The sequence below is a fragment of the Poecile atricapillus genome, chromosome W (assembly GCF_030490865.1).
Source record: "Poecile atricapillus isolate bPoeAtr1 chromosome W, bPoeAtr1.hap1, whole genome shotgun sequence".
In the NCBI taxonomy this organism is placed as follows: domain Eukaryota; kingdom Metazoa; phylum Chordata; class Aves; order Passeriformes; family Paridae; genus Poecile; species Poecile atricapillus.
The window spans coordinates 33357821-33429909 of record NC_081288.1 but is presented as its reverse complement, the minus strand read 5'-3'; positions in this window follow the sequence as shown (position 1 = coordinate 33429909).

Below are 72089 nucleotides of genomic sequence, written 5' to 3'. Positions count from 1 at the left end.
TCGGTGCTACTCTAACCCTGCCCAGGCTGGAAGGACTGCTGCATTACTTCAGTTCTGTCAGTGCACTGTCATTTGTGTCCTCTCTGGCTGTTTTTGTAAGGAAATTATGAAAAGAATGAGAAAATGTCAGCAACTTAAACTACTGTCTAGGCCAAACTGAGAGCCGTGTGTTCATGATTAATAAATGGTGACTGATAGAAGTCAGCATTCTCCACATGTGAGATATGACCATTCCCCAGAACTCCAACCATCAACACCAAACCATCACAGCCATATTTCCACAAGAGAGGGCAAACATGTACGCAAGGAATGACCATTTTGTGGATGTGGTTCGTGGCTCATGGAGGGCTGGCTGCTGCCCAAGTGCAGGCAGAGGGCTGTGCAGAGCCAGCTGTGCTGGCAGAGCACGGGTGCTGCCCTCCGTGTGCAGCACTGTGGGGAGGACAGTGCACAGCCTCATTTCCCACCAGCGGTGCTCTGCTGAGGCGGGTGCATGGGAAGTCCGCAACAAATTCACCAATAACTAAATTTGTCTTCCATTCTGCTGCTCAGAAGATGTGTCCTGTTGAAGAGATAAAGAGGGAAGGGAAAGCTTTCCTGGTCTATTAAATTAGGGATTTGTAATTTAAGCAACAAGAATAACATACTTTCATTTTCCCTGGCATAGAAGGTGTCAACATGTAATTACCAAAGAGTGAAGTAGGTATGGGCACAGGAGAAGTACAGCTAGAAGGTAATGAGGTTTTTCAGAGTAATTTCTCTTAAATATACTTTTCTCGTTATACTCATATTTGTTTAGCAACATGAATTATGCTAAATTCTTATGTCAAATGACTTCATCTGAAAGCACTTGTGCATACAACTCTTAAGCTGTGATTGTGCAAAGATTTACGTATGTATTTAGCTTAATGTATCCTGAGCCCTTCCTATCTAAACGGAGGCCTTTTTATATCATTGTAATGAATTTAAGTGCATTTGATGGCTACTTTCAAACCAATCTCGTTACAAGACCGTTTTAGAGAAACCACAGAGTAAAAAAAGGATTGACTCTGTGAGTAGGCCAGTTGATTTCAGTTATGCCATTCACAATGGATTGTGTGTGTCTGTGTGCATGTATGCACCTCTTTGCAGAATCAGGTTACCCTTACATGTCTGACCTCTATTATTGACTGAACCTAAGTGAGAACTTTCATCAATTATGTCTTCTAATGCTTCATATTAAGCATTGTATAATGTGTGTTGTTGCTCCCCTTCCTTAGTTATTAGGGATTATGGTCTCTGGGTTGCATGATGAGACAATTACTTTTTACTCTGAAATCTGCTATGTCTGGCCATTACATATAGTATGATAAGTGGTGGTAGTCTGCCATTGAGTATGGATTATCTCCTTCTGTGCCTGGATAACTACAAAGATTGAAGGCAATGTTCCCCATCTGTGACTCTGCAAAACACTGAATACACATTTTCATCTGCATTTCCAGAACAGTTAATCACATTGTAAAAGAGATTACACTAAATATATTATCAAGACCAAACCACTAACCAAATGTCACTCAGATGTGTCAGTTAACAAAGGGTGGAATCCAGAATGATGTGTTTAACAGACCTTGAGCTTTCAAGTCAATAGTTATTCTGATTCTTTCATCCATCAATATGGGCAAATGCAGTATTTCCAAGCAAAGTTTAGATCTGACAACTCAATATTTGTATGTGATGAGAATTGTAATTATTTTAATTTGAATGTTAATTAATTTATTTGATAACTGCCTATTGGGCTTGTGCTCCATCTGGCCCATTTCCATGTGGCTTGATGATATTTATTTTTGGTCTGATGACAAACACCAGGTGTGTTTATATGCTTTGAACTAATGATGGGAAATGTCATTCTTCAGAATTCCTGAGGCAAACTGCTAGGTATATAATTGTGAATCCATTAATTTCATTGTCTGAATCTGTGTTTCTGTTACTCTTTGCATATACTGTAAAAATCTGAGTCAAGAAGTTTTTCCATGTATGCTAGCACACATGTTGTTTAAAAGCATAATGGTGAGACTCAGATTATTACACTATACCATTTCCACAGTCATTTGGAGAAAGCAAGGCATATGTGCACTACTTTAGTTAGATAAATCTCAGTGCAAATGCAATGGGCTTCTGGGAGGAGCAATATAGACTACTCACACATGACTGACTTTTAAATTAATGGCAAACACTTGGGAGAAGTTCTGGAGTCATTGTGGACAGCTCAATAGAAACATCTGCTCAGCACAGCACTGGCAAAACAATGAACAAATGATCATTCAAGCCAGCTCCCCACTCAGCTCACTAACCTCAGCAATTTAAAAGTTAGACATGCTGTGTAAAGTAGTTACTGAATCTCTTTCTGTGGTCGGTGGAGGGAGACTAACCTCTGGAGGACAATCCAGCTTGCTAAAGTATGACTGAAGTAAGCAGAATTAAATGTCCTTTTGAGGTGGCGTTTTTCCACCAGCTGTAGAAAGGTACAGCAATTGTTTTAAAGTCCAGGAGCAGCTTTTAAACAGATAAAGTTATGGAGGATGTTGACATCTTAATGCCTTGCTCTCAGACCTTATTATTGCTTTTTTTTTTTTCTGAGAAATTGTGAAGCTTGGCTGATAAAGTTCTTGTCAGGTCCAAACAGGACCACACATCTTACTGATACTGCACTTACCAGACTTTCCATGGTGGGAATTGTAGCTGTCTTCAGATAAGTCAAGGCACTGTTGTGGTCAACCCCATAAGCTTAGACTCTCTTCTTAGACTGAGATGTGTGTGGCTGCAGTACACTTTCCTCTGGCATTCCTGTTTTGTCTACATTTTCTTAGTTTAATCAGTGGAGAACCTGAGGACTGACTTGTTTTTATGTTGTGGTGTTTTTTTATTTGGCATAGTTGTGTTCCTGCTGCCTCATCTGATCTGATGGCCTAACCCAGCATCCAATTTCACAATCAGGGGAAGAGTGCTATTGTGTAGGACTACTTTAAGAGAGAAACTTCCTGCTGCAAAATATAATAATAATAATATGGATCATGGATCGAGTCTTCTATATTCCATTTCTCTATAAAAGTTTCCTTCGGGATCAGTGTGAGCTCCTTTCCCCAGTGGTGAAATTTTCTCAGCAGTTCCCTAACAGAGAATGCAGAGTTTCGGATTCATCTGTTTTCATTTTGAATATATGCTGTTTAGGAGAAGCTTTGTAAAACTTTGCAGCAGGTATCTGGAGAAACTTTTCCAGGAAGTGAACTTTTTTGTTGCTGGCTTGCCCATTCCCAAGATGGAGAAAAAGATTTACAAGGTTCACAGGAAATTAATAATTTCTTTTTTTTTTTTAACTCTTAGATATCTTTAGCTGTTAACAAATTGGATTTTAAGCTCCTTACTTTTAACATGATGTGTGAATATACTGTAAGTATGTAGTAAGTGACACACCTTGTGAATTTTTAAACCTAATACAAATAAACCCAGTGCACTGGGAATATTGACAAAGCTAGAATTTCCATACCTAAGGATAAGACTATTTGTTCTAGTTCAGGTGTCAAAACTATTACACATTATAGCCATTAAAATCATTCTTCCAGCTGCTAATGGGTGTGTTTGTCTACAAAGTGTTCTGACTGCAGCCTGTTAGAATTGATAAATGCACAACTCAGCAAATTCCATCCTGGTATCTTCAGTAAATTGGTGGGCAAATGCAAACAGGAATGTGAATTTCAAGTTATTGTGCCTCCCAATGTCCTCTACAAAGGAACACCAGATTGTCCATTTTCATACATTTTCATTTACAGAAGGCCTTATATGTACCCATTTACTTCCTTTGAAGTTACAGCGTAATGCAAAAAAACCCCAAAAACTAAACAGCAACAACAAAACACAACCTGCCCCCAACAAACCAACAGAAGAACCCCAAAACCTCAAGGATAAGAGATAAATTCTGTGTAGTTATGGGACTACAGTCAATTTAAGATAATTGTCATATAAGTGGGTATGAATCTGATACAAGGAGTGGAAACTTTTGTGAATTATGTAGGATTCTACACCCATGACAGTGGAATGCATACTGCACAATGATACTGCTCAGCTAGATGGGACAAACACATAGAAATGTCTTGCCAGATGTATTCTAACATTATCTGAATAAATATATAGGACAGCAGCACTACATTTTCATAGATAAAAATTGGCTTATTTTTTCCCCACAATGAAATTTCTTTGCTATCTTCAGAGAGCAACTTAATCAGCTCTGAAGCAACTCCAAAATACCCTCATAGCAAAATTAAAAAAAGTAAACTAGAACTAAGTCTCACAATGGAATCTGTAGTTTAATAATTAGAAATAAAGTAAATAAGAAGGACATCTAAAAGCTTTGCTGTCAGACTGCTTTTCAGTACCTTTTTGTAGTATGGAATAATAAATTTACATACTTTCATCCCATACACAAGACCATGGAAATTCAGATTCACAACATAGTATGTCATTGTGAACTATTCTTTTTAAGACCAGGGTCAGTAAATATGAATACAAAAACTGTCTGCTCATGTGAATCCTAGTTTACTTTTATCCACATCCAAAATCCGACTCCTCAAGAAACCTCCTGCCTTTGTTATGAATATTAGGCAAAATTGTCTTTCCTTTTTAAGAAAGACTAAGAGCTGTAGAGGAAAAACAATTCTTCTTTAAACACAAAGGCAGATTGATTTTGGAAAACCCAAGTGAGGTTTATGGTTAGCACATTCCTCTTATCACTAATGACTGTAATTTTTAATGAGGTTTGAAGGAAGAATACTCTGCCATATCAGCACAGTGGGTAGTACAAGAGCATCCTCAGCAGCACAGCACATATTTTCCTGCCCAACAAATATTCAGTATTTGGCTCAAGGAAGCCAAATCAAGGAAGATAGTGATGGTCCTGACTCCAGAACTGGAAATGTCTCTTGCGTTGCACTGTTTTCATAAGAGATGATTAAACCTCTGGTCTTCTGCAAATGTTAATTTTCTGGAACACTAGAAAATAATATGGAATTTTTTTAACAGTGTATGTGGTAGCCTTGGAATGTTATTTTACTCAACAGATAATGCAGTTTCATGCAAAGACTTATATCCAATGGACAATAGTCATTGTTCAACACCTGTATGGGTGCTCTCACACTTGGCAAAATCAGTTTGTCGTGAGACAAAGGTGACATCACATAGCAGGAGATGACACGTTGTACAAGGTGACTAACCATGGCAAAGGGACCGTAATTTAGCCCAAAATTGCAGTTCACAGGTGTGTCACTAGTTCAGATTTGGCCACAAGTGAACTGCTTGCCAAATAGCTGTCTGGTTTCTTTTTTCACTGGCACAGATGTGAATTGAGCTGCTGAAGATCTGTAGACTAACAGGACAGTATTTGTGATGAATAATTCAGCTATCTTACTAACCAGTTCCCTGGCTAATGTACTGGTTGAAATAAAGAGAATTTTTTTGCATCTGTTGGCAGATGTCATGTGCAGGTTTAAAAAACTGAGGGGACATCACGGCTGTGACTTATCTAGGCTCCAAGAGTATAATTACTGTATACTGCAAAGCATTTAAGACCATATACATTGAATTTATTAATTCTCATCTGAGCACCATTCCTCTCATAAAGTCCACGTGGGCAAGAAAAGATCCAAGTGGCATTGTGCTGCTAGTATGTCTCCACTCTGCTGCAAGCTCTTAAACAATTAGCTTTATTTTCATAATTAGTTTTGATGTGGGGTCTGGCGTCTGTAGAATATTAGGAACTGTTTCAACAGGCATTCATAAAAGGGGTAAGAAGTGTTATAGCTGGAACATATGACTTATTAATTTTCTCTCAGAACACCTGAAATCAATATTATCAGCCAGAAACATGTTGTGTCCTGTATTTTTTTCCATTATCTCTAAATGGCTCTTTATGAACTCTGGGTGGTATAATGATGAATTTTGTGACAGGAAAAAGGATTTTCTGCATTGATGCGACACTATACAGTAATACAGACAACTCTTGTGTGGAGCTGGGAGCTATTATTTATTCATTCATTTATGTCTTTTACTGAATCTATATGCACTGTAGTGATATTGCATTAAACTTTATCCCCTAGTGAACACTATTTTGACAACCATTTCTAATCAGTGGAAATAAATTGGACCAGAAGCCTGTGTACTAGAAACAGAAAGTGTATCACAGCAAGGCTGGGCTCTTTGGTCACAGAGAAAAAGAACAGAACAATTTATGAATTGCTGCATTAATGTGCCAGCACATTGATAGTTCTGTCAAGATGGTGCAGAGCTGGGCACTAATCACAACTGCCTTGATGTGAACTGTAGTTGGGTCAGCAGGTACCAGCTCCCAGTTTATGACACTGGCCCAAAATCAAGAGGTGGTTGGTGCTGTATGTAGGACAGGTCGGTATCCAAAACCACCTGGTGGTCCCAAGCCCAGAAGAGGTATTCAAATGCTTGAACTATTACACTAGTTGAATGAATGAAATATTAAATATTAAAATATTTCAAAAAGGACCAAATGTTTTATTAAATTTCCCATATCTTGCTACCACACAAATCAGTTTCCTAAAAAAGTAGGGGAAACTGGAAAATGAGGATTTTTTTCCCAGTTCCTTTAAAATGCTGTAATTTCAAATCTTTAAATGTGAGAAATTTCGAGGCTTTTAAAATGCAAAGGCTTTCTGGACATCACCACAGAACAATAGTTTGTAGAAGAAAATCAAAACAAGTAACCTTATTTGAAATTAATTAATAGCAAGATCTGAATATATTCAACATCATTTCAAAATTAATTACCAAATCTACAGTAGAATAATTAGTACTACAGAAGCACTGCAATCAATTTAGTGCACTTGTCTGGCTCGCCCAGCAGCCATTCTCCATTAAGCTCTTTGGATTCATCAGTTGTAGCAATGATAACGAATGCTGTAGAGAAACAAAGGATTTGGAATGCTTTGGAAGGTATTTGATGAGTAAACACATTTTAGAAAAAATGTGGATGTTTGCATTGAGCCCACATACCTTTTAGAGAGCTGTAACTGCATGACTTTTTTGAAATGAACCTATTTGTTTTTGAAAGCTACAGGTTGCTTTTTTTAGTCCATAATTATGGTGCTATCAAGCCTGCTTTCAATTAAGTTTTGAATGTGAAAACATATTTACAGGCAAAAATCACACCAAATCTTCAATCATATGTGTTTTTCCAGTGCTTTAATATGTCAAATTTGCTTACCTGCATACTGACCATGAACCATACAAGAGGTAATACATGCCTGTTCTGGAGTAAGCAAACATTTTAAACATATATGGCTTTACTTCTAAATAGAGTGAAATTACACTACCATGCTTTAATTACTTCTAAAGCTGCTCTGGTTTTCAGAGAGAGAGGCCCACCCTGAGAGTGACCCCATCCATATTTATGTTGTACAGCCTCAGTGCTGCAGGGCACCGCAGGGGAGGGAGGACCACGAGTGCTCTCCATGGTGCAAGCCCACTGTCGTCTCTCAGGGCTGCAATCTCACATGGGTACTAGCTCCAGGCACATGCCTGTCAGTTCTCAGAGCCCTGATAAGAAGACTGAAGGCTCCTGGCGTTCATACCAGCCTGGCTGTGTCTTGCTGGTGGCCTAAGTTTGCCTGTTGGGCTCCATGTCAACAGTAGGCTGTTATTTTCCAGGTACAGGAAGTCTGTTCATTCAGCTTTTCTTCAGGGGTTGGTATGAGGTATAGAGCAGTAGTTCCTCTTTCTCTAGGCCCAGTCTATGTCAGAAATCATCCTGCAGGTATTTGGTGTGCCAGACCTCTATGGGAATAGATGAACACTTCAGTACTCAAGCACTCAAGTAAAGCACCTTCTGTTACTGAAATCTTGAAAACACCCCCCAACTTGTCACTGCCCTTGACATTTCAGTTACCATCACTGGGTTCTGGGAAAGTGAGGTGTCCAGCTGTACTGAAATTATTAATGGAGTTTTGCACAGTTCCTGTGCAAAAAATTGCACAGTAAAAAATTGCAGCTGTAAAGGTGCTGTTCCACTTCAGGCACGTGAGCCTCAGCCTCCGTGAATATATGCATTATACACACCTTGCAGGGATCTACCCAGTTCTCTTGTGGAAAGTGGAGCAACCATTTCATCACTCTCTTCTCCCACTGGTGATATATGCTAACATCTTGTGGCCTGACAAGCGCAGAGCCACAGTACTCATGTCCTCCAAGCTGTCTGTGAAGGGCACTGCCCATCAGAGCAGTGGAGGACTGAATCTGATGGTCTTCACAGCCTGAAGGACCCCACACCCTCCCTGCCACACTTCAGGCAGCATCTTTGTAGTCATTTGTGTCCAAGACATCTACCACTTACCAGAGACATGTGCTCAGTGGTGGTTTCCCAGCCCTAGCTCAGGTTCAGTGCAATGGAAGCATTTTCACACAGTGCCCCATCAGCCAGCTGTGGCTCAGATATGCAGATTGAGCTACCTGTGACTTTTCAGGTCTCCCTCCTCACCTCTGTGTCTGAACCCAGCTCTGACCATTCCACCAACCATAACCACATATTGTTGTCAAGATAATTTAAATTAAGTTTGTTTCCTACAAATATTTACAAGTCTTAAATGTCTTCTGAGGCCCAAGTAGCTCCCCTGTGGAGAAATGACACAACAGAGAAATCACCCATAAGTGAAGTATAATTACCTTCTCTTGCAGTTCCCAGAACAAGGATTTTCTGGGGAACCAGCCAAAAGACAAAAAAAGGGGAGCAGGCAACATGCTGTAATCTCTCAAGCCCAGAGCACAGGACAGTCCCTAGACAGGTTCAGAGAGCACTGTAAAACCTTTGAGTGCATCTTCTCCCCCTCCCTTAGGAGGTGAAACACTGAACCTGACTCCAGATATTGTTCCAATTCCTTCAAAGCAGTGCAACTGTATTCTGCAGCCCACATTCCCTGTCAAGTATGCAAAATGAAGTTTAGAAGAGACTTTTGTCAGAAACAGGCTCATCCTGACCTTCCCATTTGGTTTCTAAATAGCCTAATGAAGAAAAATTCATCAAAATGCCATAAGGTAATAGTGGATGATAAAACTGTGACAAAATAACATGAGTGACTCACAGACTGCAGTAGGAGTTCTGTATTTTTTTTTTTTTCCTGGGCTGTTACATCCAGGCTCTGAATACTGAAGAACAGTCTAAAGGAGCAATGAAATAAACAGGGTATTGAAGGTTTTGTAGTTCACTATTAAGCAGCTCCTTGAAAAGTCTTCTTGCTGTTAAAAGCAGTGTTGGGGAATTGCTACATGAATGATATACTGCAGAAATAAGTCAGGCCCTAAGAAACCAGGTCAAAACTCTAGATTCCAGAAACAAAAGAATAGATCACGATGAGTATCTAACATGCTCAAAGAAAGAAAAAAAGCCCTTTATGTATTCTTGACCTACATTCAAGTAAAATGGTACTTTTCAACTGCTCTTAAATCTTTTTTCAGCTTTATTTTAGAAAGGGTATTGCAGTTTGTAAGAAGCTTGACTGCTGGAGCACATCTGCTGCTTTAGTTTTAAAAGGGTTTGATTGCAGAATCCTAGATACTTGAAAGAAATTTCTGTCTTAGATGGTAAAAATATTCTTAATCTAGAGGACATAAATATTTGCTTCAGTCCTAGAAAACCTGATAAATACAGAGAAATTATTTGCATTTAATATCAAGTATCTGTCTTGACACCTTAATTACAGAACATTTTTTGCTTTTCCTTTCCTGATCAGTTGAGTACTGTTCCTTTTTTCTCTCCTGTTGTCTATACTGGGACTTTGTTCCAGCTTTAATATCTTTAGTCCAGGCTTCTGGACTAAATAAAATGGCACATATTTACCTATAAATTAAAAAAATCCAGCTATCAGAAATTACTTTTCTGTTTTTTAGGCTGAATCTGAATGAGTTATTTTTGTCTGATGTTGAGATTTCTGACTCATTCATTCCTTTTTTTTAATTTGCTTGTTATGACTTTCCAGAGTCACTATGAATTTATCACCACTCCTGGATATCCCTTATTTAATATTAATTCTTCCATTGTTTGCTGGACATAAAATTACTTATTCAGAATCTCAGAACAAAATAATAATTCAGCTGTGAGCGAAACATGAGGATCCAAGGCTGCTAACTCTCATAACTGTAGTGTGAATCTTGTGATAACAAGTAGCTCTTTAAAAGCCTCTGTTCTTCAAGTCTTATAAATGATTAGAAGCACAGATCAATGAGAGTGAGCCCAACCTGGGAAACACAAGTGAAAGAGCCAGATGCCCAAATGTGCTTTTGATTGCATTTATCAGTGCTGTTTGAAATCAAGTTAATTATTTTGGAGGGACCTGACATACAGCATTCAGGCACCAGGAGTGTGACAATTCTGGTGGAGATGATTTCAGTTTCTTCTGCTGTTGAGACCCTCAGTGTCTGGGAACCAATGTCTTTACCAGTTCTCCATCTCCTCATTAAGATGTGCATCTGTTACAGAACTGTGGGGAAAATCAAGACAAATTCTCACTCTTTAATGTTTCCTGTTTGCACTTGGAGCATTTTATTGTTTATCCTTCGTATGGGTGAGGCTTTTTAAACGTTTGATGATGATTTATGAAGCCACAAAACCATTCAGCACAGCAAGCAATAACTGATGTAATTAGCACATTTGAGGACAGTGAAAACTGCAAAATAAGAAGGCATCAGTCACTAAAGCAATAGATTGATTTTTCAGTATGTGTTCCAGTGCTTTTATCAATACCATGTGTTAGTGCTTTTGGACCATGTCATTCTCCATTCTGCTATTTCCTGGCTAAATGTCAATAGAAAGTACAATATCTGAACTTATTAGTGCTTTTAAACAACTATAATAACCTGCTACTATTGCCAGATACTATTTGATGGCCAAAAGATAAAGCAAGAATGGAGAAATGGAAAAGGTCATGGACACAGCTTATATATGAAAAAAAATATTTACCCTTTTCTAGGCCCTTTTTCCTTCTTCTAGAGGTGTCTTCCTTTCACATACTGCCTTTTTGCCTTCCCTGAAGGAACAGGGAGACTAACCACATACAGAAAATTTCCTCAGCTTGCACTGAACCTGTAAAATGTTTTCTTTGAGTTTTCCAATCCAGTCCACCAAGACACAATGAATATCTTCTGCTCTGGATATTTGAGTTATGTCCCCTATTGTCAGTATATGTCTAAGTTTAACCAAACCTAAACAGGAATTGAGAAACCTAAATTAAAATTCTGCAACACATGAAACAACTAATATGAACATCCCTCTGTGTTACAGTTCAGGATGGTGTGGTTTTTTCTATGTTAAGACTAGAAATGTTATCAAGGAGAAAAGCTGTATTCAAGCTCTTCTGTAGGCTATAAACATTTTCATACTTTGTTTTGCATAAATGCATCATCAGTGAAAACAGATATGAGTGTCCTTCATCCACATTTCTCTGATTCCTGTGGACTGCTGAAAAATTATCCCAGGTGAGGAATATGTAGCTCGTTAGCCATAATTCTTCTCCATCTAACTGTGAAGAAAGCTGATCCAAAACTGTGATAGTACATGCTGGGACTTTTCATCAAGTGAAACCCACAACTTAGGACAAATACAAGATGTAGGGAACACACTGTAAAAAGTCCTTAAATCAAACTGAAGTAAGTAGATGCCTGTCTTCCCAACACAGAGCTTTAAAATTGGTCTTAACTGCAGATGAATCTTCCTGTGAGACTTTGATTTTCTTTTTCTAGCTCTAAAAGCATGAAGAGGCTTTTTTATATACCATGAAGTAGGCTTCAAAATAAGTAATAGTGTTATATAAATTATTTTTAAGTCTGTGAATTATAGGAGCCATTTATTCCCTTTCCACAAAAAAAAAATATAAACAAATAAAGCAAAACCTACAGATTTAATAAATTAAGATCTAGATAATAAATCTCACTTAAAATAGACCAGCAATACTCAAAACACTTTACTTACTGACTGACTGAGCCAAAGCATTATCCTCAAGAGAATGGTTTACCCTTTTAGTAGAATTAAATAAGAAGTGGAAATAATATTTAGAAAAAACTTTTGCACAGTAGAGCCAGAAGATGACTTTTGCTTGGTAACTGTTTAACTGAGCCCAGCTGCTGCCATCACTGGGGAGCTGGGTTGTGGGAGGGTAGCAGCAGCTTCTCTTTCAACTAAGGCCAGCCAACCTCGATGGGGACATCTGTGGTTCTCAACAAACCCTGAGAATGCTTTGGGGTGGCTTAAACTTTATCCTTATTATACAGGACCTCAAATAGGAGCTGTTCCTAAAATAGTTTCCATACGGATATTTAATCCACAAAGGTCAGGCAAGTTGCTGGCAATGACGAGGTTTTCTCCATTTTTATCTTTCATGTTTCAATGTATAGTTAAACTAAAATGCTGTGGTTCTTGAGCCACCTCACTGGTTTTTATACACAGGATTGCTCCAGCAGGGAAATTCTGGCCCCGGGTGAGGCCCTCCATGGATGAGTTTTGTTGGGACAAAATTGTAAATCTGTCAAAGACAGATGACGTAACAGGCTCTGTGGTTCAATACTAGGCAGGAAAGGATGAAAATACAGGGCAAGAGAAAAGCTGAGGGCAATGGCCAGTTGAATTTGGCAGGAAGAAATATAATCTAGCCTGTGAGTGGAGGTGAGGGAGTTGATGAAGGACAGTAATAATTTACTAATTTACTTCAGGCTGACAAGGCATTATTGTTACTGTCTTTGTCATTATTGAGGAAAAATATGGATGAGTTTTGACTACAAGAAAGGGGTTTGGCTCCTGAAGTGCACCTCTCCAGTGTTTGTGTGGGGTGCATGTCCTGTGACTGAGGTGTCATCACGAGGATTTGTTGTAGCCCACACCCCAGCTGTGAGTGGAAGTGAGCTACCGCCAGAGGAGAGCCTCAGTGAAGCACTCAGCTCCTGAAGGAAGACTTTAGGTGTCCACCTGGGGAAGGTGTGCTGCTGGCCCTGAACAGAGCTGTTTTGTGAAGGCTGAACAGACTGAAGGAAAAGGAACAGCTTCAGACACATCCCAGGTGTGTGCCTGAAGAGTTATTCTTACTTCCTAGCCCTAGGCAGCACAGTATGTGGGTTTGATTGGATTGCCGTTCTGAGTCACCTAATTCTCCTTTTTAATGATTGCAGGCATCTAATTGTGTATTCTCAGCTAGCAGCTGGTTGTTAAATGTGAGATAACTCAGAGACACCTCTGTCCCATACTGCATGTGGCCAATGAAAAGAGCAGTCCTTGACTTCTAGTCCCTGTGGGGAAGGCAAATAGTTCAGCCATGCAATTCATTTCACAACCATGTAAAGCTCAGCCCTGCTGGGCTTATTGTAGACTAAAATCTGGTATTAACCAGATCTTGGCCAAATTTGACCATTTAAACAGCAATAGGGCTTTTTGTTGGTTTTGTATTTTGCATCAATCAATATTTTTCTATGGTTATAAAGGCTTTTCTAAAAATCTTGACTACGATCTGTATTTTTACTTTGAATTCTGCAAACCTGAAGGATAAAGATATTAAAAATATTGTGGTTATTCTGTTTTTCTGAGGAATTCGCTGCAGTTATGGCATTTCTCCAGGGATTCTACCAAAAATTTTTCAAAATTGGCCCTAGTGAATTTTGGACCAGCACCACTACATTCTCTGTGGTGGTGAGATTGAATCTTTGCTTTATTTATATTGACTGATAGCAGAATGATGTTTTCTATTGTTAGTTTCTCAATGCAGGGAGAAATTAATCTCCCAGCCTATTTGCATCCACTAGCAATAAAGCCCCATTTTAATGAGAAAATGAATATTTGGACTTTACACTTTGTATCTTTTCTGGCAGCTGTGCTTTTTATTCACTCTGACTGAAACAGCTTCAATGACAGCAGCCAGGATCCTCCCCTTCTGTTCAGCTTTTCCATAGAAGGCAAAATGAAATACGTCTCTAAAGATAGGACAGTACTATTTCGAGTGCTTGCTTTTTCATAGGATTACGCCAATAAACAAAAGAAAAATACTCATTCCCACCTTTATCCTTTAAAAGCCAGAACACACTTTCAGGAATATCAACTATTTCTTCCTACCTGTTTCCTCAAATTCACATTTTCCCTCTTTCCTTTTTCTTTATCTTTCTTGGCTTCTTTTATCATGCAATAAAACAAATGTTAGCTCTATGTTAGATTAGGCTGTTTTTGGAAACAAAAGTGGCATTTATTTGTTCTACAAGGTTTTAAAGCTAATGGTCCAACTCACAGGTAGAAAAACAGCAGTGATTCATATCTTTCTTTGCAAGCAACATCACCCGAAGGGCATTATGCAACTCTGGCTTTGATAGGGTTTTTCTTTTTTTCCTCAGGCATAATGATTCCAGAGAGACCAAACATAACAGTGATCAATTGGGCTGCTTTCTTTTCCATTCCACTTTTACACAACAAAGGGATCCGTTGATTTTATTTGTCATTTACTTATGCTTTAAGCAAGCATGGTTTGGAAAATATTGGCCTGTCCAGCAGGCCCTTCTGCTATTGGTGCCTCAGCATAAACGTGTTTTTCCCCTATATGAGATTACAAGGCAAGGTCAGCCATGGCATTACAGCTCTGAAATAAGCAACAATACTGAGAGCTGCAACCTTTTCTAGTTAAAGCTAGTGAGAATTTTGTTGCTGGGAGCTGGCTATAATGGGATACAAATCAGGAATTGACATGTTACTTCTTGACTTTGAGCCAAATCTAAAATGTGCACCAGTCCAGAACTGCAGTCTTGAAAAGGGTTTCCTTTTGTGTTAGCCTGAAGTTCTGGGATTTTTTTTCCCATGGGATGCAGCTGGATCAGCTGTAACCATAAGCAACCATGATGTGTCTAGATCAGCCTAATCAAACCAGCGTGTGGGACCTGGCAAGTCCACGTCCAACTCCTCCACCCTGTACATGATACTGGGGTGAACTGAAGATTTGTGGGCTAGATTCCATGCCAAAAATGAAGCTGATTCCCCTTGCCTTTTAGACAGAAACAAAGAAGAGTGTGGTAATGATCACTCTCTGTCTAGTAGGCATATTGTTAATTTAATTACCTTTTCAGCAAGTAGATGTCCTAAGGCCTACACTCTTTTGTGTGCCCAGGAGATTTAAGCCCCTTTTCCAAATACTTCATGTGAGTGCCCCAGTCAGTGATCTGGCAAACCAGCAAAGAGGACAGTTAGAGAATTATGCTTGAAAGGGGTGCACCTGCCTCTGATACCCTCTCCCAGGACTATAATATTAATAATGTGGTTGAACAGTGTTACAGGATGAGTGAACCTGGCTTGGTTGGCCAGAGGAGAGCTGGGAGGTCTCATTCATCTCATGTTCATTGGAAACCCCTCCAGACTGGGTCTCTGGCCACCCTTGCCATGGTGGGGGGGCACGTTTGAGAATGCCCTTGTAACGCAGGGTACAGCCTCAGCAGTGGCTCTTGTGGAGTGGCTCAAGGCATCCTCCTGCTCTGAGACTCAGGGTGTCTCCTCTGGGTCCTGCTTCACAGGGTCAGTGGGCACACCGGGAGCCTTGGTGTGATTCTGTTCTCCACAGATACCAGAACAGTAAAACGTATGTGTCACAGTGACGAAAAATGTGATAGCATGCAGAAGGGTGCCTGTGGCTCCCTCACCCACCAGTGCCATCTACTCACATGCAGCTGCAGAGAGCCCCCTGACTATGACAGCACTCCCATCCTGCCCTGAAAAATCCTAAAAGCCAAACCATCCTGAGCCATTCTGGCTTTTTGTCCTCTCACCCAAAACATACATGGATTTTTTAATCCTTTTGCTTTGTTGAAATCCTCCACATTAGTAGCACAGGTCTCATTACCACGTATTGGTCACAATATCCTCTTTATAGCTACAAGTATCTCTGGCGTAAGAAGCTTTTAATTGCCTTTATTCTCTGTGGTGAATATGTGAAGGCAGTGACACATACATAATTAGTATGCAACTGGAAGATGTTTGGGAAAAAATTGCTGCTGATTTTCCCCTTACTCCTTACAAGGGGTCTTCTAGTTCACAGCAATCACAAGGTGCATACTATATATCTAAAAAGGGGATAATTGTGAGTGTTTTGCCAATTATTAAAAAAACTTTCTAACATACAACCTACTGTTAATTAGCTGAAAAATGAAGGTTTCTGTTTCAAGAATGGTACAGTTCATTTAAGATACTTCTGACCTAGATTTGTACGGTACTGAATAGCTTTAAGTGAGTAATGCACAATCTATTTATAGGATCATTATTAAATTAGCACTTGCATGATTTAAATCCCCTTCCAGCAGATTCACAAGGGAGACTCAGGCACTCTTGTCACCCAGTGGGTAGCAAGCTTGGGTTAATGTTCACAGGAGTGGTAGTCTGGACTAGTTTTCTGAAAGGAGTAACTGATTTTGAGATGCAGACAGAGTTTGTTGTAAAGTGGAAATTCATCTCACCAATTTTGGACTTCTACATTTGGGCGATATAAAGTGCTCTTTCAAGTGTATCTTCTCCATAATTCATTTTTCATGCTGGTCTCTTGAGCAGTGGAGGTTATCAATATCTGTATTTATTTTATGTCAACCCCACCACAGGGGTGGGTCCGAATATAACCTAGGAAGATCATCGCTAAGTTTTGTGGTAGCGTTGCAGCATTGTGGCTCCAGTTTGATGAAGCTGGCAGTAGGTACTTGTGCCAGGGCATGTTCCAGTGATCATTTCAGCATATGAAGTTTCCTACCTTCTTTTAAATCAGGTAATTGCTACAGCAGCACCGCAAACACACCAAGGTGATCATCATTCTGGAAGGTCTGTGAAAATCACCTCGCTTGGAAATGTGGGGAGCTGGGTGCTTCACATCTCCAAAAAATTAAGATATTTTAAAAAAATATAGCTGAATGTTAGGATGTAAGCTAGGTGTCTTGGAATTTGCCAGTTTTGGCTTCCAAGGCTAAACCAAACAAAATCAAAGAAACAGCTGACATACATGGATTTGTCAAATCCTAAAATAACAGCTGTAAGAAATGGAATTAGCATGGAATGTACTAATCCTGCCTTGGTTTTGCTTCCTTTCTTCCTTTCACTCTACTTTTACTTCTTAGCTGTATGGGATGTTGTTTGATGTGGGAACTGTGTTTCATGTCCATGCTTTGTGGCACTTGGTGTTGTGGGGTTCCAGTCTTGATTAAAGTCCTCCCACTGAATCATCACTTGTGAAACTAATGGCCATACATAAAATACCAGGTTCCGAACAAGATATTTGCTATTCTAGCTTTGCCTGTCACTTCAAATCCCCGTTTCTTTTTGCTTTGCTTCTCAATATCACCTTCGGGTTTGAGTGCATTTTTCCTGCAGCTATGCAGCAATTATAGTGCATTAACACATTTTTCATATGAAGCAACACAAAAAGCAGATTCAGACTAAAACCCTTAGGGGTCAATATTGTTTTGGAATCTTTTTCAAGGGTGTGCCTAAATCCTTAAGGGAATGAATTTGAAAGTCTTTTAACTCTAGGAGGACCCAAACTCTTTCAGGAAGAATAAGGTCAGCCTCAAGTATCTTGTGCTCCTATTGTAATTTGAGTGCACTGACTTATACAGTAGAGTTAAAAATGTTTTAAATTTTATTCTTACTGATACTATTTTTGATGACAGTGTTAGAATTGCCCTTCAAAGTAAAAATGCTGCTAAACTGGGTAAGAGTAGACAGAAAGGTTGTTAGCATAACATATGTACACACTGAGAGGCATCCACTTCTTTTCCAAAATTAAATACCTAGACACTTTTATAAGGATGTACAACAAAACAGCAATAATATTGCAATTTTAATAATTTTAATAATAACTATTGTACAATAGCTACATTTTTAATCATAAAATCAAAATAATCAACATAGAATAATTTGGAGAAATATATATATTTTCAAGTACTTTTTTCCTTAAGAGCAAAGAAATTTTGAATTAAAACAGATAGGGTAACAAATGTCCAGATGGATACCAAATAAAACTCCCAAATCTTCTACTTGTCACTGGAGAATATGTATTCAAAGGTGTCAGATATTTCTTCCAGCACATGTCAGATATTTCCTCCAGATTCCATGCTTTATTTAACATGCCCAGGAAAATTGACTTGGGTGAGAACCTTCTTCCTTGACCTATGAAGTCTTCCAAGGCCTAAGACAGAATATCTGTGACCTCATTTAAAGACAATTGTGCATCTAATGCAGTTCACATCCAGCAAAATCCAAGAGATAAAAACTGTGAAAATGAGATGCAATTTTCACGGTAAAAATGCAGTAACTAATATAAAATCACATCTCAGTGCATTCTGAAACTTTAGTTACTGGAATTGTGATGTGAAAAGTCTTTGTATTGATGGGAATTCTACCTTCCTGTCCAACAGTAGTCTCAGAATAGGGTTGAGACAGTTGCAGAGACAAGCCCAGAGTCTTGTCATTGCCATTGAGTCCAGTAATGTCATTGCATGACAAGTATTTAAAAAAACAGAGAAAGGGACCAAGTCAATAAACCAAAATAGTGTCCATGAGCAACAAAGGGCAGGCAGGCATTGGAATAGCTTTCCCAGAGAAGTTATGGATGCCACATCTCTGGAGGTGCTCAAGGCCAGGTTGGATGAGGCTCTGAGCAACCTGGTCTAGAGAAATTTGTCCCTGCCCACAGCAGAAGGGTTGAAAGTAGTTGATTTTTAAGCTCCCTTCTGACCCAGGCCATTTTATGATTCTGTGATTCTATGATTCAATGATAATGGGTTCTCTGAAATCAAAACGCTGTTTCTGTGAGAAGATTGGTAGGATGATTGTTTGATCTATGTATATACAAAGGAAAGAACAAAGTAAACATTCCTAGTTACCAAAATATTATGCAGGGTTATCTTCTGCAAAAGGCCTTCCTTATTTTTTCTTGTTTTGTGTAATGAGTTCATACCAAAATATAAATAATATATAGAAAAAACACCCACAGGTAGATGTATGGTTCAGCAGTATGTTAAATGCAATGTATTGTATTTATGAGAAGGAATGTTTTTGTAGAGTGTATGTTAAAAAAGACTTTTTTTAAAACACTGTGTCACAAGTGGAAAAATGAGAACATACATGATAACTGTAGGTGAATAATTACATCTCTAGAATAAGCTTACAAAAGCCAGAAAAGCCACAGATAGGATACACTTCTCACTTCTGAATTTACTGACTTGTTGATTTCTGTCTCGTACTTAATGCTATCTAAATGCTGTTTCAGCCTGTGGATTGAATTTTCTTTTAATTTGCGCAGATCATATATTCATTTGTCGACACTCTATCTTCATCAATCAATGCATTATGCCTGGCAGCTTCATCTCATCCTTAAAGATAACCTTGGATTATGTCATGACTGTTCTGTATTGCCCCTACAGAGATAATGAATTCACACACGTAAGAGGACCATTACCAATTGAGTGTGGGATGCTGTTTTGAACGTACCATTTCCATCTGCCACGGGATGATTCCATTTGCAAAAATTGATCTCCTGGAGGAGGGTTTCTCACCTAGGGTAAGCACATTGTAGGCACAGTATAGCAGAGTGTGTTGTCTGACAGGAGAGGAAAAGAAATATTGCTTCTGCTGTCCCCAGAAAGGCAATGCTCCAGGTATGGGCATGCGACTCTTCACACTGAGGCTGGAGAAAGGAGCAAGGACAGGATAAACAAGTCCTTCCTTCTTGGAGCAAGAGGTTGCAGCTCAGCAGGTCTGAGAGGAGCAACACACCCACATGTAGGGATGGTGCAGTGCAAGCACGAAGTTAATCCACTTCTGAAAAGTTCAGCCTCCAGTGCAATAAATTCTGTTTGATGCCAAAGCAGGCACTGCTATGAGATGACCGCTTTTAAACAGCTTTTGAACAGCTTAACGGCTGCCAGAAAAGGATTGAGCTCATATTTAATTACTGTGAATGAAACTATCCATTTCATCAGCTGTAAACAACAGTGATCACATGTATCACAATGAAAAATTATGCACATCAAGCAGTTTTCCTTGTGTGGAATGGAATTTAACAAGAGGGAGTGCAGATGGATGCCTGAGTACTCTACAGGGCACCTGGGGTGGACCAGGAACAGACACAGACCAGTTAGATCACTGCACACCTTAGCAACAAAGTAAAGTAGATCTTGCATATTACATCAGTTTTCATGTAAAGTAGATCTTGCATATTACATCAGTTTTCATATACTAGCTAGATGAGATTATGTACAAGACAAAGGGAATTGCATAATAATTGAGCAGCTAAGGGTTAGGAGTATTTGTAACCCTTGCCAAAATTTGTGAGAATTACATCTCTTCCTGTTCCCTGCTCAGTCATGAGAGGCAAGATACAGTTTGAGTTTGCAAGGGCAGGACAGTAACCCTTTGGGTAGCCTTGCACCTAATGATGATGTGTTTCTGTTTAATAAAAGTTACTGATCACAGTGTTTTTCCATGTACATTTTCCAATAAATGTTTGCTTTAATTTTTCCCAAATTCCATCTTTGCTCTCATGTTTGGTATATTGTGTGTCACTGTTCCATGTGCATTGTGTCACAGTGTGATCCTGTCAATCATCATAAAGGATAATCTTACATCCTAATGCAGTTTGACAACATGAAATGTGCAAAAAATTAAACACAATTCCTGCCAATGCCCATAGGTCCTAACAACTTCAGGTGTACCTCCCATAATTAATCACTAGCTAATTATAGTTTCCTGATAACTGCCAGAAACAGGGCACAGGGTGGGTGCTGTGTGTCTGTGTGACATATTTCAGGCTGACATACAGACTTACACAGATATTGCCTGTATACCATGTCTTATACCAGCTCTTATTAGACTATTCTGATTCCTCTTCTGATTATTTCAGGTAGGCAAAAGTACAAATTCACTGGAACAGCTTTTTTCTTTTTGAAACACATAAATCAATCTCAATTTTTTGAAACTGCATTTTCTTAAAGGGTGTTCATAAATCTTGGAAATATTAACTTATTTTTCTAAAGATCTATATTTTATGAAACACAGTTCAACTTTTCACCTGAGACCACTATGGTTTCTATGAAAAGAGAATGGATAACAAATTGAATGAATGGACTCCCATTAAATATAAAATTACTCAACAAGAACCATCCTGAACCAATTAATTGTAATTAAGTCCATAACAGGACTCTAATTTTCTGGCATTCTTAGAATCAAAAGTATTTGCATCGTATTTCATCATTAGATGATTAATTTTGTTTGCTGCTGATGAAATACATAATTTTAGTCACAGGCTAAAAAAAGCTCCACCTTTTCTTATTTTGGGAGCTTCTAGATTGAATACTAAGGTTGTCTAAATAAGATTGTCTCACGACAGTGCCCTTCCACTTGTTACTCTCCTCCTTACACACCTTCCATGTCCATGTGCAAAAAAGATCATAAATCCAATTTATATGACATAGCAGGATACTAGGAGACATGTCTGTAGTTTAAAATAAGATTAGGTTCCAGGTGCTTTGCAGGGAAATAGCATCATCCCTTTTATTTGTCAGGCCTCATGTGTGACAGTTATAAATCGATTTTTAATTTAAATATATAATTTTGTTAATCAGTGTGTTTTGGATTTGTCCCCAAGTTGTCTGATTTAATATTATCTAAGCAATCCAGATTCTTGACATCTGAATCTGTCAGCTAACATGGCAGACTATGATTCAAGGACAGACAGGTAAATTTCTCATGGAACATTACTTATTGCTTAGGAGAGGCCTGCCTTGACACCAACAAAAGCATTTTACTCACATCAATACACCCAGCAAGGAATGTTAATTATTAGGAAGGTACAAAAGTGGTTCCTATTTACTGTTGCATGGAAACAAATATTTCCAAAGACCATTTTGATGAGAATTTTCTTCATATTGTTTCAGATTCAAATTAAATTAAAATTTTCAAATGTCAAATTGGGAGTAGAAAGGGTTAAAAAAAAAAGCATGAAAGTTAAAAAAATAATTTCAAATTATATTAAAAAATAAACACATGCACACATACACAAAATAAAAAATAATAATAATAAAAAACAACAACAATAAATTTTAAAAAAATCAAAAAAACACAAACAAAAAAAAAACCACCCAAAAGCAAGAAAACAAAAACAACAGTTCTGGTTTTGACCAGCCTAACTTCTGGCATTCACTGCATTAAATAGAACATAGTGAACAACATAACCCACGCTCTCATGCCTGGCACACACACTGCTGAGGCAGCTTAAGGAAGCACCAAAGGCAGCTCGGAATCCTCTGACCAAAACACGGTTCTAATTCACTCAGCATTTAAACCCGTGTCACTTTGGAAAATCTGGGTTATGAGGCAGGTTTAATGAAAAGCATGCCTAGCTTGCCAAGTAAGTGATCTCTCTGTGCTAGTGCAGTGATCTCTTCCATTAAAGAGGTCAGGCTGTCCCTCTTTGGAAGTGCAGCATTGTTCTAAAAAAATTTATAGGAGCAACATAGCAGCTACATTATTCACTATTTGTTTACTTCTGAATGTGACAGAAAGGTTATTTACTTATCTAAAACAAGTTTCTCTTCTAGCATGGTTCATACAATAATCCAATTTCCATATTTAAATCAAAATAATTTTCTGTCTCTTGCTAACTTTTTTTGACCTCCTCTGTTTTGGTGTAAGTTTTTTTATTCCCAAATTCTAGTATTCCATTTTCCTTCCACTGCTACTACATATGCCCAAGGTCAATATTCAGCACATTTCAACAAGGGATCTCTTACATCAGAGGCAGTTTCACTGATTATATGTAATTAATAAAACATGAAGGTCATTCAGGCTGTATCAGGGTGGACCATCACCATATATGAGCACCACTATTTCTCTGCCTCAAGAAGATAAAAACTAATGTCTATTAAGCTTGACAAAGTATGACAGAAATGCAGATGTGTACAGTAGGTTAAAATTAACTCAGGCACTTACAATACTCTTCCATCAGCACAAAGTTCTTGATTTAGAAGACCTTGAGGTAGCTGGTTAATTACTCACTGAATCAACATCAGAATGCTCATGCAGAAATGTTTACTAATTTGGTGGAGCAACAGTTCAGGGGAAATATGTCACTAACTTTGACAGATATATATGAAACTTTTGACAAAATTAATAGGGAAATTCCCGTAACAGTGGGAGGCACCATGTTTTCATGGATGTGGCCCACAGGTTATCAGCAGGCTTTTTAAAAACATTCACACACTGCTCCTCCACCTTCAGTATTTCCAAAGCAGGTCTGTTTGTGGGAGTATAACACAGGGAGTTTACCTGGGGGCAGGCAAGTGGATTTAAAAGGTATAGAGCAATATGCTGCAGTTCATCATCTGCTTGCTACAGCTCTCAAGCTGTCTCCAGACTATCAGGTTTAGTGGAGGAGGGAGCTAGGGGAATAAAAAGCCTCCTCATCTTCATTGCAGTAGAATCCCAAGACCTGTTGTGTCAGGGCCCTTCTCGGCAGTCTGAGACTTCTGGGTGGTTGGCCCCAGTTGATGTCCTCCACAGCCAGGTGTTTGCCAGAAGAGCCTTGCCTAAGGTATCCAGATTCCATTCTGAAGGGAGAATCTTGGCCTCTCCTGGGGCAGCAGCCAGTGCTTTGCCCAGGATGATGGGTTTTGGTGCCCATGGAATCTCTCCCAGAGCCAGCAGCAAGGGCAGGGGAGAGGGAAAGGTTCTCGCCCCATGCAGCCTGGGCTTTCCTGCTTGACTAAGAGCTCTCTTCCAAGAGCATGGGGAAGCCCATGGGGCTGATGGACCATGGCAGGTTACCCCAGAGCTGTCTTTCAAGGAAAGGTAAATTCAAAGGTAAGTTTCTAAATTAACACATGTATACAATTTCATTGCTCAGCACACAGCACTCCTCTGCAGATAAGTGACTTAGTTAATCAGAAAGAAGAGCTAGGAAGATGTCAGAAAGGAAACCTTGGTACACACATATCTCATAGCTCCCATCATCAGTGATGAGTGCTGCTCAACATCACCTCAATCCGAGGAAGGAGCAAAGGAAGGCAGAGGAGACTACTGCATCTGCAACTCTGACCCTGGTTTGGTCGATAGGAGCTTGGTTGCAGGATTCAGGGAATACTTCTTCCCTAGGAAAGCTTGTCAGGTCATGTCCACTGCTCAGCTGATAGCTCAGGATCCAATGGGGTCTTATACTGATTAGCAGATTTAATTTCACCCTGATTAAAAGAGAGATGAAGAAGGATGCTGAATAATCCTACAGGCACTTATCAACTCTTAGGCAGACATTCCTTTTAATCTACTGTGGTGAACAACCCATGCACTCAGTTTTGGCTCTGTTGACATTTTTTTCCAAAGGGCTGTTCTCCATAAATCTCCCAGACTCTTGTTTTTAATAGCAGCATTGTCCCAAGTGCAGACATAAAGCAACCTTTTTGCTGTTATTCATTAGAATCTATATTTATTTATTTTTACCATCCAACCAGCTATGTTTTCTTTCATAAATTTTTGTATAAAAATATCCTGTAAACACATTCTTAGTAATGACTAACTTGATTTTTAGGAATGCAAGTCAAAAATGTTAAACATTAAAAAAAATAGTTTTGCTAGTATAAAATAACTCTGCATATTTTAATCCAATGAATAATATTCAAGTGTAATTAAAATATGTAGTATCTTCCTCTTGCTGGGATTACAACTCAGAAATGAAAAGACCTGGGGGTCCTGGTGGGCAACAAGCTGAGACAATGATATCCACGGGTACATTAGGAAGAACATCCCAGCAGGTTGAGGGGGGAGATCCTGCCCCTCTGCTCAGCCCTGGTGGTGAACATCTGGAGTGCTGTGTCCAGTTCTGGACTCCTCAGGACAAGGGAGACATGGAGAGGGTCCAGCAGAGGGTGACAAAGGAACTGGGAGCTTCTTACAGGTCAAGACTGAAGGAGCTGGTCCTGTTCAAGAAGAGACGACTGAGAGGGGACCTCATCAATGTCTGTGAGTGTTTGAAGTGGGGTTGCCCAGAGGAGGTTTCCAGGCTCTGCTCAGTGGTTCCAAGCAATAGGACGAGAAGCAAGGGGCAGAAACTGATGCACACAAAGTTCCACCTGAACGCGAGGAAGAACTTCTTTACTGTGCAGGTGACTGGGCTCTGGAAGAGATCACTCAGAGAGGTTGTAGAGTCTTCCTCACTGGAGCTGTTTAAGAACCATCTGGACACAATCTTGTGCCATGTGCTCTAGGAAGACCCTGCTTGAGGGAGGTTGGACCAGATGATCCCCTGTGGTCCCTTCCAACCTGACCCTTTCTGAAATTTTTTGATTTCCCATTTGTGAATAACTGTTCAAAAGATTAATTCATATCAAATGTCAGTTGATTCCATGGCATCCACATGTTTTTATACATTTCTCACTCATTAGTAGAGCCACTTGCCTTGACAAAATTGCTGAAATACATCTGAGCTAATGCACTGCTTACACGGGTTATAAGGGTATGTGCTGGCTCAAAGCAGCACTTTATTAAACATAGAGCTATTGCTTTAAAAAGTGAAAGAACCCACAAATTACAAGAATGTTGTGGACAGATGAAATTGATAGAAGATACAACCTAAAAGTGGTCTTTCTCTTACAGAAGCATTAGAATTTGCATAAATCTGTAGATTTTAAAGATGTCTGTCAAAGTTTTTTCTCAAAGTGGGCTGAGGTAAATACAAGATTTCCTATTTTGTATATGAGTATAATCAGAACAGCAGTAGAGAGAATTTTTTTATAAGTAAAATATACAAAATATAAAGAGAAAAAACACCACAAGACTGGATATTAAATTTTGACAGAATTTCACTGAAGTGCCTTTGACTTTTAATGCTTATCATCATGCTGATTTGTAAATAGCAGTAGTTAGAGTTGGCACCCTTGTACCTGTACTAGAGGCAGGTACATTTACTGCATGTCTTAAAAATACAGTAGGAGTACTTCCAACCTAGTCCTTTGGAGGTAATGAAAAGTTCCAGAGCATTTGGAAAAACATTCTTAATTTTTTCCATATACAGTAATTTCTATAATTTTCCTTTTTTGTTATCAGAAGAAACATAGTGCTAAGGAACACATCCAAGTAATAAATACACACCCAATTTATAACACCAGAAAGAGCAATATTCACTGGCTCCATGCAGGATATCTCACTCGAACAAACATTTGAATTGTTTGGTGGAGTGGTTTGTTTTTGTTGGGATTTTTTTTTTCCTCTTCAACTCTTCCCCTTAATAATGGAGCGTTTTTCTTCATTGCCTTCTTACTGAACTCCCTCCTAGTTTTGTCACATAAGAATAGCTTGGTCAAACTGAAGATGCCAGGTCATCTGGAGAGTTACTCCTGGAAGGGCAGTAAAACTCATCTCTTTTCTTGAAGTCTGACAGAAAAACACTAATCAGAGTGTCTCTCAGACCCATTTGTTTTTAAGCTAGTGTGGCTTCATAGTGAATTCTATGATTGCAATTCTCTCTGTGTTTTTCAGGAAGGGAAAGAATGTGAATAAGATTCTTCTGGGAAGCTTCTCCACTGAGGGGAATAGGTTTGATAGCAGCATAGAACATTTCTGCATCTCCCACATGCATCCCATGGCGAGGACCAGCCCAAGTACATGTGGGGGCTTGAGGGAGACTTGTCAGCTGAAAAGATTCAGAGCCTCCTCTAGCACAATTTCCCAAGTGTTTCCAAGTTCAGTAGAGCTGTATATTAGGATCCTCCTTCCTGTTTGCTCCTCCCAAGCTGGCAAAGCACACTTGCCAAGACAAGCTGCTGCTGGTTGGAGCACTGATGCCAGGAAGGGCTGGAGCAGCTGTCACGGTTGTGCAAGGCTCTGGGCCATGCCAGCAGCACAGGGTGACCCACTGTCCAGCAGGGTCAAGCCTACAGGCCAGCAGAGCATCCCCAGCTGGTGGCTGCAGCCCACAGCAGGTTCTGCCTCCTGTGCTGTGGGCCTGCTTGGTCATCGTTTTCTTCCCCCTTCTTTCTGTTAATTTAATACTGAGGATAAAATTTTGGCTGAAAATTGATAGTTTTTTCCATTGGTTTCAGTGTGGCAAGAATTTCATCCAAACCCTTCATGCCTCACTGAGGACAATAACACAAAAAGCACTGTTTTGGAAAGAGAAAGGCATCAAGTTTGCCAGCAGCTTTGTTTATTGTGTTTGGGGGCTTCTTGATGTAGCCTCCCTCCCACTCCTTTTTTAAATGTTACTTTGGTTTTTGAAAGTCTTGTAGCATAAAATATAATGATAAAAAGTTTGTATGCAATTTCCAAAGTTGATTTTCATTCCCTAGGGAGTAATAATTCTGGTTTCATTTGTTTTTCATCTTCATTGTGCAACAAAACACAGTTTTGTTTTTAAAAGGAGGATCAAACTGATATGGGAATATGCATACAAGTGTTGGCAGGCATTTCATGAGGAGACCTGCAGGCCATGAACTTGGACTTCAAACAAAAAATGCACAGCACTCACATGAACTTGAATTTTCCCTTTATTTGTGATACCCATAAACATTTATGATGCTTTGTTTTTAATCCCAGTAAGCCTATGTTGTTACTTTGGGTCTTTTAATAGTGTCTATTTATATTGTGAAATCATGACAACTGTGTTGTCTTCCCGTAAAGCCAAAGGTCAAGGGTCTGCTACAGCAAATACTAACACATGTGAAAAGCTTCACTCCTATGAATAATCAAATTGATTTTAACAGGGACGTGTTTTTAGGGTCAGGCTCCCAATATTTTGACATACTTCTTGAAATGTTCTATGGATAGGAGTCATTGACTTTTACATGGTGATAAAATGCTCTAAACACACAAATAACTCCCCTCCAAAAGATAGGAATATGTTTGGTTTTTCAAGTTTTAACAGTTACAATTTTATTTGGTAGCTTTATTTTCCTGAATGCAAGTAATGTTGGAGGAGAGCTTAGAAGAGAGAAAATAGAATTAGTGTCAATGATTTCTATAAGTTAATGCATTTAACGTTCCTCTCCCTTCCCAAATGAGCCTGTGTGTAACCACGAGTTTGGAGATCTCAGTGTATTTTTTTTCCTTAATTTTCTGGTAGAGAATGATGGAACTAATTACCATTACAACAGTGATATATTGCATTTAGTAATTTATATCGTGTACAGATCATTGCTATGATGAAATAGACAAATGTGCATAGAAGAGCACTTTTTAATCATAATAACTATAAAAATTCATTCTTTATACAATAAATATTATTCTATTTTTAAGACTATACATAGCTGTAGTGCCTCTGTAGGGCATGTGCTGTAAAAGTAAATAAAAGAGAAATACAAAATTCTAAATATAACCTGTAGTTATTCAGGATAAGCAGCTTGCCTAATAAAGAGAATTTCCTAGTTGTCTGTTGGGATACTAGAGTGGAAAGTTTATTATGAATAAGCAAATAATTCTTCCTGTTGTTTGCACAGATTCCAACTGTGTTAGAATGCAATTCCTGCAAAAACGTGTCTCAGAAAATCATGTCAGGAACAAATTGTTTTGTTTTGTTTTTTTTATTGGAATATATTCAGTGGTTTTCCATGTTGCATGCTGAACCTTGTTCTCAAAGTATACATGCTATACTAGTGACTTCTACTGTTAAATTAGGGAGAAGCTTTCCATATGTTTATTCTTCCTATAAAGGTGGAAAAATTTTGGAAAACCTCGAATTTAGATGAAAATCTATGAACACCAATATCGTTTAAATTTTTAAACATAAATGAGCTATTTTCTTCACATAACCTTAAATAATAATGCCACAAAACTAGCAAAGGACCTGCAGTCTAGGTGTCTTAACTCCCTGAGAGAAAAAGGAACAATTCTTCCATTTACATGGTCTGTCCAGTGATATGCAATGTCATTTAAGACATTCCATCATTCCCTGCTTGAGCACTCTGCTCTAATCTCATGAGGTACTCAGGGAAGAAACAATGATAGCCAAGGCATTAAAATGTAATCAAGATATGCAAATTCGTATCTGAATGTGATTTGCTTGGAAAGATAAATTAATCTAGGCATGGTCAAATAAACAGTGTGTAATATGGATAATTAATCACCAAATTAGCAGCTGTAGTCCCATGAGAAGATTATGCAAATTGAAAAGGCCCCCATTTACAGTCACCATTAGAGTACTTAATACCAAACTCTAAACAGAACAAAGCCCCTGGGAGCATCACAAAACAAGCAAATCAAACTTAGTGGGTCATCTTCCAGATTTCACAGAGAGATTTTCTAAGTGCTTTATTTTTCCTGGTTTACAGAAACTGATTCATTTTCCCACTGACATACCAGGCTCACTGAATAATGCAGCCTTGAAGCACCACCAGTGTTGCTTCACACAAGACTAAGCTTCCATTCATACAGCCCAAATCAGCAGCTAAAAGAGGTGGGGACTAGAGGGTAAATCCTCATCCTTGGGGCCCAGTCCATGTAAAACAGGGATGGGCTCTGCAGAGGCATGTTGGGCGTCTTCTGAACATGTAGAAGTTTTCTCCAGCAACTTCAGTTACTGCCTTGCACTTGTGTTTCAATAACATACCAGTCAAATCTCTTTTTGTTTTTTCTCTCCCAAGACAGCATTTTTCCCATATTTGGATTATGTTCTGAAAATAATTGTTCTTCCTCCTCTGAAAATCTAATCCACGCATTTGCTTTTCACTGTTTAATCCAAGACAGTGACACCAAGGATGCTTCATATGGGCCAGGCTGGGGTATGGGACTACCTGACCCATGGCAGCACATGGTCTCCCCTGAGGCTGTGCATTACACTAAAACCATGGCCCAACCTAAAATACATAAAACATTGTCCAGCTAGGAAGCCTGAGTGAACAGAGATATTCAGCACTTGAAGCACAGCTTCCTAAAGACACCTGAGTAGCTCAGATAAATTCATATTAACACTGACTCAACCCAAAGTGAAATATGTTGACTTTTCTGAATACGAGCTTTAGAAATTTTTAATGAAAAATTGTAATATACTCACTCTTGTCTTCATTTATGGTGAAAGCAACTGTTCAAATAGGAAAATTGGCAAGGGTCTTGACTTCCATCTCCTGATGAACTCCATGTCACTAGTTCCAAAGGAACACTCTGTTTTGGGAAGCAATTTTGTACAATGCAGGCAAGAAATTATTCAGTGTGTCCTGAGCCAAAAAAAGCAGAGCTTCTCACTTTGAGTTGCTGAGTTCCTCTCAACATAAGCATTTATGGGTAGAAGATACCTTTGAAAACACAGCATTGGGATTATCTACCTTAAGGCAGCTTTGTCTAAACCTGTCACTGAGAGTGAGCAGAAGTTGGCTTTGTAAGAAATAGGACTTTGCTTCTCTTCTGAGGTGCCTTTCTCAGTCTTCTGGTGCTCTGGAGCATGGCTGGCTTCTAGTTGTTCTCTGTCTGTTCAGAATAAATTTCACTCCTTTTATTTAATTTAAAGCGTTAATTCCTTCTGGTAAAGAATGCTTTTGATAAGATTTTCAATAACTTATTTGAAGAACTAAATAATGGTCATGTTTTAAGGCTCTTAAAGCTACAGAGTAACAATTGCTTTTCATGTAAAATAGTCTATCCTTCTCCCAGGCAATTTGCTGACATACTGCATTGTCCTGGTTTAGGGCAAATTTGGGAGAGAACCTCTTTTGGGAGAGGACATGCATACAACAGTTTCATGTTGTCTTATCAATGCAATGAAATGCATGCTTCTTGTAAACTGCAGCATCAACTTTCTCACTAATGTGGATTTCGTCTTTGGACCTGAGCAAATGTGAATCAGGAATGTCAAAGAGGAAGCCCCAGCCCCACCAGAAGAACAGGATTGCAGAAATTAACTGTAAATTTTAGTCTTCATTGATGTTTAGCCCCAACCAAGAGGTCATTTCTCTTGTCAGTCCATGTGACATGAATTGAGCCCACACCAAAGTTTCCAACATTGCCTTGTGTGTTTTGAAAGTGCAGCACTGAAGATTTTCCCATGCTGTGTCAAACAAAGTATTCTGGAAAATGATGGGTGTGCTGCTGGTGCCTTGTATACTGTGGAGAAATTGAAGAAAATGAGAATGCAGGGAAAATGAAGTGTGGGACTGCAGCTGGCAAATTTCTTGTGCTTTCATGAGCTTAAAGCTGTGATGTGTTTTTAGATGCTGAACAAGATGTAAGACAAACAGAGAAGAAATTAAGCAGTCAGCTTCATCCCTGGAAGTTCACTGGGCTGAACTGTGCCTGGGGATTAAAGTACAGATGGCTGATGGCTGTGGGCTTGCTGAGTATTAAAAAAGGTCTTAAAAGGTCACAATCAACGGTGAATCAGACCGTCGGGGTATGGCAAGGTTTAGCAGCCCCATTTGTGAGCAGCTACACTGAAGTGGCAAAAGCCATTTCCCTCTGTAGGGTCATCACCCTTTGTAATGCAAATGCATTTCCCCTGAGATGCTGAAGCTGCAGGTTTATGAGGCAATGGAAAGCAGTCTCAACTAAATTGTAATACAATTCCTGGCCTGTACCAGTCCCACCGAGTTTCCTTACACCTGGATCATCTATTGTGCACACAGTTGCATGCTGTCCAAGGCTGGCTTTTGAAACCAGTAATTTCAGAGAGGGTGTGCCAAGGAGTCCTGACAGAAGTGCTCCCTCCACCATCCATCTAATATGACAGTCCTGGGATAGTCAATCAGGCAAGGCCCTTTCCTCACTGTTGCTGCAACAATGTCACATGCTAACAATTACACTCTTAACTATAAAGGTACAACTTAACTACATGATGGGCCAAATCCTGTCCTATGTTTTGCCTGGTTTAAATTTGGAGGACCCTTGTTGTAAGTGAGCCTACCCTGCCACTGAGAAAGGGAACCACTGATGTGTTGGTTATGCAAACACCAGGAACAGATAAAACTGAATTACTACGTTTTATATAACTCTTTTTTATAGTTCAGTGAAATGTAACTCCAAGTGAAATAAGAATCCTCCAATGAGGACACAAGGGAACAAGTAAAGTAGATTAACTGGTAAGGCAATGATATTGACAGCATTTTATTAAATTATTACTAGGAAGATAGTGCCATCCAGCATATCTGAGCAGTCTTTTGAGGGAAAATTACTCTCTCTAAGGAGACATTTTAATTAAGATAGAATTGTTAGATTGCAATGAAATTCTTAGATTGACAGTCTTTGTTATAGTATTGTTTTTCTACTAACAGTATATACATGTTTAAAAAAGTCAACCAATATTTACTTATGCAAAGAATCCACTACCTTATCAAAAGTGCAGAGGTAGGAGTTACCTGTTTAGTTTATACTTTGTGTATCATAAATGCCAGCAGGAATGGCAACACACCAAGAGGAATACCTTTTCAAGCAGTGTGATTATTAATACACATCAACCATTTTCACTCTTCCAGTGTTCACACTTTACAATAATAAAGCATCAATACTTACAGGAAAAGATTGAACCTGATGTCGTATCTAGAAACTAATTTAATGGGAAATTGGATAGTGACAAAGTGATGCTGATTTATTTTTAATAGCAGATGCCTCATTATTTATGATTGATTTAGATGACCTTCCCAGTCCATACCAAATACCAAATATGGTGTTTGCCTCTCTGGTATTTACCTTCTCTCTGCACCCCACCCCCTCCAAAGTCTTGTACACTCCAAAAAAGAAGTAAATACTGCTGACCAGATGCTTGCCTTTTGTTGGTTAGATCCATTAATTTCCATGGCCCTTCTCATGTATGGAACAAGCATAAAAGAGACCCAGAATCATTATTGCAAATCACTATGTATCCATCATAGGATGTTATTATCAAGTAATCTGAGGACAAAAAAAAAAAAAAAATGGTTTTTTTGATACTTTCTTTTCGATACTTTCTTTTCACTTGACTTCCTTGGATTTTCAAATCAGTTGTGAAAGTGACTTTTTTTTACCTTAAATGCATTGAATAATCTCCCTGGCCCTCACAGCAATTAAGAATGCCATGTTTGAGTCATTATTTAAAATGCATAGCTTTTAATATTATTGGATTTCTTCTTCTGAAGAAATCAGTTAATGATTAGGTGTTTCAATTGAGCATGTAAACAAGCAGCCCAGAGTAATACCTGGCTTCCGTGATGCCAGAAGAAGAAAAACAAGAACAACAAAAATCTAGAATCTTTTCTTCAGGGGCAGGGCTTGCAGGCTCACAGGTATGCAGAGGCAGAAAGGCTCAGCTTCACCTGTGTGCCAGCTCTCTCCAGAGATATGAATATCAGCCCCTGAAAATAAGAGAAGTATCAGCTTCCACTGTCAAACCTCATGGGGTTCTTCACAAACCATTTTTCAAAATAAGTCTAGTTTTCTTTGTGTTTTTCACTATTTTTCCCCATCTACTGCTCTGCCCTACTAAGGGAATTAAAGTGAGTTGAAGTCAGCAGTGCCCTGGCAGCCAGGAGGCACCAGACAACCTGGAGTGTCCTGGGGCCATCAGGCACAGCATGGCCACCCAGGCAAGGGAGGGGATTGTCCCCTCTGCTCTGCTCTGGGGCAGCCTCACCTTGAGTGCTGGGGGCAGTTTTGGGTGCCACAATATAAAACAGACATTCAACTATTGGAGAGTGTTCAGAGGAGAGCTACAAAGATGGTGAAGCCCTTGAGGGGAAGCTGTGTGAAGAGCAGCTGAGGTCACTTGGTCTGTTCAGCCTGGAGGAGACTGAGGGGAGACCTCATTGCTGTCTACAGGGTCCTCACAAGCAGTGGAGGGGCAGACACTGATCTCTTCTATGAGATGATCAGTGAGAGGACCTGAGGTAATGGACTGAAGATGTGTGAGGGGAAGTTTAGTTTGTATATTGGAAAATGGGTCTTCCTCCTGAGGGAGTTTGGGCACTGAACAGGCTCCCCAGGGCAGTGGTCACAGCACCAGCCTGACAGAGCTCATGAAGCATTTACACAACACTCGGGCACAGGGTGTGACTCTTGGGGATGGTTCTGTGCAGGGCCAGGAGCTGGATTTTGATGATCTTTGTCGGTCCCTTCCAACTTGGCATATTCTGTGATTAAAAATTACATTGAATTGATGCTTTCTCAATTCTTGCAGATTAAATTTATACAGCTGGAGCAGGCAGCCAGGGCCTCTTTTGTCCACTCTTGCCCTTACACTCAAACTTGCAGAGCTGTGCTCCCTGTCACACTCATTGTTTCAGTAGATATGATCTCTCTTCCCATATCCTAGTGCTCTAAGCAGGAGAAATTTTTGGGATAACAGAGAACCAAACTCAGATTTTCCTCTACCATGGTAAATGTTTGAGTCATTACAAGGATCAGTGCACTCCAGTACTATTAGGCAAATGACAAGTACCTTTTAAATGGGGCCTGATGGCCTTAGAAAGAGGTCCCTGAGCAATCTTAGATTCCTGAACAGGACTTTGTCTTTGGATTTTGACTTAGGTAGGGTACAAAATGCTGGCTACACTCCAACTTTTTGACTGAGTGTCAAAACTTGCATTGAAATTGAAATGTCTTCATTTGTCTTTCATTGAAATATTTTCCTTTGAAAATTTTGTTTTCAGTGTTTGGCTTTTCAGACAGCTTGTCAGATCTTGCCAAAGCACCCCTTCCAAGAATCTGAAAAGAAACCCCACCTGTATAAAAGTGATTACTTAATGGTATTTATGTCCTCAAAACCCTGCAGAGAAGCAATTTTTAAATTCAAGGTGTCTGACAACACAGACTTATCTCTTTTAATACTATTTGTGTCTCTATTTATTTGCCAAAACCTGAGTTTCAGATTTTTTTATTTTTTTTTTCCTGTGGAACCATTGATGATAACATTTTTTACTTTCCCTGGGCTACTCGTTCAACAGGTTTCACTGTTTATCAGCAGTCCTTTTTCTCTGTGATCACCCCAGGTTGTGTAGCTCAGGACTCACCTTTGTCACCGAGGAAACACCCATTAACAGCAAAATGGGAGTGCATCTCCCAAGCAGGAGCAGCATTTAAAGCAGAGCTGCATGGATTTTCTGCAGAAACAACAGTCTTTCCCATCCCTGTCCCCCCAGATAGACTACCCCAAGGTCTCTTGCTGCAAGAAAAGTGCCACAGCACTCGTAGAAGAAAGGGACTTTGCAGAAATAGCTCCTGACTTTCATGAAAAAAGCTAGCCAAGTTATTCTGGGTGCTGCAAAAGAGATCCACTGGTTTCTCCATACGGATCACTCTTTATTTCTTAGCTACTGCTTATTAAATCCTGGTGCACAAACAGTAGTTCCAGAGCTCCAATCCTTGCAGTTTTTCATGGCAATAGAAACATAGAAATGTTTAATATGATTTTGTTGTTTTGAGATCCAAGGCGTTGAAAATATAATGCATAGAGGGAAATGACCATTCAAATGTACATTCAAATGTACATTTTCTCCAAGGATTTTATGCTAAAACAAACCATGAACTATCCTCTGGTAATTTAATAAGAAATAGATATAAATTTTCAAAATATTGAAATTAATCATACTATTCTTTATCACTACAGACAATGGGAAATCATATATATATATGAAACACAGGAAAAGGGTATGTTTGATAACACTGGTTCTAGCTACAAAAAATCCATCAGTATAACATAAAACCAGCAATGCCAGACTTGAAAGACAAATTCATTTGCTCAGCATGCTGAACATCAACTATTAACACCATTTTCTTTTTCCTACTTAGAGCCACTTTTCTTGCAAATGGCAAATGCATTAGTTAGCTGCCAAACTGTATTTTCCACTTAATTTCAATGTTGAAGAATCTAGACATGGCAAAAGTTGGGTTATCAGTGAATGTGAGAAAAACAAAAACTCCAGGCTCTCATGTAATATTTCTTTCTGTGAACTCCATAAACTTTTCTAATTTGAATAATTATAAGCTTCACAGGGCTGAAAAGGTACACACAGGTAAATCACTGTGTTATCTGCTGCATCTGTGATCAGTTAAAGCTTTAAAGGCACAGAACTGAACATCAACTGTGTCCATTTTCCCTTTCTGTAAATCATTGAATTTGTAGTTCTGTGCAAATATAATATTGAAGAAAATAGTTGTGATCAAAAATAATCAGACATATCCACCACAATGAGTTAAAATTTCACACACAGAAGATTCAGTAAGAGATCTATTTGACAATTTCCTCCTACTTGATCTTTATGTTAAAAGCCAAGGCAGTTTTTGAACATGCCTTTATTAATTCAGCTGCCTATCACAGCATGGCTGTGTGGACATAATTGCCTATATTACAAAGTAATCAAGCAGTATATTCAGTATATTTTAGAAAGCTCAATTTATTGTATCAAAATATGACATATGTCCATCCTCTAAAGATCCTTGAAGAGAACATAGGACTCAGCAGCCAAAAGGCAGACTTCAGGATGAGTTTTTGATGGTCAGGAGACAAAAACAGCCTCAGATATCCTACAGCTCAAACTGATTTTATGATTATTTTAATCTTTTGCATAAAAGTAGCAGCTAAAAAACATGGTCTCATTTTAGCTCTTTCTGAGATGAATATGAGAAAAAAAAATATAGGTTGGAACCTGAGGAATTTGTACTATACACAAGAAATGTCACATTGAGCGGAAGAACACATCTGCAAAGCCCAGGGCAGAAATTATGATGTTTGAGTGCATGTTTTCTCCAAACAAGTTAACAAGCCCTTGGAACAGCTCTAAAACTTGATGGAAACAGTGACTCCCACTGATTTCAGAAGGCTGTGGCTTTCACCTCTGTATGTGCATGTGCATGCTTCAGTCCAACAAAGCAAATCCACAGAGATCAGCCCTTGCCTCTGAAGGCCCTGATGAATGTGTGCTGTTTAGCAGAGCAGCAATTTTGTCACACTCTGAGTCCCCAGAAAGGGACCTCAGTTCCAGCTCCAGCTACACACTGCACTGAGCAATGGGTAATGGCAAGGGACAGTCTCCTTGGCTCTCTCTAAAGGAATTGAAATGGTTGTGACAGGGCTTTCCAGGCCCAAGATAGCCAGAAATGTTGGATTATGAATATTAACAGATCTGCTGAGGTCCTGTAATGTTTATCTAAATGTCTTTTGCCAGTTTTTGTGTAATTTGTTAGATTCTGCAGAAAAACTAGTTGGGTTTAGGAGGCTTAGCTGGGAACGGGAAAAATTTTACCTACAAATTCTTTTTCTGAAACTTTTTATGTAAAGTTATTTCTCAGAAGAAAAGTTTGACACTGAGCAAGCTTTGGAAAGAAATCCACTATTTCTGAGATTTCTATAGGATCTGGAGGAAGCCAGAAGTACATACAGAGAGGATCTATTCCCTTAGGGAGGGTACATAACACAAAGCAAGTAAAACACGTATATTTCAGGCTGGATAGTTCATTTTCCTCAGCCCCTAGCATATGTCAATCAACATTCTTCCAGTTTGGAGAAATATTTTAAGATGGGGTAGTTGTTTTAATTTTAGACCTTATCCAAAACCTTAGAGGTGCTTTCCAGGTCTGAAGAGATAACTGGAATGTAAGTCTTACATCCACTTCAATAGATCTAGATCCAAGCATAGGGCAGAATTTTATTTCTAGGTCCAGATGTTCATTTCTTTTTTTCTCAATCATGTGGGTTCTTCTCAGGTAGCAATAATTTTGTCAGGGAATATGATACCTCAGATCAACCAGTCAGAAGGTGGATTTCCTGTATGGTTTAATTAAAACAAGTCTGTTAAGAACACCAAATGTATTTTTAGCATGCTAGGAAGGATTATCTGTTCTTAAATAGAAAACACAAATGTACTAGGCAGGGATGACAGGAAAAAAAAAGAAGGAATGGCAGTCAATTGCCAATTTGTTGCCCAATATCAGCTTTCTTTAAAAACAACAATTTCTCAGTAGCTTCCTGCACTGCAATAGCCACAACTTTTCTCATTCAAATTCCAAAAAAAATTTTATTTTTGTTTTTCTGGGAGGCTTGGCAAGGCATGTCTTCTTTTGTCTGTCTCACACTGTTCTTCAAACAATTCCGCCAACCTTGGCACACTCAGGTGCAGATTGCTCTGCTTTTTGGCATCTATTTGTGAGCAGGGACACAGGACAAAGTAAGTAGGAGGTCATCTCTTGCCACTGTATACTGTCTACTGCAGCACATACTGAACAAACCGATATGATGGATACCATCAAGACAAATTTATTGAAACACTTGTCAGTTCCTTATTTCTTGAGTGCAAAACAATCAGGTGTCTGAAAATGAAGAGGACAATGTTTTACTTATTATTTCTACTATTTCTCTTTATAATTTATATTATGATACTTGAATACCTGGAATAGGAAGTATCATTGACCACTTGATCCATTATTATTCTCTTCTTTATCATCTGCTGGAAGTACACAATACAGGTTTTGGCAGTCATTTTGTCTCACTGGGTATGGACACCCATATTCATGGCCAGGATAGTAACTTCCCACTCTTCTTGTTGATGGATGAGCATTCAAGCAACAAATGTCCCTTCCCAGTGCATGTTTCTTTGGTAACAAGATAAAGCAATACAGCATTTGCTGATTAGAGTCTTAAGAGGTCATCTGGTCCAGTCCCTCACCTGGAGAAGGGCCTTACTTCTATTGCAAACAATTGGATCACCATAGGATTTTCCATTTTAGTTTATTTCCCCATCAGATTGAAGTGACTATAGAAAAAGTCTCTGGAAACTTATTTAGAGGTTTGTTAAGAGCAAGAATGGGATGGTCTTGCACTTGTTAGAGGACATAAATGTATTTCCACATTGCCTTCCTCACACAGTTTGGTCAGCAGCCTTCACTCACTATGCTCTTCACTGTCATCAACATGTGGGACAAGAGTATAGACATGGAACTAGGAAAATCAGTTTATGATTATTACAGTTTTGTCTTCAAAATCCTCTTCTGTTCTTGAACTCTTTCTGATTTGCCATATGGGCAGGTTTAAGTGGAAATTTAGTCATTGTAAATTTTCTTTCAAACAGGCTTACCTACAATTTATTCCATCTTTCTATGGATGCCATTTTCATTTAAGGTTTTTTTCCAATTCTATCTTTCCTGCTGAAGTCATCTGTGTTTACATCAAGAGCTCCCATTCGAGATTGGCAAGGATCTGATTCATTGTTTCTTATGATTTAAGACAAATTTATCTTTCTGGTATGCTGGAGTCAGTAGGAATACGTGAGGGGTGTTTCTTATAACAATCACTACAAACATACACAGTAAACATTCATCCCCAGAGTGACCTTTGTATCCTGATTTTTTTTTTTTCTTTTTTAACTTTCTATAGAATCAGAGATCTCCAAAATCCAGATCAGCCTATGCAAGTGTTAAGAACAGAATGGACATAAAACTGATGTAGTTTCACACTTTCCAGTTTCAAAGCACTGACAAATTCTAAAATCTCTGCTTTTGGCACATCAAACATCAGGAATGCTGGGAAAGAGTTGTACCACTTGAGTGGTAGCAGATGGTGATGTTAAGTTTGCAGTTCATACTGAGCTAGCAGTGAGCCTGGTGCCAGAAACATAGGGAAAGCAATACAGATCCAGCAGAGACAGTTCTGTTATCAGCACGGCAGGTGAGTCATTGTATGACTGAGAGCAACCCAAAGGATGATTTCATTTATTCACGTCCCAGTTCTTCTGAAACAAGCAAACAAAAACCTTAGGAATGAGCAGAATTTATAGTAACCCATTGAAGCCAATTGCATTATTTGCATGTTAAATTTTTAACTGTCAGCACATACATTTTTTTAATCAAAACTTTGTGTTTTCATTTTTGGAAGTGGCAACTAATTGTGATCCGTTGGATGTTTTTAGAGCATGAATCTCTAGTTAGACCATGATCCAAAGAGTTGAGTACCAATTTACATCTTTTCCTCATATATGCAAGGACATTTGTCCTTAGCCTTTGATTACTTCAGCTTTCCATTGTACATGCAGTCAAAGACCTAGACTTATTAGCTTCCTTTAAGAATATAAAATAAAACAGCCTCAGAATTATACCAGTTTTCAGGTACATGCAAGACATTCCATTACAACCAGCAGGATTCCCATTGGAGCAGTTCAAAGGCAGGGGTTTATCCCAGGCAAAGATATTCTTGACAAAGGCTTTAGTATGGCTAATTTATTGATACCTCTATTGTTCTACAATGATTTTACTAGTAACTAAACAGATACATCAAGGGCTTGTCTTTTTGCTAAGATGAAATTCTGAACTGGGATTCCAGAAATACAGTTCTTTGTCAGCTCTCTGTGTCAACTAGAGATTAAAGATCTCTCAAAATCCAGTTTTAAGAACATGTACTTTGAAGAATGATTTTACAATTCACAGAAATGTAGCCTCTAGAAAACATATTACAAATCTGTAATTATGGAAACACCCATGGGACTCTTTACTTTGGTATTCTCAAGCATGAGCATGTGACAGGTGTATACCGCAAAAGGATACAAATTAAATAAAAGCCACACTGAAGGATATAGGTTGGTCTATAGCATTTCCTAGAACTATAATTTTCCCACATTTGCAGGCATTTCCAAATATAGCACCAGGGATTAAGACAGCAGAGTTCCAAGGCAGAAAGACATTTTTAGTAGGATAATTTTTGCTAGGGTAATTTACTCAGGGAGAGGGGTTAGGAAAAGGTATTAGTAATTTGAACATGCTGGGAGCTCAGAGTACCCAGAAGAACATGAAGATTCTCCAAGAAACCTGAGGTTCAAACCAGAATCTGTGGAGAAACCAATGTATTTTTTTCCTGTGTTACTCAGACCTGCTTTAGTTTTAAAAGTCACAGCCCACCAACACTCATATAAACCATTCTCTTCACTTAACTGAAAGTCATAAGCTAGTGAAGTAACTGGAGAGAAGGTGCTGGAAAAAAGTATTGAGGCATTTGAACCCTGCCTGCATCTTCAGAGCACAAGAGTTTGGTCTTTCAGCCCTGCATTTCAACACTCGTATCATAGAAATCAGCCTCTGCCATGAGTCAGGCACACATAGGTTTAACAGAAATTGCTGCAATTCTATCAGGGCTATTCCAGTTTCATGCTGTCTGTGATACAAAACAGTCTCCCTCTGTTGCAGGTATAGGAAGAAATATATAAACCATGTACAGGTAAACTCCTTGAATTGAATAATACATTATGTTTTCCTGAAGTGTAACCATAATTGATGGCATTCCTACAGAAAGGTGCTTCTAAATAACTTCTCTCTAGATAGTATCTTCATTTTTGTACTGTGAAAAACAGGAATATTGCAGAAATCCCAATTAAATACACTATACAACTGCTGAACTGTATCACTAAAAATATCCCAGAAGGAAAACCCAAAAACTTTACCAATTAATGTTTAGATTTGCTCTTGCGTCAGAACTATTTCTTGACTTTGACCCCAGAAGGTATTTTAATAACTTCCATTTGAAACTGCTTCAGACTTTTGAATGTATCCACTGCAGAAATGGATTAGTGTGCAGAACACAGGTGAGAGGTTAAAGGGTATGATAATTTATTATAAAGATAATACCACTGCGGTTTGAAACTGAAATACTTTTGTATAGATTTCCTTTTATGGTGAAACCTCTGAATTCAATAAATTGCTGCATGTAATTTCTGTGCCTCTCCTTACTGAGAGTTAACCATAGTGTCTGTTTCCACGACAATTTTAATATTGTCCCAGGTGGTTAAGCAATATCATTGTGGAAAGCAACCTATTTAACTAATGGAAGCACAGAGTGAAGATTCAATAGTCAAACCTTTAAAATTTAAGTACCCAAACAATCAAAGCTCTGCTCTTACAGTGGTGATGTAAAATAATTGGCATAGTTTTTTTGTAGCAAGCTTATCAGTGACCACAAACATAAGCAATTTTGCTCTAATTCTGGCAGATATTCTGTAAATATTAACCACTGTAAGCCATATAAGAGGAAAAAGTTATATTGCATAAAAATATAATAAAAAGGCAAATATCTTCATCTCATTAACATAAGCTGAATCAACAATGCAAACAAAATTGGAATTTACTGAACAGTTGGAATATCATGATATTGGTACTTCAAAGTATTTCTTTAGCAGAACAGCAGGCTTCAGTTAAAGCAGGTAAAATAAAAGGAAGATTGTTACCAATAGCTCCATAAAAAGTCAGGCAATATGAACTTCATCTTTTTGGCAGGTGAATGGAAGAAAAGCATATTGAACATATTTAAAGGTGCAATCACCTGTAAAAGCAGAAACAGGAAAAATCTTGTGTCTACTTTCCTGAAAAAAATGTACTTGTTGGTTTAAATAGCCTTGTATGTTCTGCAATCCTTTGAAAAAAAAGAACTTAATTTATGTTTTATTTTCTTTTCTTCCCCATGGTGATTATACTTAAAACTTCTTAAAAAGTTTCTTTACTGCCAGCCTTGTGTCTTAGATTTATATTCATTTTATTTACTTTTTTTTTCCCACTGGTTTTGAATTCCATGATGATGAGCTCTTAAAAATAATGCCTGGTTGTTGAAATGCTGTTATGGTAATTTTCTGAAATTAATTTCATCAAGATATTCAGTCTGAAAAATCTTCCTATCTTAAAAATTATTTCTTTCATAATTCTGGCCTGTATGAGGATAACTGTCCTTTTTGAGATTTGGAATGAAATGGAACATTCCATAAAACATTTGTATTCAAACCTGCATATGGTTCTCAGTTTGACCCTCTGGCAGACACAGATTTCTCTTCTATAAACTCCCCAATGGTTATTAGTTTGCTTGTTTATATTAAAGTTATTGCTGCTGGTCATATGCTTTGACATGGGAATCTGATTTAATTACCAAACCCTCTATTTTTCTTATTACCTTACTTACATTGATGGTCACAGCTAAGCTTTATTATAATGGTTTACTGAAACGCTTCATTATGAAGACTGAAAAGAGTGATATTAAATCCTTCAGCCTTCCCTGGATCATAAGTTGCAGTCTTTCCTCTTTCAGTAGTGGGCCTATATTTTCTGTTTTCATTTCATAAAGTCTGCAATTAAGATGTACACATTTTGCACATATAGTCACAAGCAGTACTTAGATGTATATAGATTATAGTATTATAATCTATATAATATATAATATATATATATAATTACTATTTTACTATTATATATATATATAATTACTATATTACTATTATAGTAATTATATATATAATTACTATAGTATAGTATTATAGTATTCACCCAAGTATTTTCAAATTTTTCCTGAAAATCCTGGGCTTAGACTTTGAAAAACAAAAGTGTAAGTCAGATCCTATTAGCAATGAAAATATTAGAAAAGCTAATCATAGAAGAATGACTGTCCTGTCAAAGAATCTTGTTGTATGTTATTGCCAAGTCTAAATTCATAACTTAGAATTAAATTTGATATTCAGTCTCAAGTATAGATTAATTCCCTAGTAAAATATTAATCTTTAGTGAGTAGGGTGCTACAAACAGAAGAGAAATCTGGGGGAAAAAAATCCAACAATAACTGACATAATAGCCATATGTAGGTCAGGAACTGGAAATGCAAAAATTTTATATTACATTTGGTCTGTTTTAATAACCCCTTCTCAGATGTGAAATTAATCTAAATTCTTTTTTACAAAATAATGAATTTTCCTTAAAATGAAAGGATGTATATGTGAGAGAAGGCTTCTAAAGATAGAACTAGTAATATTCCAACACATTTATTTATCAGAAATGTTATTTGTGTCTTTTGGGGGTGTTAGTTTTTAAAAATATTCATTAATTAAAGAAGGCTCTTTTTCTGCAAACCATCTGGCTGTTCTTTTCCAGTCTGCCAATGAAGTCATGCTACAGAAATGGTGATATGACAGTTGTTTCTTTGCCAACAGATGATACCCTCAAAATTAGATATTATGGCTTCACTGAGAAGTTCAGTCAGTAAGAAAGAGATTTATTGCAATATTTTGGGTGCTTTCCCCACATTTTTCTATTTATTTTTTAGAAGCAAACAGACTATTAATTTTTTTCCCATATATATCCACAAATGTTTTGCATTTTATGTACATAGAAGTCCCCCTAAAATTGTTACCACTTAAATGAAACTTTGAAAGGAAAGGAATCTTATCTGAAAATTGGTGTATCTGCATCACATTCATGTATAGTTACGTGGGTTTTACACTGTCTGATACCCTGATCTGCTATTAATGCAAACTGTTAAGCTTTACTGTCACAAGGATACTTTATAAACAAGAAAATTAGGAGGTGATGCCAAAACCTTATCTCATTTATGTGTCATAATCTGGGGTAGAAGATTCTTGAATCTGCTTTAACCCTATTTCAGCAGTGAAACAGCAACAGATTTGGGGTCTGCTCTGCTGCCTGCACAAACCATGTCACAAAGGAAAGAAATAATGATAAAACTGATGGCTTTAGAAGTCCAGGAAAGGCAGCCTGCATGGAGGAGCTGCCATTCAAGGGTAGCTTTTAGTGCCCAAAATATGTTTGGTGAAGAGGAGCATCCAGAAGCCAGCTTGCAAACCATGAGGAGAGATGTCTGTTGAGCAGCTATCTTTGCTCCTTTCCATATACTTTGCAAAAATTGGGTCCCCTGAGACATTTCAAGATAATATTTTGTTTATTTTAAAGAGTTTACTGAGAAGTCTGTTACACACTCTGTTTCATCTGACAGCACGAAGATGAATTTTAACGATGCATCTAAGACTTGTTTTGTTGAACTTCATGACCATGGCACACATCAGATGAATGCGTGGAGCTGCCTCCTCTTGATCACCAGTCATTTCTACTGATGGTAGGAAACAGGCAGCAAAGATCAGTTTCAAGAAAGAGTTAAGAGTTTGAAATATTGATGATGCTTAGCTCCTTAAATTGTAAAGCAGGCACACTTATATCATGGTGCTTTTTAGTTGTGATTATTATTTTTGTGTTTGTCTTTTAATTGTGGAAGTTTTTTCCACCCAAGTGCTTTTTTGATTGACATAAGAAGCATCATCTTTCCTGAGCAGGCTAACTGTTTTTTACTGCTGAGTAATTCACATAAAATTTAATTAAGCCTTTGACCTGATGTCCCAGTTGCTTCTTGGCACAGGGAGTCTAGGCCACTTTGTTTCCTAGGAAACCAAAAAAGGCAGGCCCTGTTACCATTCCAAAGAATTTTAAATTCCTTGATTTTGTTCTGCAAAATATCTTACTATGGTAGCCATATTATTTACTGTTGCTTATGCCTTGGGAAGTTATAGCTAGTGCTCAAAGACAGTCATTTGTACTTCTAAGCTTTATTAACATCCAAAGAAGTGCTGCATGATTTTCCTGGTTATATGGATACTTGCTGTGGCTTTCTTTACAATATGCCTTTTCCCATTGAAACGTTTTTGGTATTTTACTGAATGAGTCAATGATAAAGTTGAGTCAGTAGACATCAGTGAAAATTCATATCCAAATCACCCAAAGGGTTCACTTCTTAAAACCTGGGTAATTTATTTTCTGAGGTCAAATTAGTCTGTGCTGTGTTTCTGTGAACCTCTGAGAAGGTTACTCTGATGTATCTCATGCAGTAGGGTAATGACAAAGCAACTCAGCAGAGTAATAACAAAAATAGATCACAGGTTTTTTTCTGTGAACTTGTTGGATCAAAACCACATCTGAAGCAGACAGCTCTGCTGAATTCCTTATTTACCTTAAGATGACATTAGTGGAATTTAGCTTTCTAGTGTCAAAATAACAGAGGGAATTTTTCCTGAGTATCATCAATGGGATAATTTACACTTTTTATATGATCAGAATAAAATTAAAGCAATTAGAATACACTCTGTTTGGATTTATTTTTGATCACAGTGAGCTAGTTAGAGACCAACACCCACCAGAAAAAAAAAAAAAAAAGGAAAAACCAGCTCAATTTTCCCCAAGTCTGTGTTCAACTGGTCATACCATGCACCTTCAAATAGGTACTATTCATCAATAGAATCTTTGTGTACAGCTGCATGTCCCTTATTTATATCCATTGTAAATCTATATGCACAGGAGAAGAAAAGCAATTTCCAGTAAAATTAATTTTAAAACCATTGCATTTTAATAAGTTTCAAGTGTGACAACAAATCAGAATACTTAACATCAGTAAATACTGCTCATATGGACTTTGATCTCTTCCAGAAGATCACATTCCTTTAATTAAAAGAGGTAAGAGTAGTCTTTATGTCTGGCTTTGTTGAAATAATTAGCCAAACCTTTACTGGCTCAAACAGGACAGATCTCATGTTTAAATGTCAGGAAAAAAAGAAAAAGTCCTCTTGAAGAACTGATATCCATTTACTTTACAGTTATAGGAATATACCTCTTTTATTCTAAATAAGATTCTAAACAATTAAACACCAGAACAGCATCCAGTTAAAAGTCGGTGTTGTGAGAAGGGACTATCACTATTTGCTCTGTTTAACTCTGTGGGCCAAATCTTTTCTTTAAGAGGTGAGGTGATGACATGAATGATGTGTTTATACTTGTAGAAAGTCTTTAATCTTTTTTAGATCAGTGTATAACAAGGAAGACCTCTGTCTTTCTACACACACTAGAAAAAAGCAGCTGTTCAATTACCTTGAAGCTGTGGATGGCCCATCCCTGAAAGTGCTCAAGGCCAGGTTGGATGGGGTTTTGAGCAACCCGGTCTAGTGGGAGCTGCCCTACCATGGCAGAGGGTTTGGAACAAGATGACCTCTAAGAATCCTTCTAATCAAACTATTCTTTGATTGATTGATTGATTGATTGATTGATTGTCCTCTTCCATGATTGATGACTTCAAGTGGTTCTACAATGAACTTGACTGCATTTCTGAGAATGGAGACTTTGCCTCAGTGTTTTGAATTTGCAGCAGTACTTAAAAGAGAGCTGGTAGGAAGGGAATCCTCATATAGCTGTTTTTCTTGAGAGCTGATTTATCTTTCATGTTACTGTACTCATGGTCTTAGGCAATTGGCACATGTTTTTTGTACATCAGTGAAAAGAACATAATGAATGGGACAAGTGCTGGCATCTGAATTTATGGTTTATGTTCTCAGACATTTTCCCTCCTCTGTGAAAGTGTCTCCCTGTTCCCACCACTGTTGTAAACTGTGTTGGCTCCTAAAATAACTTTAAAATAACCAGTATTATTGTAGTTTTCATCTACTGCTATAAATACATCATTCTGGGAAATTTACTCATGTGATTTACCAATGCCACAAAATCTAGGATCTTATGAAATCTCAGCTTACTTTTCCTTGTATGGTTTAAAATACTCTCAGCATATTCTGCTTAAGGATAATGTAATTTGAGGAGGAAAAAGATTTCACAAGTGTGCTCTTTAGCCAGTATCTATATTACCTTTTCTTTGCTAATTGCACATAAAATCTGCAGATGCTGTGATTTTTAATCTTGCAATATTCTTAGTAACTTATGTATTTCTTCCCCTCCACTCTGAGCACCCAACTGATGTTATCTATTCTAAAGACATATATCCCCCTATTTATATATTGTTTTATAAGGAGATAAGTGGATGTTTTGTCTTGGTGCTAAGCCTTTCAGCCCCAAACAGTTACTCAAGGTTTGTCTGCTTCTGCTGCTGTCTAATCTCAAGTTGAAGCTGGAATGAGAAACAAGATTTAGAAGCTTCATCATCTTCTTCACCAAACATACAAACTTCTTCAGTGCAGTTGTTAAAAAAAACCCCACAGACCTTCATCTGCTGCCTGTGTCAACAATAAGAGAAGTGTAGAAAGAAGAGTGAAAGGCTAATTCTCAAAATTGTCTTAGAGATTTGTAAAACAGTTTCATTAAATTATTCTTTCTATTTCACATTATGTATGATGAGTGTCTATGAAAACCTTTCCAAGCTTCTTTTTCTTCAAAAATGCACATATTAAGAAAACATTGGTTTCATTTTTAAAAGTTATTATTATAGAAGCATGTTGAAAAAAATCCTGAAGCTGTTACCTTTTATGAAAAATTTATGGCAATAGTTGGTGATACACTCTCTCAAAAAATGCTTAAATTTTTTAGACACTTGTAATTTTGTCATTAAAGTGAATAAACTGGATATTTAGAGGGTTGAGGTTTTTTTTTTTAAAAAAAAAATTTCTTTCTGTTTATTTTCTTCTTCCAATTGCATTAACAGCTTCCAAGTTCTGGGATGCCAGGATAATAGATTTTGAATTTTGGCAAGAAATGAAACAATAGTAAACATAGATTGGAATCAGTACGAGTGATGTTGTTTAATGTCAACAGTGACTAAAACTGCCTTCCAAATCACTGATGCTCTGTGGGTCTGTTTTCCTTAAATTAATTTCAGCTTTTTGAAAATCATTAATTTAAATTGTATGTCATATAGCTAGTGACTCCTTCATCTAATTCTCATCACCATTCCCAGAGCAACCTGATGATGCACTTTGTGCATGAATTCACATTTCAGGGCCACATTTCATATCCTATTCATTTTGTTTTATTATTCCTACCCTTTCTACAACAAAGGAATCGTTAATGTTTCAATGCTACCAAATCTAAAAAATAGAGACTGTTAGTTTAATTTCAACCTCTGTGAGTACCCTTGGTTTTAAGCACTACTTCAGAGCCAGTGGCTGGGCACATTTCATCTTCCATACAAATTGAAGCCAGTGAAATAAGATAGCTAGCATTTGTAAAGTCAGTTAAATACAGTAAGTGCAGTATATAAAAATGTAATAACTATTGCCCTCTCATTTCCCTAGTTCTATATTTGTATAAAGATTGTGGCAGATGGGAGGATGGAAAGCCAGAGCTCAGAAACAATAACTATAATGAAAAGAAACAGCACAGACACTGTCTGCTCTCAGAGAGATGAGGAAAGTTAAGAATTCATAATCTCTTAGGCAATGCAGTTCCAGAGGTGAGGGGTTGCAAAACTCTCAGATCTGTTTTGAATCCTCCTCCATTCTCAGGAGGCTTATACAGAAACACAGCCCCAGTGTTTCACATTTATTTAGTTAAGCATCCCTTCTTGTCATAGATGAACTTGAGATGAAATCCTGCCCTGAGTGAAGTCAGTGAAATATTTCCTGGCAACTGCATGGAACAGAGTGACACTGCATATGCAGCACGCCCTCTCTGTTGCTTTCCTCTCTTTATCTTCAGCACTATCGAAATGTAAATATTTTCCTCTCTTTAATGACTGTAACTTCCTGGTAGAAGTTGTATAACAGTGTTTGCGCAAAACCATTCTATAACAAAATGTAGCACACAGTTTCTGAGACCAAGGTCTCAAAGGTGTCTATCAGGAGATGTGGAAATATATTGTTACTTTAGCAAGACCATATTTGAACGGCAAGAAAAAAACCTTTTATTGTGGTCCATCTAACCACTGAGCTACTGTGTTTAAATTTGCTCAAAAGCAGCTTCAATTTGTGAAGGATTTGGATCAGAAATGACCTGAGGGCTGAGGCCTCCATGTATGAGTGGTATAAAAGGGGAAGAGGACATGCTAATGATGGACTATTGGAGGTGTGACATAGCACATTTCCCAAAATCCCACCTTCTGTTGGGATTGGAAATAGAAATTGTTTGTTTAAATAGATGCTATATCTAACTGTCCTGTTTCTCAGGCAGAGCAGCCTGCTTTCTGCAGCTGCCACACTAATTACTGGAGCCTGCTCAAAACAAAAAGCCTTTTCCTTCAGATCAGAACCTATCTGCACTGAATGAAACAGTACTGGTTAGGGGCCGAGGTTAAAAGCAGCAAATCTGTGAATCACCTGACCTGTCTCCATCTTTGTGATATCTGGGTCAGGGTTTTCCTAGCTGCCAAATAATTTGAGGATTTTGGTTGACTTTTTGTGTTTCTTTTTCTTTTTCATGGTTACATTTCACTTTAAACATGGGAACAAGGTTCAGATTAAAGTTCTTGTCCACTCCAGTGGTTTATTACACATATGCTGGTTCTTACGTAACATCTGAAGTCTAACACATGCATTCTAGTAGAAATTAGGCTATGATTCTTGTATCAATTAAAACATTAGTAAAGAATTATGTTAAGTTTTCAGTTCCCGGGGAGGATCACAGAATAATGTTAGGCCATTCATGGCCTGTCACTATCTGATATGCTGAGGATTAGCGAAGACTCAAAATTCAGTCTTTTTCAGATAAGGCAGGCTACTTTGTGGAACAGTAGCTTCTTTCTTTCTGAGAAAGAAGGAATTGAATATTTTGCTTTGATCATAGACAGATGAAGGACTAGTGTACAAAGCCCACAAAAATTCATCAGAATGAGGGCAAAATGTGGTATTTCCTATCCAGTCAGCTGAACAGCAGCCAGAGAGAGTTTAAAATCAACAGATGGCAATGGCTTCACTCTTGTATCATCATCTGCCTTATTTTATTTTGTCTTTCTGTTTTGGTTAGCTAAACTGTAGGAACATAATCTCTTTAAATCTAGAAAAGGAAACCTTGCAATAACCTACTATCAGACCATGAAGTTATCCCTTCTTTTCTTTAATATAACACTGAGAAATGTGACACATGACCGTTGTTCTGCCAAAATTAAAATCTGGAGACAGAAAGGGATATAAAGCAGAAAACAATCAAATAGCATAAAATCAAGAGACATTGAAGTGTCTCTATTCCATCTACCTGAATGTGGCAAGATCATCTATATCTGTATCTATAAGATATATATGAAAATATATTTGATTATTCTACTCCCAAAGACTGACCTACATCATCTAGGAAGCCTGGCAGAATTCTCTCCTATTGTAAATCTGGATTTTCAAAAATATTAACTTTCCAAGAAGCTGTCATTTTCTTAACTTTTTGTGCTGAAATCATCACTAAAGGTCACATTAACCACAGTGAGACAGAGCTAAGTAAACCCTTACTGCTCCTAGAAATCCCTTTTGCAAGCCTTAGCACCCTGGAACAATAATGGACAGAAACCAATCACAGAACAATGCACTGGAAAGGAGGACACTTTGAGGACTGGAAACCACAACTGAGGCCTCCCTTTCCACCACAAAATTAAGAAGAAAAAAAAAATATATGAAAAAACCTCTTTGCATCTCTAGCAGTAAAATCTTCCCTGTAAGGATAATACCCAAGTACATATTCTGGCAGAAGGCTCTCTGAGTTCAGCTGAGATCTGATTCATTACAAACTGATTATGAGCTTCAGGATTTTACCTGTTGATCCTGATTAGCCCGTTTAGGTAATACACAGAGCTGCACTGCTGGGAAGTTTGATTGCCAAGCAGAAAGGCAAATATTCTTCTCTCTGATACCTGTATGTTTCCACGGATGCCTTTACTTTGACCAGTGTTATACTTAAATCTTGGACAAAACAATATTCTCCAAAAGAGCTAATATTTCATATGAAATCTATTGCACCTCCTGATACCTTTGCACTTCCTTACATTAGAATCTCTCTAACTTGGTTTCCTTGCCAAAGTGTTTTCAACATGTTTGTTTTCTGCTGAAGCTTGTGAAGGGCAGCCCTTCACTTATTAGCCTGCCAATATCTTTTGCCCCCAGTCTGGCACCCCTAACAAAAAAAAATCTGCTTGTGTTTATGGCAAAAGAAGGAAAAAGACACACTTCTTTACCTGTCCTTTTGTTTGAATGATATGTTCTTCATGCATAGAATTTATGGCAGAAAGTGAAGACATCCTCTAATAGAGGATTGTGAGAAATTGGCAGTACAGGTCTGTCTTTACAAAGAAGAAAAAAAACCCTGGTCACTAAGAAGTCCTACAGATTGAAGTATTCATACGTTCTTTCTAAATTCCACTAAAGTTTTTCTGTCACTCCAGGTTTTCCTGGTAGGCTTTTCACTTCTTTCTCTTTAAATTTTTTTTACTTAGTTATTCTTCAAGCATAATTTTTTTCTTAGGGGGAATTATTTCATATGATCCCATTACAAATTCAAATCAGTTGTTTTATGTTAGTTTGCCTTATCTTATGCTAAATTGCATATCTTAATTGTGATTGTGCAGTCAGCCATTTTAAATTGAATTGGGTGTCTTGCTCACTCCCTGGTTTGCCAGGCTTCACAGCCCCTGAGATTTGTGGCAGGAAGCCTGGATCAGCTATCTCTACAGTTGTGTATGCTTAGGTTCAGGTCTTGGCAGGGTATATTATCACACCAGAATTCACTGATTACCAAAATACGTTGGCTTTTAGCCTAGTCCTGTCCCACTCAGGCCATTGGCAGCTCAGAAACTCATGAAATGGGAAATGGAAAACAAGCAGATTGTTATTTTAATAGAATGCCATGAAAGAACCCGAAACACCAGTATGGTGTTCTACAGCTGGTACAGAAGGAATCCAGACAAGAAGGTGTATGGCTTCCAGTGAAAGCACTGGCTGGAGATATCTTGGGAAAGGGGTGCAACCAACAGGACAATATGTTATGAATGTTAGAAGGAACTGTGCCAGGGGCAGCTTCATACTGTATGCTAAGGAGAGCTTCAAGTCAAATCAAATTACTGCCTGGGCTGCTTTGATGGAGTCTGTGCGGGTTCATCTATGTGGAACATGAAATCTGTACAGATCAAAATCCAGGGCCTCAGCAGGGAGAGCACAGTGCTGGGTCTATATCATTGACAGCCCAATTGGGACAGCAGCACTGACTGCAATGTGCAGGGACAGATCAGGTCAAGGAGGCAGCAAGGGCAGAAAAAACAACTTTATTGGATTACTTCAATTACCCCCATCCTAACTGGGCAAATGTCACGGGGGAGCATGCAGCAGAGTTGAAATATTTAGGTTCTCTCTGTGGCTGCTGATTGAGTGCTCAAGACGAAGTGGTATCCTTAGCTTGATGCCAAACTATATCCAGGGTCATGTTCAAAAATCTGCTTTTGAAAGTGCTGCCCTGTTACCATGGGCATGAGGTTCACAGGTCACTATCCCAGTTGGCTTCTCCACAGATCCCCCACAGCCACGCTTAGCTGCAAAGACAACCATGGCAAGATGAGGGACCTTGTTTAAAAGATAAAGGAACAGCTAAAAGAGTATATTTTACTGGGCAGCACTAGAAGGACATTTCTCCTGTTCAAGAGAGAAACAGAGAAGTACTTGCAAGGGAGATCTATGCTGCTTCCACAGAGGGAACAGCTAAGGACCTTTCACAGCTGGCTTAGAGAAGTGACAGAGGCAACCCAAGCATGTGTGGCACTGAGAGGATGGAGGCAGGCTGGCTTCATGATCCCTCCCAGTCGAGAAAAACTGAGGGTAAAAAATGGATGTAAAAGAAACCAGATTCAAAGCAAATTGATGTGGTTCTTCAGGCAACTTCCTCAACAAAGGGTTTTGTGGGTGCAGAAATTTCAACACAGTTTAACAGGAGACAAGTCTTGAAAGAGAGATTTTTTGGGGGTTACCAAGCATATAAATCATAGTAGGCCCAGGAAACCCTAGCTGAAAGTGTCTGGAGGTGGGAAAACTGTTAAGAAGAAATATAATGTAAATTTGCCCTATTCTTAGTCTTCTCTAGAAGATTTTCAGTATAGGGTTACTGTTTTATTCCACAATGTACTCTTATTGTGCCAGGGGAAACAGGAGTTCAGGAAGGCTCAAGGAAGAACCATCAAATTGCAGGGAGAGCTTATCCTGCAACTATATGATATATATAAATATATAAATGTATGTATGTATATATATATATATCAGCAACTGTACTGAGTCACCTATCTCTGTGGCTGCTGTCTGAGATCTGGTCCCAGCTGACAGAGGCACTTTGGGGTGCCTGGGAGCACTGGTCAGCTCTTGACTCCTCAAACCCCTCTTCTTGACACCTGTATGCTGAAAAGGGCAGAGAAATGGGCAAAGCAATAAGAGTGATGAAATTCCTATATTTTTATAGGAAAATAACCTGTCTTTTTGATGAGTCCCCAGTTTCCATGGGATGGAAAAGCAGGAGAAAAATGCCAACCAGCTGAATGTAAGTCACTGGGCAGACTTTCAGAAAGCAGAATTTCTGCAGCTTTAGCAAAGTGCCAATCTCTGAATTCAGGGCAATAACATCAAAGACATTGATAGTCCTTCAAGAATAGATTTTCAGCTAGACTACGAAAATTATGAAGACTGCTTCATGCTGTTTTCAACCCAAATCATATTTTTAAACCAAAATTATGTGCAGATTACCTTAGATTTGCCTTGAATTGATGTACGTATTGGCATATATTATCTAAGATACCTTTCTGCCTTTGAATAGAACTTGACAATGTAAGTAGTCATGGTCTTTTCTTGTATAATTTTTGACTAACCATATAAATATAGTCAGCATTAATTTGCATGTAACCTAAGAATCTTAGCATGTTTTTTAAAAGGATGAAATCAACAATGGTCTGTAGAAATTACTTTTTTGGCAACAGGCTGAAGGCATCAGTGTCCATGCTGCACTGTTTTATATTCATCTTTAGAATTCTAAAGAAGTTTTCTAGTAAGCTTAATAAGGGAAGCCAAAAGTACATAGGAAAGCCCTTTCTTCTTTTAAATTGAAACCTTTTGTGCTTTTCTGCAATGGATTATTTTACTGTTTTCAAATACCAGACCACACACTAATTTTCTTTGTCAAAAAAACCCCATCTCACATTGCATGGCCCAATGCAAAAAACACTGAAAATGAGTATCTGCTGCTTGTATATGTTACTTAAGTGTTTTGTAAGAAAGCAGCCTGCATAAACACTTGACCTGTTGAATAATTTCAAGTATTGAGTGGACAAGTTGATATTTATATACTTTTAAGAGCTCGCTTGTTTAGTAAGTGAGTCATTATTAAAAGTTATAGAAGAATTCAGCAATGAGGTGCAGTATGTTCTGTTGGTAATTATGTCATGAGTATAATTATCAAACTCAGTGAATGCACACATGCATTTTTGTCTTTATGAGAAGACAAACATCATTATTTGTCCATACTTAATAACATTATCTCTAGAGCTCATTATTTTATTTTTTTTTTAATTTTAGCCAATATTGTATTCAGTAAAAAGACAAATTACTCAAATAATGCATGTCAATAACTGAACCTCTCAAGGAAAATACTTCATAATAATTACTGTACACCTGAGCTGAAGAGAAGACAAAGAAACAAAGCTCTAAATCTGTCTTATAGTACTTTAGTCAGATGAAAGGATGTCCCTATAAGCACCATGATCAAAAGCTCCTCTGTAGTCATTATATTCCTAGTCTTCTTGGAAGCACTGGTAAAACTCACTATAAACTGAGTTGTGTTCCTGACAAAATTGTGTGCCAGCAAATAAGAGATTCAGTTGGAAATGGTCAAAGTTGTACTGATTTGGCTTACCTTTGTTATAAAGTGCAGTGAATTCACAAAAGAAAAGATGCCATCTTTTCCATCCATTTCAAAGAAAAAGCACATTTAGTTTTTTTATATACCTTCATATATCTCAGTAGGATGAAATGAAATCCTGTGGGAATAAATGGAAGAGATCTCACTAACTTCAAAGAGTTTGGACTAAGTTTGTGGTTTGAAATCATCAATATAAATGCCAAAAAAATTTCTGGCCATGAATAAAATGATGGAACAAAATGGATGTAGATTGAAAAGACAAATTTGTAAGGTCCAGATACTCTCCCAGTTACTCAACCTAATTAGAAGCTTATTGTTGCATAGACATATTCATTTCTTCAATACTACTCAAGCTGATTACAGTATTCCACAGCAACAAAGGCAGCAAAATCTCCAAATAAAATTAGCCCAGAGAAAAGAACCTGAATCTTTACTTTTATCCAATTAAGTTTCCATAAACACTGATATGAACAGCATATTGTTTTCAGGGATGCTGGCAGAAGAACAGAATGGGAGGAATAATATTTTAGATGGACTGCCCTGTGACAATTTTTCATAGGCAAATTTTGCACTATATGAATGAATGTGTAAATTTAAGACCATCAATTTTTGTTTAATAGCAGTTCTTTCAAGGATGGGAGAGTGCATTCAAAGCTCCTTTACTAGACCTTTCTTCCATCAAATTTCATTCAGCAGAAAAATTAAAATACATATTTGTCACTGAGGCAAATGCTGGCCTTTAGGGATATACATTTTTAGTGAATTGAATTTCCAAACAAAGTATTTTTTTGAATTCTAAATTTAACATTTTATTTCCATTTCATCTAAGCATATTTACTAATAAAAAAAATCCAAAAACTAAGGAGGTATTTTTCTGGCTGAAGGTAGTTGTAAAACCCAATCCACCTCAATCCCACTAAAATAACAACAAAAAGAAAAATGCAGCCAAGGGTTGCGTTGTTACTGCTGCTTATTTCACACAACTGACTTGAAAGCACTTTATGCTAGAACCCCTGAGGACTAGATAGGATTTAAGAGACTTAGTGCTGCTTTCAAAATCTGGCTCAGAAACACCGGCCCCTGCTACTGAGGCTTGGTTACAAATGTGTGAGGATGCATAAAGAGTCTGGAGGGGTTTTTGGGAGCCACAAACTGGCTCTGTCAGAGCTTGTCCATTGGCTGGGGCCAATGCTGTGCTGTGAAGAGGCACCACAGGGCTGGGAGCACCGCCGAGGCACAGCCCTGCTCTCAGCAGGGCTTGGGAGTGCAGGCACAGGGAGCACAGCCACAGTCAGGCTGCTCCTGGCCACGTTTGCCAGCCTGGAGACATCACACTGAGTGGGGAGTGGACTAGGTGCCATTTCTGGGGGACTCATGTAGGATTTATACCAGGACACACAGAAAGTCTTGCTTGGGACACTAGAGAAAAGTTAATGTGCATGTGAGCAAGGCATAGCAAAAGAGCTCTCTGTATCCCATGTTAGTAGCTGCAAGTGCTAACAGATTTTATGTGCAATAGCTGGATTGAAGCATGATCTTCCAGCCTATTACCAGCCCATCTACCTATAGATCTAACCTTTACCAAAGACCTCTATGTTCTGTATGCTGTACGTTTTCCATTCTTATTCAGCCAGTATTCCACCCACTCGATCTCCTTTGAGCAGTTCCCACAAAAAAATGCCTGTGACTGCTGAGGAAAAGTCTAATATCTCTTAAATGGAGCTAGGTGCTGCTGCAGGGTGTGCTGCAGAAACCTGCATCACAGTGAAAAAAAATACACGTGTGCTTATTCTGCTTCCTTTAAGGGGCAATCAGCCTTGCCTGTGACCATTTGCTGTGTCTTCCTGCAGCAGCCCTGTCCACGGACTATGTGCTAGGATATCTTCCACCCCGAGCACATTCTGCTTCTTGCCACTTCAGTCTCATTGTGCTTCAGATTTCTCAGATTTCCTCTTAATATCTTCAGCACATCCTTGTTACTGCATGTTTCTGTAAGTTTGTGGTGTAGGCAATAAAGACCATCATAGAATTGGCTTATCTTCAGGGCTTTCATTCTTCTCTGGTTCTCTGGTGTAGCCTCCCAATGGCTGTTGTTTCTTCTAAATTAAAATGAGTCTCTAAAAAAATCTTTTTCCAAGATTTATATCTCAAGTTACAAACCAAGATCTGAAATTACAGATTTCTGTAATAGATTACAGATGTTTTTGAAATGCATTTTATTTGTTTTTTATACACAGCTGACACTATGCAAAACACCATTTTTAATGGGGTGTTTATTTTCATGAACTCATTAACATAAGCAGAAAAATTTCCTGGCCAAGCATCTTTTTCAGGAAAAAAACCAAAAAACCTTCAGTTTTTTTATTCCTTTGCTCTCTCACCATCCTCATTTCTTCCCAATTTCTACTCCTCCTGCTTCTATACCTACTTGTATTTCCTCATCTTTCTTAACAGCTTCCAGCTGGTTGTATGCCTTTCTCTCAGGCAGGATTTAGGAGATATTTAAGCTAGAATCAATACACAACATGCCTCTACAGTATCAAAATGGATTTGAGCAGAAAAATAATAAAAATTCTTGTCCCACTCATCAGCCCCAGAAACAATGATCTTTCCCAACTGCTGGTCTAAATCACTCTTCTCATCTCACATGAGGCCTATGCTGGCAAATTTATTTTTTTGAATATTCTTACATGATTTTTCTGGAGATCTGGTGCTTTCCTAGCCATGGCAGTGCTGAGCAGCCCAGAGCTCAGGACTGCTGTGACCATGAGCACCTTCACCCAAAGGATGCAGTCCAGCAGCCAGTTTCAGAGAATGTCCAAACAGAACCTATGCTAAGTCACAATTTTTCTAGGATTGTGCTAAGGAAAAAAAAAGTAAAACAAAATAAAAGCTACCCTAACTTTCTCTGTATTTACCAAATTACTCTTCCTTTTCTGTGTCACGTAACATCTGTCTCGTTTTGTAGAACAGTGACAATATGGATTTTCCTTTGATTCATCCTGGTCATTTGAAACAAAAGTGATGTTTATGTATGTTTTTCACTCAGAGACTAGACTGATGCTGCGTCTGAGAGAAAAGTTTAAACTACTTTTGGTTTGCTATTTATGGTATTGTTTCATCCTCTCACCACTTGAGTGGTTTATTATTCTTTTTTGTCCCCACAACAAGACAGGATTTAATCTCTGATGGTCTGTTTTACCAGAATGTTTCAGTGTAAAAGACGAATGCAAAAATCATATTTTATATAACCATCTTAATACATCTTTCATTATTTAAAAAGCTAGAACTTTTTTTATTTCAGTTTATATAAAGATGCCTCCTTTTTTTTTTAGTTTTTAGATGTAAATAAATCAAATGGAAAAAGTAGCAATTTGCTTATTCAACTGTTAAAAATGCCTCTAACTAAAAGGTTAAAACACGACGTAATTTTGTGACTTTCACAGTAATTCAAAACAGTAGGGAAAAAATATCTAAATACCAGCTGAAACATTTAATATATATAAGATATTTATGTATGTATGTTTATATATATGTATATGCATGTATATGCTAAAACATCCTGTGTATGTGCATATGTAAATGTGTGTACATAAACTCTCCTGCTGGGTAAGCATATTCTGGGAAATTTTGGAATTGTTTTACAAACATGAACTGCAGTTCATATATACAAACCCACCACACGAGATTCATGTTTTATGTGATTTTAGCAGATTCTGAGATGCATGTTTTTTTCTTAGATGGAATTTGCTAGTATTTTCTTGTCTTCAAAACATAGGCTCCTATTCTTGTTACCCACACTTGAATTCAGCCCAACTCTGGGAAAAAAAAAAGATTGAAATAAAAGTATTTTCTGCTTAATTTTAGATAAGATTTTTGCAGCCATTTTTAGGGTACACACTCATGCACACATAATGCAAGCGTGTTTTTCTTTGTGGTTTTTTTTTTTTTAATATAGTATTATAAATGCTCAGAAATATTATATACATATATATATATATATATATATATATATATATAATCATAAATATATAGAAAAGAAATATGTTTCTCCATTACAAGCAGTTGAATTTTCTTCATGAGGAACAGTTTGGAAATATTACTCAGCTGCATTTGAAATGTATTGATTAAATTATGTATTGTCAACACATTCTGAGGAATATATGCAAGTTACCAAATGCTTGTTTAGTTACTAGAAAACCTCATTAGCAGAGGAATAAAACAGCTCACAAGCAAATCTCATTATTTGTCTGTCTCCTTCTGCCATGCCAGTAACATTTAGATTTCTAAATGACATATTCTGATGTGAGGCACACAGCAGGTGTGTATGTGATGGGATGACTTCTGTTGGATGTTGATTACTCTCTCTGTCATGTGAAAAGCTTCCCATTCCCACAGCTTTATGCAATATATCAATGGTAATGGATTCATAATCATTATCAAGCTTGATAGAGGCTTGACTACCGTGACAGATGTCTTCTCAATTTTCCTGTTGCATATGTTCTTTTCCCTCTGGAACAATGCTTACATAAAATTTCAGTATTAATGTATCCCTTTTATGTTGTTCTGTATCAGTCATTGACTGCAGTGATCAATCTTTTAATTCAGATGAATAGGTAATTACAACCAAATGCCAAACACATCAGCAGAAATTCAGCAACTGTCGAGCAAACCATAGTGACCAGAATTACTTGTCTGCGCTAAAGATAGCACAGGGATGTTATTGCATGTTTATGCACCTGAATAGTGTTTCTACTGGCAACAATAATATTTACATGGTATACTTTGTTCGAGCAAAAGACAATAAGTAAATCTATTCTTTTTCCTGCTTATCATGAGATTAATGCAAACTAGTGTGCAGTAGTGCTGACCAACTGCTGTCCTGCATTTACCACAGTAGACAGAAAAAAACACAGTATATATAAGTCAACAAAAGAGCTCAGTGGTCCTCTAAGTCTTTCAGGGAAAAAGAAAAGAAAGAAATTTCCTTTTTTTTTTTACAGCAAAAAAACTTTTCTTCTCTGAAGCATTTATTTTCAGATATTCTCCATGTTGGTTATTTGATGATGGATTTCCAGAAGACTACTGTGATAAAAACGCAGATGTAGTCTACTTAAAGAAGCTTCTTTAAATTCCTGTGCTTGCCATTTTCCCCCTTTCTTTACTTTGGACTATGTGGTGCAGCCAGATAGATTCTAGAGTGCTTCCTCAGGAGTTCAGATCACCCCTCTCATCTTACAGCGCCCATTCACATGCACACCAATTTAGCAGTGTGTGCTCTGCAAAAATCTCATACACTTTCCCCCAAATTATTCACCACTTTCTCAGCTGTAATCTAAGACTCTATTTACTGTAGCAAACCATCCACCTCTGCTGAGAAACTACTGTGACCTGTGAGGAGTCTTGTCTTTTCTGCTATTCCTGCTCTCTTGGAGCATGCTACAGAAAACCTCTCCAGACTGGGACAAAAGAGGGCTTTTTGTTAACATCAGTGTATTTTAGACTAAGAAAAATAATGTCAGGGGGAGGTCAGTGGGTTCAGCTTTTGTGATAAACACGGCTGTGTTGTTTCAAGAATGTAGGAATCACCTGCAAGTAGCTGTCTTTCTATGTGAGCTCATGTGCTTCTGCCATTTTCATGCAATAATGGAACCAAGGGATAGTAGGTTCCCAAGAGGGATTTGCTGCATTCCTCTATTAGAAGACAGAATCATAGTCTGACATACAGTGATCTAACTAGTTAAAAATTTCTACTGGTGGCATATCCAGGGCCTCCTTGTTCATCACTTCCATTATTTCATATTTTCCATATCAGGTTTTCTAACATCTAACTAATATTTCCTATTGCAATTTGAACCCATCCTTTCTTATTTTTTACCAGTCCTGTACACAGACAAATGATTAATCTTGACTTCTTGGTAAAAAATATTCACATGCTTAGTCTGGTCTTTCCCCCTATTCCCTGACTTGCTCCAGTCTTCTCTCCTCTAAGCTGCAAAGAAGCAATTATTATCTGTGAAGTAATAAAAGCAATGAATGCTTTTATTATGAAATCTGATTTCTAAGTTTTTCTATAGAATACTTATTTCCTCTTATGTCCTTGAATATTTCCATACATAACTGATCCCCAGATTTGCATACACAGATAGGTTTGCACCTTCCTTACATTTAATTTCTTCAAGACTGAGTTCCTGTCTTGCTCTGGAGCATGCATTTAAAACTGACTTCAAATATTTGGTTGACTGATTGTTCCAGGATCTTGCCTGAGAAATGAAATCAAGCTGATTAGTCTTTCATTTCTTGACTCCTGTTAAAACTTATATGGTATATTTGTCCTTACTAATCTTCCATCATCTCATCATTCACCAACATTTTTCAAGGACAGTAGCTTTGTGTTTTCTTCAGACAGTGCTTCAAATATCCAAATATGAAATTGATCTGGTCCAAGTAATTTGAAAACTAAATTAGAAGCGGACTCAATATTTTTACCTTATTCTTCCTTTTATTTCCCTGTATCTGTCTAATTTAGGCATCATTTCACTGAATTTTTGCAAGGGAAATTTATACAATAGTGTATAAAAGTCTCTTTCTAGATCATATGTACAAACCAGGATACATGACAGGAGAATTCCCAAAGCAGTCAGGGAATTCTCTAGTGAATATAAAGAGGCTATGCAGTCCTGGTAAAGAGGTACATGTGGTTTACAGGCTGACTATTACTTGATTCTAGGTGCCTGGACTCAAGTTCAGGCAAGATTTAAGCAGATTTAATCCCTATCCTGGCTTTCTTCAGAAGGAAAAATTTCATTAAAAATAAAATGAAAAAAGAAGAAATTGAAAATTCTGTCAATGATCTACAAATAGGCATCTCCTTTTTAGAAATTGTAGCAATTTCAGGGTCTGACTAGATAAAGATAGAGTGAAAAAATACAGCAGCTCCACATATTGAATGAGTTCAGTACTTTTACTGCAGATAAGTGTTTTAATAGTATTAATTAAGATATGCTGATATTTCCATATAAGTTCAAAACTGGAGAGGTTTAAACACTCAGGGAGGCTGAGCTTTGAAATGATCATGGCCCTGAGGATTTTCAGGTAAGGTGAAACAGGTGAGGCTTGCTGTCAACAAATGCTAAGTCTCACAGGCAATGCAGGGAATTAAACAATGTACAAAAGGAGAAGATAGAAAAATGATAATGAAGCAGTGAAATAAAATTTGTTTTCTACTTTGCAGCTTTCCTAAGGTTGTTTTTTCAGACCATGTGGAGCTGTGACAAGAGAGGGCTAAGCACTTTTTATTTTCCGTTTGTTTGGAGGAGATCAGACTGTCAAAGTATTGGGGGAAAGTAAATTTTGTCCGGGACCTGGACATAGCTTCAAACAGGGAAATGGAGATTTGGGCATGGGTTTCAGTTCACAGAGACCTTACCAATGCTCAGAGAAACTGCTGGAGAACAGAAGCAGCAGCAGGGGTCAAGGTGCAACACCCATGTGAGGCAGAGGTCTGCCGGGAGAGAGTGTCTGGCCCTAGAAGCTGGACCTTATCCTGGTGCTCACTGAGTGGTCACAGCCTTCCTGGAGCCACAGGAAGAACACAGTCTGCTGTCAACTTAACCTGCTCACCCCTCTTCTTGAGTTACCTTCAGCAAAGTTTGAGAATGGAGCTAGGAAATACATGTGGGAACTTTTCATACCTGGCCAATGGAAAGACTTGATTTACCAAGTATAATAAAAACAGTAATAAAAAATAAGCTCAAGTCAAGATCAAAATCTCCGTAGTAGCTACTGTTAAAAGCACAATGGGTCAAATTCAACGTAGAAGCAACCCTAAAAGCTGGCCTGGTGTGGAAACCTTTAACAAGTGAGCTGGGATTTGTAAAATGCCATGGGGCCAAAACTAGCAGGTCAGGAAGCAACAAAACAAGAGACTCTAAGGTTGAACCTCCTGAACATGCATAACAGAGCTGATGGACAGCCCAGACTGGACTCCTGGACTACCAGAGATGGATCTGTCATTTAAGGGAGAGGCAATTTATCTTTAAAGTTAATTCAAATTTTTAACACACTACACAGAGGCCACAAGGAGACTTTTCTTCCCTGTAACAAGAACCCATTCCAAAAGGGACTGTGTCTCGGTATACCCCTCCCACACCCCCTCAAAATGCCAAAGTCGTTCTTTACAAGAGGAGGGTTGGTGGCATCCCCCCCCGCCGTGACAAGCTGCCCATTCAAGCACAGATGATTATGTTTGATTTATGCTGATTTCTGGAAAGGAGGTTTGCATTTGCACCACCTGTCTGAATCTGTGCATATGCATACGGACACAAGGTACAGGTTGTGACAATATTTTCACTTAATGAAATGATGAACCAGATTCTTAATTAAAAATGCACTGAAAAAAAATAAGTTAAATTCAATTAATTATTCCTCTCATTCATAAAAGGATCTTGTCATTTATTAATATAATCTGACTTTAGTTCCTGTTTTACTGTAAGAGGGTGTGTGCCATTAATTTTAGATTTTATTTTATCTCTCCATGTTTCACAATCAGTAATTCATGCTTCATTAAGTAACCACTGGCATATTCAAAAGAAGTCTAGTAAGATAGACCAGACTTTAAATTAAAGATTAATTTAAATTAAAAAACTATCTTGCTTTTTTATTTAATCTAAAATAAGACTGAAAAAATTATTGAGCATAATTGTCAAGTCGTCACAGTTTTGCCTGCTGTCAGCCATAAAAAATAATCAGTGAACTTTTCTACAATACATTTAAATTAAACTTTAATAGAATACTTGTTTAGAATTGGGGAAAATCTAGTGTGTTAATCTAATCTAATTTCAATCTAATGGTTAAGATATTGCCATACATATTGGAAATATACTTCCCTGAAGTCCCATCTCTGTTAATTGAGAATGTACCTCTGGGCACGGGTTGCTTCTTTGTTTCTGATTAGCAGGCTCAATAGCTGACTATAGTTAACAAACCAATACCAAATGACCCTTTAAAAAGCAAAGAAAGAGTTAAGATGCTATGCCATAATTCCATTAAACAGGTTCAACAAGATCATGACTAATTTTTTTTTTTTTGTACCATTTTAAGATATAGTCTAAGATACAGTAGATTTGTTAGCACAAGCCATTTAGGTATTAAAAAAAAAAAAAAGAACATATATTTTGTGGTTATTATGCTCTGTTTTGCAGTGCTTGAAAATTGAGGTTCTGGCTTTAGGTTGGAATTTGGCATACTGTATTTAGTGCCTAGGGGTGTAGCTCCATACTGCAATATCTCTGCTGGCAAAGCTGGTTTGAGAGGTTCCCATCCTGAGGGTTAGGTTCCCACCACCACCACCCTCCTGAGTCTTCCTCCTTCTCAGTCTTGTTGATTAAGTTATTTGTGAAGCCATGTCACAAAATATGAAGCAGCTGCACAGCCCTGCAGAGACCTGCTCATGCCCAGCTGAAGGGATGAGTGAGTTCAGGAGGGTAAGGGGTTAAGGGAATGTGTTTCAGGGAATGTGGGACCTTCTTTAACCAGGACTGACCCTGGTGAGGGTGGTAGGGGACACGGCACAAGTGAGAATCACATGCTGAAGAGGGTGAGGGGGAGGAAATCAATGTATGATTTTGGGGTAAGGAATGCAAAATTTTATTTTGTTTTTCTCTCAGAGCCTTTTTTTTTTGGAGAGTTCAGTTCCTTGATGTGATTCTCAGCAAAGCAGGAGTGGTAATGGCTTGGATGAGCAAACAGAGCACAGTGATTTGAAGGGAGGAATCCCATAAGCAAATAGTGCCTGTGTCGTGATTTTGTGCGGGGGAGAGGGCTGGGTCTAGCTAGTACAAATCTTTTGAGAGATTTCCTCGTTGACAAAAGCTGTAAAAGTGGTTTTCTAACACAATAGGTGGGTGTTGGTATTCTTACGGTGCTTAATCACAGTTTACATGACAGTTTATTGCACTTGGAACTATTATGTCAGATCCATAATTTAAAACTGCCATATGCTTAGAATTATTAAATTAACATTTCATTAAGGGAAGGGATAAGGCATGAGAGGGTTTTTATTCTTATTTATTTGTCATTTCAAAATTTAATTAGGTAAAAAAATACCTGAAGCACTAATAAAATAAAAGCAAACACAGAAGTGCCCCCAAGCAACCCTAGACACATCCATTAGATGTTTCAAACTACCCTTAAACTTTACACCTCAAACATCTGACCATGGCAAAAGTAAAAGGAATTAAGCTCTGCCCTCATCTATCCACATACCCAGCCCTTAGAAGAAAACAAATCTACCAAAAATTCAATGTCATATTCACCATGGTTGTACTGAAAACTTTCAACAGAGTGGTGATAAATTCTATAGGATGAGCAGTGCACGTGATGGCACACTGACCACATCTTCAGGATATGTCTCATACAACAGAATCTTGCAGGCAGCTGGAAATATCAGCCTTGTCCTAACTTTCAGAAAATGCTGATGATCCTGGGAAGCTCTGAAACAAGATGATCCTTATGTCCCACAACTCAACAAGCCAGTTCTGCTCAGCAAACTACTTAAGCACACACTTACCTTTACACATATTTAATATATACATATATAAAATATACATATTTAATATATGCATGTATATTATACACACAGACAGATATACAGATATGTAGATATATAGATATAAAAGAATTTTTGACTTTTCAAGTCATGGGGTTTTCTCTTCTAACTTCACCGAATCAAGACCTGAGAGATGATGGAGAAGCAGCTGAGCCAGAAAGACCTGAATGTTGAATCTCCCAGGGTCAAATCTTGCAACCAAAATTCTTTAAATAATTTTGGCACCAAATTATATGGATTATCCCCCTAGTGCACCAAATTTCACTATGACTGCTCACAGATTGGAGTTCTTGGCCTTCTTTCAAAAACCCTCTCACTTGCATTGCAGTTTAATGTTGTCTTGTATTAATACATTCAACAACATCTTTAAGCTATTTAAATCCAGATTAGTTTTTTCCTGATCCTTAATTATATCCTTTCAAAACAAATTTCCATCTGGTCTTTAAAGTTTCCATCATCTTATCTTGAGAAAAAGACACAAAATGCACTCTATTTCCTTGATAACTAAATAAAATAAAATATAGCTCCACTTTATAAAATATATCCTTTTCCCAGTTTTAGAGGAGCCTCATTTCTTCCATTCTTGACAAATAGAAAGGCAAGACATTTGTGATATTTGTGAGACTCCCATTTTCACAAAAGATGAACAAGGTTTTTTCTCACACTCCTAGATTTAGACACATAGCCCTTTTTTTTACTGGAACTGAATCCAAAATGAAACACTGTCTAAATATGGTCAGCTGAATGTGACAACATTTTTCTTAGTTATTACCATGCATGTTTCTATCTTGCCTTTTGAAAATATATCTCTAAAAAATAGATTTAACTTGTAAGAAAAATAGAAATCTGGAAGCTAATAATTTTTTCACACTATGAACACCAAATTACTTCTTTTATGACTCCTAAAATCCCCCTACAAAGTAGTAGAGTTCTGACAGGATACTTATTTATGTAAATTGAAACAATGAGATTTAGGTCTTCCAGTGACAAGAGAGAGATAATATTGCCTTCCACCTTACATTAAAAATACCTCAAAAGATACACTTGTTCTTCAGCATTTTCCATTTAATTTTTTAATGAAATTGGAATCACAGAACCACAAAATCACATAAAGGGTGTGGGTTGAAAGGGATCTTAAGAGATCATGTAGTTCCACCTCCTCCTTCAATAAGCCGGGATGTCTTCAACTAGATCAGATTGCTCAGAATCCCAGCCAAACTGGCAGTGAATGTTTGCAGAGATGGGGCATCTGCCACCTCTCTCTCCATTGTCTCACCTCCTTCACTGTAAAAAAATTTATTCCTTTTATCTACTCTGAATTTACTCTCTTTCAGTTTGAAGCCATGTCCCCTTGTCCTGTCACTACATGTCCTTGTAAAAAGTCCCTCTCCAATTCTCTTATAGGTCCCTGGAATGTACTAGAAGGTGTTACATGCTCTCTCTGAAGCCTTTTTTTTTCCAGGCTGAACAGCCCCTACTGTCTCAGCTGGTCTTTATAGAAGATTTGTTCCAGCCTCTGATCATCTTTGTGGCCCTCCTCCACTCCAATAGGTCTTGCTTGCACACAGGGCCCCAGAGCTTGATGGAACACTCCAGGTGGGGATGGCAGCAGAGTAGAGCAGAGAAGCAGAATCACCTCCCTTAACCTGCTACCCACTCTGTTTTTATTATAAAATAATGTCCTACGTGATATGGTTCTAAAAAAACCTGTGGGAGCTGAAGAGGGAGTAACCAATGAGGAAGTGCTTAAGGATAAAGGGCAAATCCACACGCAGAAATGCTTAGGGGCAAACTTACATGCTGCATCATAATTCAGTTCAGTCTCACATTAGGTTATATGAGCTTTAAGTGAACATTATACTGACTTCATGAGTTTGCTTTCAGTATTGGAATGACCATGGTGGGGAAAATATTCAGGATCTCTGCGCTTGCTGTCTGTTTTAGACTGACACAGTATAAACAGAGGGCACAGCACTATGGTACTGAGAAACATCAGTTTCCTCACTTATTTCAGTGAGGTCTTAATTCAGCTGCCCACTGATAATAATCAAGGATTAACATTTCCAGCTGTTGTTACCTAGAGGGCATGGCATCGATCTGCACAGTGGGTGAAGTCTTATTTTGCTGCCAAGTAAGGAATGTTTTGGAAAGGTGCCCATCTATTGTTCTCCTTACAGGAGACAAGTCTGGAAAGTGTAGGGCCCAGGGACAGAAAGATTCAGGGTTTGTAGTGTACTGTCACTGATGTCTTATTTAGCAAGTCTGTAAGAATTCATATTTCCATGGTAAGAGTGAAAAATAGTAGTTCTCATGTTTCCCAAACTTTTAATACAAAATTTGAAAGACAAAGAAACTCCAGAAAAAGAGCTATCTAATCTTAAAGAACCTGAAAAGAATGATAATTAGTATTTTCCAACTATCTACTGTGCTTGTCAGGCACATTATTCTATCTGAAGCACAGATTACAGCATTTAAATAATAGCTTTTCCAATTCCAAAGATACATGTAGACTATGTTATATATTTGGCAGAAATCCAGACAAATCTCATGTGGATCTACTATGACCAATCATGAAACTGCATTTCCTGCCGGAAAAGTCAATCCATGCATCAAGTCATTTATTTACTCTTGAATAGATTTTTTTTTATTATTTTTTTGTTGTTGTTCCATTCTGAGCTATAGGAAATTACGGTAAACAAAACCTCCATACCTCTGTTTGGCCAGTGTTCAAATCAAAGTTATATCTGAAAGCACAGCAGATGCAATTACACTAAAGCTCACCCTGTTACAAGGCTCTAAATCAGCAGATATAGTGGCTGGCTCACAAGTTAGGGAGGTACAGGTCAATAAATTTATAGCTCAGGGTGAAATAGAAAGTATTTTGTAATAGTCTTTGAAAAATTACAGAATGTGATGCATAATTAAAAGCAGAAATTACACATGGATAGATCTTCACCATACGTAAACAAGCATTTTCCAGAGGAGCTGCACTGCATTCCCAAGGTTTCTGGCTTTCATTTTCTTTTCAAGTAGAACTGTCAAGTGAATCCTTCCTCAAACATTCTCAAGTACTCAAAAACTATCTGACTGTGTGATGGCCATCTTCATAAAAATTTCTTTCACTTCAAAATTTACAAAAACTTGATGATGAGTATGGCACAGACTATGGCTGTAGTGCAATGCAGTGCCAGTATGCCATTATTGTTTAATAAAGAAGGGGAGTATGGATACTTAACGTAAATCATCTTGCGAATGCAAGGAATGGTGAGGTGATAAAGGTTGTTGATGGCAAAGTTATTCAGAATAATCAGATCTACAGCGAGCTGTGAAACGCTGCAGAAAGCTTTCACATTACTGGAGAGACAGGGTGATAAAATTGCAAATGAAATTCTATGTTGATAAAAGCCAAGTGCTGAGGAAAAAATAACCCTAACTCTACATTTTCTAGTGGTACTCTACCTCTACTTCACTGATACCAGCTGTCATTTTTTAGATGATTATCTAATTGATACATATTTAACTAAATTCTGAGCAATTGGTCTGTGCTTGTCTTTAGCTTTTAAAGCTGAGGTTTTTCTTTCAGATCTAAATATTCAAGGTGCCCAAGAGCTTGGGGATTTTTTCAAACTACACCAGTTGTCTAATGAAAGATATTAGTTCTGCCTAGAGATCTCATCCCACTTAACTGCATATGCATAATAAACTCTTCTCATTGTATCCCTTGAAGACATCCTTGTTTTGTCTAGACCCAGTCAAGAGACACTAATGAAATTCGTATATTAATGGTATGTACATGTTTGCATAAAATATGGCTGTGAATATGCATATTTTTGTAAAATATCAGGTCTGTTGTACTGGAAACACTCACACACAGATTTGTGAAGTGGGTTCCCAGCTGAAAAGCACATTTTATTCTCCATGAGTTCAGGATGTAGGTGTTCTACTGAGAGGAGGAGAAACTCTGGAGGGTCAGGGCAGGTTAATAGTGCAGCAAAAGACAGAACAAACTGTTTTTTAAATAAACCACAGCTAGTGGTGCTTCCACAGGACACAAATTCACAATATGTTGTTTCAGAATGTCCCAAGAATAAGAATGCACCGTCCATGCCGGCTGCATAAGCCACTTGAAGGGCTGGTAATAAAAGAAGTACCTGTGAAAAAAAAGTCTACTGGATGCCAAAAATGCTCTCCAGCCTCCAGTGATAATAGTGGGAAATATAATCAAACCAAAATACTTCAGGAGAAGGTTATGACAGCTCTAAATTTTATTTTATTTCATTCATGAAAGTGATGTTAATGTAATTGTGAAGAGTTCTCTTATAGTGCCAGTTCAGCACTCAACAGCAGTCAGAAAGGCAAATAAAATTTGATTAACTATTAAGAAAGGAGCAAAGGACAGTACAGAAAGCATTGTCAAACCACTGTGTAAATATGCGAAGTTCCCATAGCTTGAAAACTACCCACAGTTCTTCTTATGTCATTTTTGATGGCACTATTCAAGTGCATGGAAGGTTGTCCATCATGATGAGGTCTGTGGAACAGCTACCATTTGAGAAGAAATGAGAACTTACTGCAGAAAGGTTTGAGGGAGATAAGGTTGCACCATAGACAAACCCATGGAGGAGAGATCAAACACAGGAGTCTGGATGCAGCCCCCAATGTGAGAGCTCCCATAACCACTAATTGCTGGAAGCAATCATCTTGGTTCACTTCTCTCCCAAGCAGATGCTGCAGATGAGCTCTGGAAATGAGCTCCAAGGCCCAGACTGTGCTCTGACAAGAAGCTGCACATCATGCTCAGCATGCTGAGTTTTTCCCATGCCAATACATTCAGATGCAGAGGAGAGTGTCAGATTTGCTCTCATTCACTTAAGTTTGAAAAATCTGAACTTAGAGTACTAGAAAGTATATTTGGATCTATTCCCAGGATGCTCCAAGGAAGAGAGGTCTAAGCCAGAGTGCTGTTTGTCCAAGATTGTCTGCCTTTAGTGCAGCACTCTGGTTAGGCAAGTCATCACTGTGGGTGGGTTTAGGATAAATTTTGTTCCTCCTGGGTTTTCTAGCTAGAAAAGACTTTCTCATGTCCCTAGGACAAAGTTTTGGTGCCTTGGTTGGAGATCTTACCACTGAAGATTAATTTCTGCATGAACGCATGAATGAAAACAAGGAGATGAGCCCTAGAAACAGACCTATCCAGTGGCAATAACCACTGCCCTAGGAGTGTCCCAAGAATGAAGGGCACTTCTATTATTCCTAGGAAACCAGCCTCGTTAGCTAACCAGAAGAAATACCACTTAGCAGTGTATTTGGAGTATTGTATGTTCCTGAGAATAAACTATGTTTCTTCCTCACGTTACCTCCAACGAAGTTCTAGTATTCTCTACAATTGCTATTAAAGTATGCTCTTTGTTCTTCCCAAAAGACTGTGCTGGTGGGGAGAATGATTTATATCTGCACTTCCTCTTGCTGTGTGGTCTAAAATAGTCCTATTATGCATCATTACAGATAGATCCTGATGCAGAGAAATAATAGATTATCACCTGCCCAAAAAAAAAAAGAAAGAAATTGTCTCATTGTCTCAGAAATATTGACACTGAATTTTATGGATGGGTAGTAGAGATGAGCCACATGTAAGAGTAAGAATTTTCACAAGTGTCCGAGCTCTCTGGTTTACACTGTCCTGCTGAAGGTATTTAAAATGAAACACAGGAAAAAAACAAAACAGAAAAACAAACAAACAAAAAAAAAAAAAAACCAAAAAACACACACAAAAAAAAAAAAAAATCACAAAAAAACCCCCCAGCAATAATTAAAGTCTCTAAATGTTGGAGGTTTATTGGTCAAACACCATAAAGAGTTCATTCATAAGATTCCTGCCACTCAGAAAACAGTCAAACTGTAGTCTAAGTCAAACTATTGTCTGTAAAAATGCTTTACATTTTACACATTGCTTGTTACATTTTTCCCAGGATATTTGTGTTTTTCTCTTCACTCTCTTGAGGGGAAAGGGAGGTGAGCCACTCAAGTTTTATGATATAGGTATGCTGGAAGCACAGATACAGGACTAACTTGCTCCCACTCACGTTGCTGCTGCAATCTGGCCTAAACAAGGTTCAGACTGTGACTCCAAGCAAA